General features: G+C 55.8%; 2 protein-coding genes across 2 annotated transcripts; both read right to left on the bottom strand.

Moving 5' to 3' along the window:
• Positions 1-17,266: 17,266 nt before the first annotated feature.
• HSPB1 (heat shock protein family B (small) member 1) lies at positions 17,267-18,798 on the bottom strand. The gene is made up of 3 exons (XM_079720267.1): positions 18,416-18,798; positions 17,675-17,738; positions 17,267-17,584 (listed from the first exon to the last, which is right to left on the bottom strand). Exons 1-3 carry the CDS (start codon positions 18,765-18,767, stop codon positions 17,395-17,397), a joined length of 606 nt encoding a protein of 201 aa, XP_079576393.1. The 5' UTR covers positions 18,768-18,798; the 3' UTR covers positions 17,267-17,394.
• Positions 18,799-28,524: 9,726 nt separating this feature from the next.
• Positions 28,525-61,428, bottom strand: SRRM3 (serine/arginine repetitive matrix 3; the record flags this gene model as incomplete). The annotated part of the gene is made up of 14 exons (XM_079719805.1): positions 28,525-28,738; positions 30,345-30,482; positions 30,563-30,787; positions 31,309-31,679; positions 41,178-41,355; positions 41,704-41,808; positions 42,403-42,453; positions 44,323-44,358; positions 44,488-44,550; positions 45,009-45,038; positions 45,526-45,606; positions 45,709-45,837; positions 53,729-53,830; positions 61,196-61,428. 14 exons carry the CDS (start codon positions 61,426-61,428, stop codon positions 28,525-28,527), a joined length of 1,956 nt encoding a protein of 651 aa, XP_079575931.1.
• Between the last annotated feature and the right edge of the window lie 4,122 nt (positions 61,429-65,550).

Raw genomic sequence — 65,550 nt, 5'->3', positions numbered from 1 at the left:
CACAGATAGAGAAAATTCAGGTCTGTATGTCATTTATTGTGCTGATGTTTCCAGAGAAATCCTGATTTTTTTTAGCTGCCATAGCTCCTTCCTCAGGGACTGCACTGCTGTCTCACTCCTCACTTGAGTCTTCCCTACTGTACCTTGTGCCCAGGGCATGCACTCGGGTGGGTTGAAAAGCTGTTGGGTTGTAGAAGTTGGCGGTCGTTTTGAGAAAGTTTGTGGTGCAGTGTGTGAAAATTCAGGTGCTGGGAGCTTACTGGTAGAAAAATCGTAAAGGAAGAGCTCTATTCATAAACATTCTGTCCAATTTCAGGAGCCTCGTGTGTCAGTTTTTCCTCCCTGAAAACACTCCTTCCCCAAATAATCGTTGTAGGAAAATAAACTAAAATCATTATCAGATAATAAATACTTAACTCCTATTTGACCAAAACTTTTTCTATGTATTTTTTTTTCTTTTTAATGAAAGCATGGAAGTTGGAAATTCATTTGTGCCATCTGTACACGTTTTAGAATTGAAGGAAACCACGATGCAATTTCCACAAGTTTGTTTCAGTTAGCCTTAGGTCCTTGGTTCTCATTTTGGATAAATCTTAACACACGACCTGTTGCATGGGCATTCAGCCTTTTTTATAAAGTCAGTAACAGCGTGAACTGCTGAGATAGGTAATGACACCAGACTTGTTTGTTTCTTTGTTTTATTCAGGCAGGGAGAGGATGAGTAGTAATTGAGGAAAACCTGACAGTTGCTTTTGCTAAAACCAGAATGGCTCTTCCAGTTGTGAAATGCACGTGTTGACCAGGATCCAGGTGACAGTGAAGATAGAAGAGTGTGACGATGCTCTGTAATGTGGCAGTTACCAGAAGAGTGTGACGATGCTCTGTAATGTGGCACAGTTACCCAGCATGACTTTCCTTAGAAGGCCCCCTCCATATGCTAGAGCGGAAGTCCCAACTAACCAAACCTACCATAAGAACTAACAGAAGAGAGCTTTATAGCTTCTGTGCCCTAACAAGGGCCTAGGGTCAATGCCACGGATGGGAACAGATTTGCGGGGGTGGGGGTGGGGTTGGTGGGGTTTTCCTTAATTTATCTTCATGTCCAGTGAGCAGTGTTGTATCCTTTCTTGTAGCATTTGGAAATGATTTACTGGAATTACAAAACCTATTTTTCTTTTAAATTTCAGCTTTGGCTCTGGCTGCTTTTTAGAATAATGCAAGATGAAACCATATCTGAGGGCTAAAAATGAAGGAGGGAATGGGAGACTTGATATTTAAGCAGCTTGAATGGTTTATTTTCTTTTCTTTATTTTTAAAGAAATGCACTTGCCTATGATGCTGTCTCTCCAGTGAAATGATTACTCCTCCATTACTCTATTGATACAATATTGTGCATGCTAGTGTTGTATTTCTATACAGTAGCTTGAAATTTATTAACTTATACTGTAGGTGTTATGTATTCCTATGACAAAATTAAGTCTTCAAATTTTTTAAAGTTTTTTTAATTTAATTTTTCCTTTTGGGGGTAAAGTTTGCTCTACCAAATAGTGATCGTAACAAATTGATCTGTTTTGGATGTTGCTATAGTGACATGCAGTTATATATTTTGTTTTTAAGGGTTGGGGGGGAAGCAAAAGAAACACCAGTGTTAGCTTAATCTTAATGTCTGGTGTTTGTCATGGTGAAATTATAACTATTACAGTGTAGGAGAACAACGAATATGTTCTCTGAATGAGCCTTTGTGCTTTTTGTCATGTTATGCAGTGAACTATTTTTAAGGTCTAATCAGTGATTATTTTTCCAACTCCGTGTTTCTCTAAGGAATTATTTCACACACGGACCATTCTTAGCAGTTTTCCTCAGTGATGGAATATCATGAATGTGAGTCATTATGTAGCTGTCGTACATTGAGCAAATAAACTTACAGATCTGATGTCAGTGCTAGTTTTCTTTAATGAGTTGAAATTTTCCTTTGCTTTTGAAGGTTTGATTGGACGTGGGTGTTCTCCCCCACTCAAAGAATGAGGTTGGACTGCAGGGGAAAGGGGCAAAACGGTGTATATTGGAAAGTGCTTACCTCTGGGAATCAGACCTGGGTTTACTGACCTTAAAAAATGATCGCACCTTTTGGGTCTCCATTGTTTCTCTCATGAAATGAACCTTAAGTTTGAATCATGACTCTTTTCGATTCTCGGGCACATGACTAAACTTCTGAGCCCTGGGGGTGGGGGATATAGGTCTAAATGAAAACTGGGTCACGTGCCTGGTTTGGTACTTCTCAGGTGCCCATTGGAGATCTCATTATGTTTTAAATGAGGTGGGTTTTTGCATTTTAAGATGTTCATTCATAAATATATTGTCTTGGGTTTTTAAGCCTTTCTGAGGTGGTCAGCAGCCTGCTGTTTCTGATGGCAGCTGTCAGGATGCGCCCACGGCTCAGATCACATCCCTGGACACGTGGGGTGTTCTGCCCTGACCAGCTGTGAGGAGGGGTTTGTCTACAGGAAGGAACACCAGGGCAAAGGCGTTCCTCCTCCACCGGCTTGGGTGTGCTCCAGCAAGGCAGGGAGGGGCTGCACTGGTTCATGCACAGGAAGAGGACGGCTTTTCAATTTTTTGAGAAATTTTAATTCACATTTTAGGAATAACACTGGGGGTGACTAGGCTTTGGCCATGTTAATGAATTCACCTATTTTGGCTCATTGTCCCTCAGAACCACCTTGAGACACAGGTGGACACAGAAGTGACCCGTGTGCCTGAGGTCCCACAACTCACTGATGACCCGTGTTGGAGCCCGCATCTTCAACCCTCCTGAGCTTCACCTCCTGACACCAGGCTGCTTCTGCTCCTCTAGGAGGTAACGCTGAGCAGCAGCCACCACCCAGCACGCTGACTGAGCAAGAGCTCAGTGTGGGAGTTACTGGATAGGGGCAAGTCATACACGTCTTGCCAGCCAGGGGAGCTGAGAGCTGGGCGAGGTCAGCACAGGCTCACCAAGGCTCTTAAGAAAGAAGGGTAGCTCCTGGAAGGTGTTACTGTTACACCCTTGTTTCTTTGGTGTAACGTCCCTTTGTGAGTGCCTGGAATTTGACGTAAGACTGGAATTTGCCCAGAGGATTTTCCACAGACAGACTTCTCTTGAGATAAAATGCTGTCTGTTGCTGCATTTCCACCCAGTTTTAACAGTTCGTTGATGCAGTGTTTCTTAAACTTTTTCATCTCAGGACCCCTTTACATAACTCTTAATGTAGACTGTATCAAAAACTAGAAACTGAAAATACTCATTTGTTTAACAATAATGGAAACCTGTTACATGCTGAGATACATAACAATTTCATGAAAAGTAATTGTTCTCCAAAACAAAAAACAGAAGAGTAGCGTTATTTTACAGTTTCACAGATCTCTTAGTAGAAGTCATCTGGACTCTCCTAGCTCCTTCTGCATTCAATCTCCTGTGACATAATTCCAATGTGAAGTATGGGTGTGGGGGGGCTTGCATTAACAGTGATAAGCAGTTGGAAAAGAATGGCCCGGAAGAGTTGAGGTTAAGAAAGCTCTCCTAATTCAGGAATTGAATGATACCCCGGGTCAGGCACTAATGGTAGAGGTCCTCTTCCTCACCGCACTCTCGAACTTAAAAAATAACTGATAGTGGGAAGGAATTAAATAAAGGTGATGGGCAGGAGGGTAATTGTAAAGGAGTGAACGATCTACTTGGCTTCGGGCATCCACAGAGCAGGGTTCTGCATTCCTAGAACTTTGCAGGTGGAGTGGAGGGGATATCAAATGGGACTTAGTGGCAGGGAACCTTTCAGTGGAGCAAATAAGTTGCCTGGTGAAGCGAGTGCAGTTTCCCTCCACTCTATTTATATGTAACGACCGCATGCACTGGCCTCTGCGCTGGTGAGCGGAACCTGCCTGTTGACTCACGCTGGTTGATCTGAGTGGCTGAGAATGGCAGCTACCTCTTCTGTGCAGTTTCCAAAGCAAACTTGGAGAATCAAGCCGGGTAACACTGTTCTCTATTTCTAGGAGCTGACATTAAGTGGTCTCCAGCCTAGTCGACATTAAAATGTGGTGTACCAGCTTACTAATTTAATTGGCCTGCTAGTTGGAACTTTCCAGTTCTGGTATGGGTAAATGTGGTTGGATCTGAGTGGCCACAGACCCTACCTCTGATTAACCAGATACCTGTGGTCAGTGAGGAGTTGGGGCTAGAGTGGCTGGATCACACTGACAGGAGTCCTCAGTACCAGCTCATAGGATTTTTGGTATTTCATCTTCATGACTTAATCCTTACCTGGCTTTATATTTTTAAAGGGCTGTAAAGGAAAAAAAAAAGTGCAAAGAGGCAGTATGTTGCCCGTGAAACTTAAAATATTTACTGTCTGGACAGTAGTATGGTGACATCGGGTAATAGTAAGTCTCCCATGGTTGTTTCCCAGCCACCCATTTCCCTTCCTAGAGGTAACGAGCGACTGTCCTCTGTGCTTCATAACCTGCCTCAGTTTGAGATGGAAGGATTTTTGCTGCTTTTGAGCATTAAGTGACCCGTGGGTCATATAAGGTTTTGCCTTGTGGGGTTTTTTTTGTTTTGTGTTTTTGGCTGCACTGCGCAGCTTGCAGGATTTTGGTTCCCCCACCAAGGATTGAACCCAGGACTTTGGCAGTGAAAGCGTGGAGTCCTAACCACTGAATTCCCTGGCTTATGGTTTTTAAATGTGGATATTTGAAACCGGTGGTCCCAGGAATTGCCTCTTGCTTTAGATTTAACCCTGTTTAAAGGATAGCTAGGTGGTATCGGGGGCCTGGACCCCCCCAACCTTTTATATATTTTGAAAAATTTCAAACACAAAAGTTAAAAAGAATGGTACAGGGATAAACCAAATATCCATTGCTTTGTGACATTTTATATTTGTCTTGTGGAACCTTGAAAGTAATGACATTGCACTCCCTATGTTGATATTTCTCCTAAAAACAAGGACATTCTCTTATGAAGGCCACACTGTCATCACACCTAAGGAAATCACAATAATTCTCTAATACCAGCCCATATTCAGATCTCTCCAAATTTTACCCAGAATGCCTTTTTTTTTTTTTTTTTTTTAGTTTCTGCTTTATAACAAAGTGAATCAGTCATACATATACATCTGTTCCCACATCCTTTCCCTCCTGCGTCTCCCTCCCTCCCACCCTCCCCATCCCACCCCTCCAGCCAGAATGCCTTTGATAGCACTTTCTAACCCCCTCTCCTCTGATCCAATGAAATCGATTAATTGGATTTCATAATAGTTTTCTTTAGCCTCTACTCCTTCCACCTCTTTTTTATAACATTGACTTTTCCAGAGACCAGGCTACTTGGTAGTCTTAACACATTCTGGGTTTTGTCTGTTTGTTTCCTCCTATGTCATTTGATTTGTTTCTATTCCTGTTGGGGCACTTTTTTTGGTCTTGCATAAAGATTTTTCTTTGTCCCTCCATCCAGCCTTTTCATTGGTTCAGGTGGAACCGAATTTGAATTGAGTGGTGGCCGGCCCAGGGCTCTTCCACCAGAATCAGGTGGCCTTAAGCAGCGGTCAGCACCAGGGCCTGTGACCTGAGCCCATGAGGACAAAGCTGCCTGCCTGTCACCCAGAGGAACCATCTTGTTTTCTGATTAGTCTTTTAGGTTAGGGTGTTTTGCCTCCTCAAAATCCTCTCCTGTTTCCCTTGGATGGGAAAAGAACTAGGTAGGTGCCCACTCAGCACGTGCTTTGACTCAGCAAGCCATCTCATACATGTGCTCACTTGACCTGGTGAGTCCTGGTGGTCTGCAGCTGTTTGCCCCTGTGCCTGGCAGAGGTGGCAAAATAGTGCAGCCCACCACTCCGAGTTTTCAGGAAGCTGCAATCACGTCTGAGAGGCTGCCTTCATATTGGATCTACCTTGGGAGAATGAATCTAGACTTTTAACACAGTCTTGGTGTTAACTGGTTATTCCCACCACGATGGACAAGTTACCCTACTACTTACTGGCTCTCAGATAAGGGGCCAACACGAGACATCAAACCTTCCATCTCTTCATTCTCTTAGCCTCCTGAAGCCAGATTTTTAGGGCCGGGGTTTTGATGGTTGGTCAGTTCTTTAAAGCCTGACTGAAAGCTCATTTTGGATTCCCTTAGGTTTGTTATGAAAGCATTTTGCCTTCCAAAAGTCCTTGCCTCCCAAAATATGGAGGTGTTACATTATTACGGTTTAAAAGTGGTTTTGCCTGCTCAGTTTGGAAACTGCTGAGTTTTCAAACACATTCCTTTTGGGGAATGTTGTGGTTCCTCAATGATGAGTACTAGGTTGGAGAGGGTAGTGGATGGACTAAGTGAAAAATATTCTCTTGACCAAAATTAGGCATTACATTCAAATACACAAGATAGATTTGGGAAGTAATGGCTGGGTAACCCGTATAAAGGAGGAGCAGCTTGTGGCTGACTGCAAGCATTTTGGGTGAGTTCCTTTCAATGTAATTTCCCTGAATGCTGTCCAGATCCCCAAGATCAAACAGACACTTCATTACACTGCTGGGCAAAAGCAAAAGGAGCAATACTCCCCTAATATCCTAAATGTTAAGGATTTAAAATTTATTTAGCCCAGTGGTGACAGGGCCAAAACGAACCTAGATAACAAAACAGCCTTCGTCCATTCCTCAGGGCTTCAGTACCCAAGAATGCACCAGCGACTGGTCTGACCGCCTCTGCCCCATTTACTTGGATTACCAAATGATTTGTAGGGCCCCGGAATTGGGAGGATTCAGCAGCCCTCCGGACCCCGGGCCCCCGCCCCCCCGCAAGGGCCGGCTCCAGTGGCGCCGTCCTCTGCTGCCGCCCGCTGGGCGCCGCCCGGCTCTGCAGCAGGCCCGCCAGCCCCAGGCCCGGGCCCCTGGGTGTCGGCTGGGTTCGGCTTCCTGCAAGCCTTCGCGTTACCCGAATTGGGCCCAGACCCTGGGACGGCAGTAGGGCCCTCGAGCTCGGCCCGCGCCCAGCTCCAACCCATACGGGAACTCCATCCTCGGCCTTCTCTCCGGTCACCTATCCGCAAACACCTGGGCCCCAGGTGCAGGATTTCGCTGTCTGCGTGTGCCCGGGACCTCAGTTCTGCACGAGCACGCCTGCGCGTACCCGCACCTGCGATTCCGCGTGGGTGAGCCTCACCGCTCTGCGCGCCCGCCTGGCATGTCTTCGGCGCTGCCGCGTAGGCCAAGGAAATCTGACAACCCGGGATCGCTAAGGTTCCAGGCCAGGCCAAACACCCGGATGTGAGCATGGCGGGGATGCGGCCGCCTTCCAATCGCGGGCAGCGGCGAGAGCCAATCACAGCTAGCCTGCCCTGCTCCCCCAATGGTCGGCCTGTTGCTAGGGCTCTGCGCCGTAATCTGCCCGGCGGTGCCCCAGCCCACCTCCCACCGTGGGCTTTCATAAACGCCTCCCGACCCCATTCTCCCTCTTCCACTCTTTCCTTGGTCTCCGCCCTCCGTGTGGGCCTTTGTCACCCGGAGTAACTTGGCCTGGGTTCTGTAGGGCGTTACAACGCCTTATAGGGCGTTAGCGACATCTGTGGGCCTTGTCCATTGCCGCGGTCGGTGGAAGGAGCTGGTGTAGGAGGGCGGAGCTCAGGCTCCTGCGGGGCCCTTGACCGCGTACCTGCCCCTCAGATTCCCCGTCTGAACAACGACGCAGCCTCTAAAGTCCACTGCAGGTTCGTCATGCTTTCTTCCCTACGTATCGCTTTTTCTGGAGCCAGCCCCTGGAGGTCTACGTTATTCCCACATTGCAGAGGAAGCCGGGTCTCTCTACAGCTTGCCCGGCCCACAGAGCAGTTGGAGGGGCTCAAAGGGAGATGGCCACTGGGCTCTGTCAGGTTCCATCACCTCACACGCGGGCCCCAAGGTCCAGAGGGACACTGAGGCCAGCTCTTGCCTGTCTTTGGCACTCAAGGCCCTCCACGGCCAGGCCCCAGCCCCTCTCCAGCCTCGCCTGCCGCCTGCCCCCGGTGTCAGCCCATCTCCCGTCCCCGCTGAACGCCCTTCTTTCCCCCACACTCCCCGGATAGACGCTCCTAACTGGGAATTGAGTGGTGGCCGGCCGGAGCTCTCCCCCAGAATCAGATTTCAGAAATGATAGGGAGCGAAGACACCCCAATCTCTGCCCTTCTCATCTCCCAACATAGAACTGTGTAATCTGAGGCCGGGAGGGGAGATGGGTTGCCCAAGGCACAGTCAAACCTGGATTTAGGAATTGAAGACCAACTTCAGTGTGGCTACTGTTTAGGAAAGTGAGATTTCCGTCACTCAGCAACGTGTGTCATTTTCCAAATGAAGGGCTCAAAGTGGTATAAAGCTTAAGAGTTTAGGATTCGAATTCTCAACCCATCCTGTCCTAGTTGTGAGGCGTAACTTCTCAAGTTCCTTCGTCCTTCAGAGGTCAGTTTGCATATCTGTAAAATGAGAATATTACAGACTACCTCATAAAGATGCCTAGCATTGACTGGATGCTTCCTGGGTGCCCCAGACACTGCTCCAAGGCTTCACTTATGGGAGCTTCTTTTTATCCTAGATGCGAGGCTGCCCAATTCATGAATAATTGACTAAAGCCAGCTAGAGCTTCAAATTTACTCAGCTGAATTTTGTTTTTTTTTTTTTTTGCGGTACGTGGGCTTCTCACTGTTGTGGCCTCTCCCGTTGCGGAGCATGGGCTCCAGAGGCGCAGGCTCAGCGGCCATGGCTTACGAGCCCAGCCGCTCCGCGGCATGTGGGATCTTCCCGAACCAGGGCACGAACCCGTGTCCCCTGCATCGGCAGGCGGACTCTCAACCACTGCGCCACCAGGGAAGCCCTGAATTTTGTTTTTTAACACTCCTTTTCTTCTCGTTAATACTGAATGGTCACATCTACTCTAACTCCGTTTTCTTTTCTTTCTTTTTAAAAAATTTTTAAGTCTTTTTTTTTCTGGCTGTGCTGTGTGGCATTCGGGCTCTTAGTTCCCCAACTAGGGATTGAGCCCGTGCCTCCTGCAGTGGGAGCACGGAGTCCTAACCACTGGACCGCCAGGGAATTCCCTAATAGTCTGTTCTTTTCTGTCTTTCTCAGAACTTTATATTCCTGATTATAAATTAAATCTCCATTATCAACTTCTCCATTGCTTCTCTCCATCCATCCTCACATCATTTAAAATCATTAAGTGTCTTTAGTCTTGAAAGGAAATCTTCTCTACACTTATTTTCTAAAGCTCAAGTCCCATTTCCTTCCCTTTTGTAACAAAACTGAAAGAATGGTTACCATTTCCTCATATTTCCCTCAACCTTTTATTTTGGCCACGCCCCACAGCGTGTGGAACCCTTGCCCTCTACAGTGGAAGCGTGCAGTCCTAACCCACTGGAGCACTAGGGAATTCCTCCCTCAACTTTGGGAAGGTCACTCTCTAATAAGGGTGATCTCCATATTATTATCTTAATAAGATCAAAGTTATCTTCCCATAATTAATTCCCATGAGTGTTTCTTTCTTACTCGAAAAATAAAGGCTTCACATGTCTTAATTCATACGATCAGCTTCATTTTGCAGAAGAAAAAACAGACTTAGTAACTTGCCCATGGTCCCACAGCTAGTAAATGTCCCAGTGGGGATTTGAACCCAGGCAGTTTGACCAGTGGCCACAAGCACAACTGTAATCCTCTGCTGCCTCTCAGTGGCATGAGGTTGCTGTGAGGATTTAATAAGCTAAGGAGTGATTGGCAGCTAGCAGGTGCCCAGTACACGCCAGTGTGATTAGTAACAGAACACCTATGCAGCAAAGGTGCAGAGGGTGAGGCAGGTCTCCCTCACCCACTGGGCTCCAGGCCTTGGCTCCCAGACCCTGCAAAGGCAGACTGAGAAAGTGAGCTGGGTCCTCCATGAGGGAACTTCCAGGAGGCTTGAGGACATTCAGCGACTGAGGCCCAGAGCAGAGAATATGACCAAAGGTATGGTAGGTGCAGGGCTAGGGGGCGTCAGTGTTTTCCAAGACTTGGATTTTCTGCCCCCATTTCTGCTCTGGGCCTGGCAGGACCCAGAACCTGGGCAGAGATTCCCGAAGTTTCTGGGGTGAGTGGTGTCAGGTATCTGGGTGTCTCTGGGAGAGCACCGGGGGGCACTCACTTATTGTCCTATCTGGGCCTTGGGGGAGAGGAGAGAGGATGGGGAGGCCCAGCAACAGGTTGTCCTACAGGGGGCGCCTCGGGACTTACCTTGGCCCTGCTCCATCCTCCTTACAGGTGGGGTAAGTCTTCCTTTCTGGAGTCGGTACAGTCTGAGGCCTGAGCTGGCAGGGCCTGCTGCCTGCTTGGTGGGGATTGGTTACTCCTCCAGAACCGTTCTTCCTCCCACCCAGAGCCTTGGGGATCCATGACCCCTGCTGAGGGATTGGCCCGTGGGACCACTCTTAGGGTTCAAGGCTTTCAGGCTGGTAAGGCCTGGAGAAGGGGGTTTTGGGGATCATCAACAGGGCCACCAAGGGCATTGTGCGAGGAGAGCTCAGCCACCAGGGCCCAGAGAGAGGTAGGGGAGGGGCTCCCAAGAGGGAGGGGGGCTTGGTGAAGTGAGAAGATGCAGTGATGGATTTGGGGGTTCAGAGAAGATGGGAGAACTCCCAGAAAGGAGGGGGTTTCAGTGTGGGAGAAGGGGCTTGGTGTTGGGAGGGGTGCAGCGATGTGAGGGAATGGGGCGAAGTAAGGGAGATGCAAGATCAGAGAGGGACAGGGAGACCCAGCAAGGAGGATGGGAGCTCAGAAGGGGCTGGGGGGGAGGGGCTGGGTGAGAAGAGGGGAGGGCTCAGGGACCGCTCTGGTCATCCATTCACCTAAATTCTCAATCCCCCTGTCCTGCTGCTATCCCATTGTCTCCTCAGCCTGAAAACAGCTATCCCTAAAGGACTTTTATTTTGGCTGCACTTTGGGACTTGTGGGATCTTAGTTCCCCGACCAGGGATCGAATCTGGGCCCCCAGCAGTGGCAGTGCGGAGTCTTAACCACCAGACCCCCGGGGAATTTGCTCTTTTTGTTTGTTTGTTTTGTTTTGTTTTTGGTAAGGGACTTTCGAAAGGACTTTCATGAACCCATCTTGATGAGGGAGGAATGACGTGGGAAGAAAAGGGTTGTCCAGACCTGCCCTGGGGTCAGAGCCAAGACTGAAGGCCTTCCTCATGCCAGGCCCTTGTTGGTCCTGCAGAAAATTGTCTTATACCCTTGGGCATCTCTGGGACTTTGGCTTTCCTATTATTTTTAGGGGACCCTGGGTAGCTGCCAGTCTTGGCGATTCCCCCTTGATTTCCGGTCTGCATGGAGCTGACAACACTGACAGACAATCAAGGCAGGAGAGGCCTCAGGGGCCACCCAGACCCCTCAGAATGGAAACTGAGCCCAGAGCGGGGCTGGACCCCAGGCCATGCCTCCAAAAGGGACAGAGCTGGCACAAACCTAGAGCTGGCCTTAGCCCAGTGCTTTTTCCTGAACACAGAGCTGCTCCTGCATCCCTATCTATTCTTTTTATATATATATATATATATATATATATATATATATATATTTATTTATTTATTTATTTATGGCTGTGTTGGGTCTTCATTGCTGCGTGCGGGCTTTCTCTAGTTGTGGCGAGCGGGGGCTACTCTTCCTCGCGGTGCACAGGCTTCTCATTGCAGTGGCTCTCTTTGTTGCGGAGCACGGGCTCTAGGCACGTGGGCTTCAGTAGTTGTGGCTCACGGGCTCTAGAGTACGGGCTCAGTAGCTGTGGCTCATGGGCTTAGTTGCCCCGCAGCATGTGGGATCTTCCTGGACCAGGGCTCGAACCCATGTCCCCTGCATTGACAGGCAGATTCTTAAGCACTGCGCCACCCGGGAAGTCCCAACCCCTATCTATTCTTTAAACCTTCCTGGCAGGCTCTGCCCTGTTCAGCCTGAGGTGGGGGTGAGAGTAGACTTCCTTCCACTGAGACAGCCCCTGGACCACCAGTGCTGCATCTTGACCCAACCATTGCCACTTAGGCTGGGCAGGGAGGTGTTCCAAGCTGGTAGGCATGCAAGGCTGGAAGGAAGGGTAGGAGGGGGCTATTAAACTGCAGGGACCTCTCCTAGGGCAGGTCAGTTTTCCCCAGGGTCCCCGCATATTATCTTTCCCCCCTGGGCTGCAAGCTGGGAGCCCTGTCTGGGCACTTGACTTTCCCTTGCCCTCAGTCTGCCCTTCAGAAGAGATGGAAGTGGCCCACTGGCCAGTGAGGCTCTTCCGCCCTCCACGCTCCTACCCGAGACCATCCAGAGATTTTGTTATTGATCTGGAGCTGTCCCTTCTTAGCCAGGCCTGGGATTCCTGGTATTTTTCATGCTTCCAGCTTTCCCTGCACAACTAGCTGTTGGCAGAGCTGTCTCATAAGAGGCCCATTAGAATATGGTTCATCCTTAGGAGGCAGAGTTAGATGCATATGATGAAGTCAAAGTCACCTGGGCAGGTGGAGGAGGGAGGGGAGGACCCAGAGCCCTTGACTAAGAGGATCTTTGCCAGGGATGGAGTAATTCCCGCCCCCAGGCTCCTGTGCTCTTCAGGGCTGGAACACAGGGGCATGGTAGATGGACAGACAGTACACACTTTGGGGTGGGGGGGGCGCACATTCCCAGGGCCCACTTCCCTAGGAGAACAGCATGAGGGCAGGGCTTAGCCCCCATTTCATCAGGGTCTGAGCTGCAGGGCCCAGTGGCAGACTGGCTAAGACCAGCCCAGGCTCGCCCAGCTGTCCTCACCCATGCTGCATCCTCCTTCCCTGCTTTGGTCCTGAGCTGGAGCTCAGTCGCTGCTGTGCACGTCTGGACCCAGCGCCGAGTCCTGGATGCAGGGCTGTCCCAAACCCCCAGGTCCCACTGTGTGCACGTGAGGATTGGGAGTACTGTAGAGGTGCAGGGGGTCCGGGGTAAGGCCAGCAGATAGAACCCCCTCCAGGCTGATCTCTGCCCTGCCCTGGGCTCTGCCAGGGCATGTAGGGCTTGTGTGGCTGCCAGCCGGCCAGGGGTCTGGAGTCTCTAATGGTCAACCTCCTGGTCAACCCTGGGCGGGGGCTCCATTCCAACCCTACCCTCCTCTTCCTTCGCTTGGTTGCCCCTTCCCCATCACAAAGGTGCTCTGGCCGTGCCCTTTGGATCCAGTACTGGGGTCCTCCGCAGCGATTCTCTGGGCGGCTTTTATTCCCCACCCCACCCTCTCCACAGAGCAGTCTCCCTGGCAAACCCTAGGTTGATTCAGTAGCAGGGAAGATGAGGGCAGCTGGAAACAATTCACTCCCCCAGCAGCCAAGGTCTGGTGGCTGCTTGACCTTACAGAGACTGAAGTCTGCAAGCCCCAGGCAGGGAGCTCAGGACTTTAGAAGTCCCCTCCTTCCCCCACCCCCCAGCACCCCGACATCCGCTGTGTCACCCCACACTGCAGAGCCTGCTGCTGCCACATCTGGCGCGCCATCCCCCTCTCCCCCTCTCCCTGGCAGGACCCATGCCCGCTACGTCTCAGCAGCACACTGCCCCTGCCTCACGGCTGCCCCTGCCAACCACTCTCTTCTAAGGTCTGGAACCTGGTTTCTAAAGCAGGGATGCTTAAACCCTTTGCTTAGCCTGCACTTAGCATGGCCTTCAGTGCCCTCCACGATGGGGCCCCCGCACCTCCTGCACTTGCCCTGCCTGCTTGCAGCCCCTCCTCCAGCCTGACCACACCAGCCTTCCAGCCCTCCCCCATGCAACTCCCCTTTGCCTGTCACACAAGGGTCACTTCTGGAAATCCCTCTTTCCCACTCCACTGAGACTCTGCAGGCTGTCCTGGGCCCTCTCTAATGGTAGAATGCTGCTCGTCACTGGGCTGTGTCCTCCACTTGCCCCCTTGAGCTCAAGCAGGGACTTGGACCTACGGGCTGGGTGCTGGGGCCAGAGAAGGTGCCAACAGGGAGGGCAGATTTCATAACTGGGAGGGAGAGAGAAAAGGAGAGACCCAGGGATCGGCCTGGAACTGAGAGCGGCTTGTGCACCCCACGGATCCCTAGGGGAGTTGGAGCTGCTGAGAGGTGAGCAGCCGCCACAGGGATTTGAGGTCCTTGAGGGTGCCTTTGTCACTGGCCTGCAGCAGGGGGCATTGCCCCTCAGGCACCCTTCAGCTGAGCAGAGGGACCCAGATGCTAGCATTCACTGAACCAAGGCCAGTGTCTGAGTCTGCAGACCTGAATGTCATCAGAGGCGTTTAGAGAGGGACCCACTGAAAATCAGGGAAAGGCTTGGCGAGGCCGGGGACAGCAGTAGGGCAGGGGCTCACCAGGCATCTCAGTACCCAGAACTGGCCTCTCCCTGTGGAGACCCCCGGACCTGAGCCAGCCTGCCCCACCCACCACTCCGCCCAGAGGTGCTACCCAGATCCCACGTCTTCTGAGATGAGCTCTGGGCGTAGGGCCAGCCCAGCCCCAGGCTCCTCTCCTGCCTCTGCCCCGCCCCCCACTGTGTGGCCTGGGCTGCCTCAGCTTCCTCACCTCCTACTTTGGTTTCCCACGGAGACTGCGGCCTGTTTCCTTTGCAGGGACTGAATTCTTCACTTCCTACCTCCCTCGTGCCCCAGCTGTGATCCCAGTGATGGCCTGAGCCCCCGGACCTATATTCCATTCCTATAGCACTGACAGCACCCAGGCGCTGACCCCTGCCTACCCCAGGCCATGGCCCTGGACTCTGGGCCTGAGACCTGGCAGCTCTCTCCGGGCCATTTTGCAGCCTCGCCCCCTCGAGTGGCCCTGGCCCCCGGGCTCAGCTGCATCCCTGTCCTCCTCCTGAGGCCCCCGAGCCTGATGTGGCAGCACTTCCAGCTGTGGAGCCCCCCACCCCCCACCCGCCAGCCTGTGTCTGAGTTAATCTGACCTCCCGTGTCTGGGGCAACGCAGATGGCCCTCTGCCCCCTCCAGGACAAGCTGGGTGAACCTGGGCAAGTCTCTTCACTTCTTTGAGGCTCACTGCCCAGTTGTCAAGCAGCAGTAACCGCACCTCTTCTCGGGGCTAATGTGAGGATTACCTGGTCAAAGGCTTGGAAGTAGCTCTCCCACACGTCCAGGGCACCAGTGGAGGAGCTGGCAGCCCATCAGCCTTGCAGTCGCTCTCTCCGACCAGATAGGGGCAGCCGACCAGATAGGAGCAGCCGGCCACCCCCGTGGAGATCAGGGCCATCCTGATGCCAGCCACAAGGGCACTGGCCAGCAGAGCGAGGGTGAGAACTGGACAGGCTGACTCTGGGTCGTGGCCACAGGAGCGTGGAGGCATCCAGGAGACATCTGAGACGGGGCGGGGCGGGGGTGCGTCTCGGGGAGAGGGTGGAAGATTTAGGCGATCAGAGCTCAGGAAACCAGGTGGGAGGGTGGGTGGACTGGGAGGCATCCTGGCTGACAGGCCCGGACCTGTGCTGCCAGCTGGGCCAGCACTGTCCTTGTTCCAGGTGATTTCTTCCCTGTTGGCCTCCTTCCAGGTTTGGCGGGGCCCTCGAAGGCCGGGACCTCTTTTGGCTTCACGCCTGCTCCAGATCGTGGTGTCCCAACAGGGAGCCCGCACCAGGGAGGAGAAACTGAGAAGTTGGACGGCGGGAGAGGTGGTGTGTGGATGCCCCAGGCCCCTCCCTGCGGGTGCTGCTCCTCTCAGGGACCCTGACAAAGTAGGGCTATGCACACAGAAGCGTCTGGCCATAGCCCCCAGCTCTGGGACCTTGCTGGTGGAGAGAATGTGGGGTCTCAAAATCCCTCATCTACTTTCAGACTGGACTCCAAAGCCCCCATCTACTTTCTCCCTCTCCTAGGTCGCCCCGAACCCTCCTCGGGCAGGGGAGAGGGTCGGGGGAGGACAAGGACAAAGGCCGAGGTAGGTGTGGGTGTTCCTGCCAGCGACAGTCAAGGCAGGCCCTCCTGCAGCCACTGCTTCCCCGGCAGGTCTTTGCCTCTCTTCCGCCAAAACCTAGGCCACACCTGCCCTCGCTCTTTGCAGGGCACCCTCAGGCCTGAGGGCCCAGGCCCCCTGCTACCTGCACGGCCTGGCCTGGCGGGAAAGGTCCTTTGACGAGGCCAATCTCCCCTCAGAATGCCACCTGGGGTGGCCACACACACCCCATCTACCTGGTCCTGCCCCTCTTCGCCAGGATTAACGAAGTTATGAGGAGGGCAGGAAGGAACTCTGAGCTCCCAGGAAGCTCCCCTCCCCAGACCCTGCCCCGTCCCCCCTCACCTGCCCCCTGCCCAGGCGTTTCTGAGTGCCTAAGCCTGGGCCAGGTGCATCTCCTGGTTTCCCCCGATCCCACACCTGGCCCTGGGTTGTTTTTTTTTTTTTCACGAATGTATTTATTTATTTATTTATTTATTTTTGGCTGCATCGGGTCTTTTTTTTTTTGCGGTACGCGGGCCTCTCACTGTTGTGGCCTCTCCCGTTGCGGAGCACAGGCTCCGGACGCGCAGGCTCAGCAGCCATGGCTCACGGGCCCAGCTGCTCCGCGGCATATGGGATCCTCCCAGACCGGGGCACGAACCCGTATCCCCTGCATCGGCAGGCGGACTCTCAACCACTGCGCCACCAGGGAGGCCCTGCATCGGGTCTTTGATGTGCGGGCTTTTCTCTAGTTGCAGCGAGCAGGTTCTACAGCGCAGGCTCAGTAGTTGTGGTGCACGAGCTTAGTTGCTCCGCAGCATGTGGGATCTTCCCAGACCAGAGCTCGAACCCGTGTCTCCTGAACTGGCAGGTGGATTCTTAACCACTGCGCCACCAGGGAAGCCCAGCCCTGGGGTTTTTTTTTTTTTTTTTTTTTTTTTTTTTTTTTTTTTGCAGTACGCGGGCCTCTCACTGCTGTGGCCTCTCCCGTTGCGGAGCACAGGCTCCGGACGCGCAGGCCCAGCGGCCATGGCCCACGGGCCCAGCCGCTCCGCGGCATGTGGGATCTTCCCGGACCGGGGCACGAACCCGTATCCCCTGCATCGGCAGGCGGACTCTCAACCACCGCGCCACCAGGGAAGCCCCCTGGGGGTTTTAATTGCCGTAAACAATGACTGTTTCTCTCCTAATAAACAAGGGACTGGAGGGCAGGGCTGTGCCCTGTGATGGACACCACTGTACCCACAGGGCCCAGCGTGGGTCTTGGCACACTGCAGGCCCTCAGCAAAGGTGATGAGCGTGTGAACCACCAACAACCCCTATGTCTCCACAAACACACCAGGGTCCGAGGCAGTGGCAGGCAGTTGTTTCGAACTTTATTTGAGAAAAACAGAAGGTAAAGATATCAAAAGAGTACAGAGGTTTGGTGGGTGGGGACAGTCAGTGATGGCTACTGTGGGGTGGGCAACTAGGCTAGGGCCTTTACTTGTTTCCAGGCTGTTCAGACTTCCCAGCTTCTGGGCCCCCAAGCTGGGCGCGTGCCTCGAAGGTGACAGGGATGGTGATCTCTGCCGACTGGGTGGTTGGCTTGGGCAACGGGGCCTCCACGGTGAGCGTGCCCTCGGGGGACAGGGAGGAGGAGACCTGGGTGGGGTCCACACCGGGGGGCAGCCTGGACACGCAGAAAGGGAGGAGAAGCATTACACACCTGTGTGTCCCTGCGCCCTCCTCCCGTCCCCCCAGCTCTGGAGCCAGGACTCACGTGTATTTTCGAGTGAAGCACCGGGAAATGTAGCCGTGCTCGTCCTGTCGCTCTTCGTGCTTGCCTGAGGGAGAGGGGAGTGGAGGGGTGGGGGGGAGGAGGTCAGAGGAGGCAGGGAGGGGCGGCCGCTCCAGCTGGCGCACATCCAAACGCGTCCCACCTGGCGGCCAGGACTCAGGGCCGGCAAGACTAAGGGATTTGTGTGCCCCAGGCTGTCCCGGGATCTCAGAAGCTTCTGGAAAGTTCGGTTCAGGGGCTTTGGGAGCGGTGAGGGGGACCGCAGCGCCGGGCACGCGCACACGCCCCCTCCGCGGACACGGGCTAGGGGCGGAGACGGCGCGGGGCGGGCGGCGACGCCCTCTTCATACCAACCGCAGGCCGGGGTGGGTAGGCGCGGGTGGGCGCGGGGAGACCTGGTCCCTTGTGGGTGGGGCTGGGGCCGTGCGGGGTCTCCGCTGGAAGGGGGCGTTTCTTCCCTTAGCGTAGACTTTTTAGGGCTAAAAGATGCATTAGGAGCTACCAGCACCCCCCCGACTCCAGAGAAGTGGATACAGGCCAGGGGCAGGGCAAGGAGGCCCACCTCGCTCCCCGGGCTCTGCCCCCGGGTCCTCGGCTAAGTTTTCACTTTCCAGCCGCCCCCCGCCCCGCATTTCAACCCAGGTCCCTGACCAGGGCTCCTCCCCAGGACCGACGAGAGGCCGGGGCCCGGCGCCCCAGTCCCCGGGGTGGGGGGGGGCTCACCAGTGATCTCCACCACGCCGTCCTTGGTCTTGACCGTCAGCTCCTCGGGGGCGAAGTGGTTGACGTCCAAGGACACGCGCCAGCGGTCGGCAGTCTGCTGGATCTCCGAGAAGCCGCTGCTGAGCTGCCGGCTGAGCGCGCGGCTGTAGGCAGGACCCTCGATCGCGGCGGCGGACAGAGGGCGCACGTAGCCCGGCCATCCGCTGTGACTCAGCCACTGCGACCACTCCTCGGGCAGCCGGGGCAGCCCGAAGGCCTGGTCGAAGAGGCGGCTGTGGGCCGGGTACCAATCGCGGAAAGGGTCCCAGCTGGGGCCCCGCAGGAGCGAGAAGGGCACTCGGCGCTCGGCCATGCTGGCTGGTCTGGGCGCGTCTGGCTGAGGCTCGGAGTGGTTCGAGAAGTGTCGGGCGCCCGCCCCAGCAGCGCTTTTATGGGCCTCCAGCTGGGTATTTTTAGCAGGCGTGTTCCAGGTCGCTATTAATGGCAGTGACGGGCCGCAGCAGCTCCTCCCCCTGCATTCCCCCCACTGCATACCGGGGCGCGGGGCGGGGCGAGGAAGGCCCTACCCACATCTGGAACCTTCTCTTGCTTGGGAAAACAAATGACCGGAGCCCCGGTGCTGGTGCAGTGCCCACTGCCGGACGCTCGCAGGCCTGGGTGCTAAAGCGCTAGGCCGCGATCAGTGGACAGTCCAGGAGGATAAAGCCGAGAGAGAGGTCAGGCTGCTTGTCCCAGGCCACACAGCTAGGAATCGGCAGAGCCGGGATTTGGACCCCAGGGTGTCTGAAATAATGTCTTAAGAAGCAGCATGGTTAGGAGTGTGGGCTCGGGAGCCAGACCGCCTGAGTTCACATCCAGGTCCTGCCACTCACTGGATGAACTTGTGCAAATGAGAGTCTTTGTGCCTCAGTTTCCCCATCGGGAAACTGGGGATGATGATGATGATGATGATGAAAATGCTTCCGTCACTGGGTTGGTGTGAGGATTCAGCCACTTAATGCAAGTAAACATTTTAGTCCAGGACCTGGTACATGATAATGAATTATTGTTATTATTAGCTCCTTGGAGTTGAAAGAGGGGGGAGGAAAGAGAGCGTGTATGTCTCCCTGTTGCAGAGGCGGTGACGTGTGCAGGTTTGGCCGTTTTCCCCTTGACTTCCCAGTGGGGCAGACCCAGATCACAAACCCTGAGGCCCCATGCTGAGGGGGGTCAGGAGAAAGGTTACTGTCAAAGCTCCCCATTATATCTATTTTTCTTGAGGAGCCCTGGACAGGGAACTTGAAATGCAGCAACCTTGAATCTCATCGGGGTTTTGCCACTGATTTTTTGTGTGATTTGGGCCAAGGCCCCTCCTTTTCCTCTTTGCAGATTATGATCTCAAAACCCCTTTTGTTTACTATTCCCACAGCACAAAGGGAGACGGGGCTCCAGGTGGTACAGCTCCTTCAAACTTGCTTGAAGCCTGAGGCCTGCTCCACCTCCTATCTGACCACCTATGGGATCCTGCTCCCACCTCTGGGAGAAGATGCTGCCCCTAGGGTCGTGCCATAATCTTAACGTTCCCTCTCTCTCCTGCCTTCATTGGCATGAGCCCAGTCCAGCCTTCCTTCTCCTGACTTCTGTCTTTTTATCCCTCCTTTTTAGATGGGGAAAGTGAGGTTCAGAGAGATTAGGTGACTGGCCTACGACCTCCTGTAAGACACTAGCAGAGTAAGGCTCTTGCCTCTCTAGTGCTCAGGGCTCTTACCCTCATGGGGCTCCCACCTTGGAGTCCCTTACTTTCTCTGCTTCCGAGACCCACCCCTCTCCTGGGGCTGGGCTGAGGCTGTACTCCTGCCCGTTCCACGCAGGACTTGCACTGCCCCGCCCAGGACACCTGAGGGGCTGAAAGCCAGACTCCAGTCCACTCACCTCATTGAGCTGGGGTAGGGCTTCCCTGGTGGCACAGTGGTTAAGAATCCACCTGCCAATGCAGGGCACACGGGTTTGATCCCTGGTCCTGGAAGATCCCACGTGCCGTGGAACAACTAAGCCCGCAAGCCACAACCACTGAGCCTGCGAGCCACAGCTACTGAGCCTGCGTGCTGCAACTACTGAAGACCGCGTGCCTAGAGCCCGTGTTCTGCAGCAAGAGAAGCCGCCGCAGTGAGAAGCCCGTGCACTGCAAGGAAGAGTAGCCTCCACTCACCGCAACTAGAGAAAGCCTGTGCACAGCAACAAAGACCCAACGCAGCCTAAAATTAATTAATTAATTAATTAAAAAAAAAAATGAGCTGGGGTAGCATCAAGTCTCGTGCCCTCTCTGAGCCTCAATTTCCTCTTCAAGAGAGCACTCCTAGATGTCTTTCTTTCTTATCCACCTGTTCCCCATCGGGAAAGAGCTGGGGTTGGGCCACAAATCTGAGGTCACCTCTGGAAAGGCCTCTAAGCACCTGGAGCTCTCATGGGCCAAGGAGAGGAGGCAGACAGGATACCTGCCCTCTGCCCCGCCCCTCTTGCTGGATCACATCAGAAGCCCAGTCTCCATGGGGAGCTACTCGCTGCCCCCCAAGGGTCTCAGCTTCAGGAAGCCCCAGGCCTTCACGCCCTGGCAGTCCCAGCCCCACCTATCCCCAGCTCTTAAAGTCAGGGTGAGGTCAGGAGCCAGGGAGGGCCCTCATCCGTCCCTGCCTGCCCACCTTGGCCCAGACTGGAGCCCAGGTGCCCCACCCTAGCGGGAGCTGTCAAATATAATCATGGGTGCCTTCAAGTGTGGCCCAGCCATGCTCTGGGTGGGGGCTGCCTGCCTGGCCGCCAGCACCTTGTAGACAGAAGCTACATTCAGAGCTCCCTTCATTTTGCCTGAAACCAAGGTGGGGAGGATCCATCCCTATTGCCCCGGCTCGGGGAAGTTGTGCAACCCAGGGCTCCACCCCCAGCACCCAGCCCATGGAGGTGGAGGCAGCAGAACTGAGAATTCACATCCATCTTTTTTTTTTTTTTTTTGATCACGCCTGGGGGGCTTGAGGGATCTTAGTTCCCCAACCAGGGATTGAACCCTGGGCCCTCTGCAGTGAAAGTGTTGCCAAATCTGGCTCCCTGGGCACCGATGCTGGATAAAAATATGGAGACAGAGAATTGGAAGATTAGAAATAGAGATGCTTTTTATTTTCTTTGCCAGGCAAAGGGAAGACACAGTAGGCTAATGCCTCAAGAACTGTGCCTCCTCCTTGGGGAATCGGAGAAGATTTTATATGTGGGGCTCGGAGTCCGGGGTATATGATAAGGATCAAAAGTCGTGGAGGTCTTGCATTTCTTTTCTTCTGCAAATTCACGGCCAAAGTTGGCATCAGGTGGCTCAGCAACCGGGTCTGATGTCCCTGAAGTTATGGACCCGTGACCTTCTTTCTGAAATGAAGAGTGCTACAGGGGAGTGTAGGGGGAGAAGAAATGCCAGTTGCAAAGGGTAATTTGTATGGAGTCAGAGAGTAATCATCTTTGTGAAGGACAAGTCTAGCTACAAGTGTTTGTTAGTAGTAACAGCTAAAGAACAACCAAGATTGCTTACCTCTTTCAGGCCTGTTTATGTTGTTTCCCCAGCCTGTTCATTGTTTCCTTATTTTCCTGTTTATCAGAAAAGTCTCATTTCTATTTTTGCTACAACAGAAGTGTGGAGTCCTAACCACTGGACTGCCAGGGAATTCCCCACATCCATCTTCAATGGGTCACTTCTCAAGGGACTCTCAGATCAGAGCTGCCAATCATAAGGGAGGGGAACTGGGTAGCTCTGGGTGGTAGTAAGAGGGGGTAGGGGTGGAGGAGAAACTGGGTTTTGGAGTCAGACAAGGCTGGGCTTGAACCTGCTGATGTTCACTGGCCTGGTGACCTCTCTGAGCTGGCACGTCCCCATCAGCAAGACATAGCTAATAACACACCCATCTTTTTTTTTTTAACACACCCATCTTGCAGGGCTGCGGTGAATCTATAACACGATAATTCCCGTGAAGTGCCTGGTGCTCAGAAGTGTTCATTGTTATTAAGGAAAGAGGGCCTTTAATTTCGGATATTGAGACTTAGATTAATGAGAATTACCTGGTTGTATGTGCTTTATAGCACGTTCAAGTATCTTATCAGAGTCCCATCCTGGAGATGAGAAAACTGAGAGTCACAACTGCCCCAAGGTCACAAAGCTGGTGAAGGATGGAGGGATTGGAACTCAGGCCTCCTGCCTCTCTATCCGGCAGGGGGGAGACTTCCCAGGCAGTCCAGGGAGGGCGGTGGGCTGTGGCTTGCAGGCCCAGGGTGAGGTGTGCAGCCCAGGGTTACCTGTGGGACAGGGAGGGTTGGGCCAGCCTCTCTGGGTTCACTTCCAGCCCTGACTAAGCACCCTTCCTCTAGGGTACTGAGCTCCCAGGGGTAGTTTTTCTGGGATTAAGAGGACAACTCCACCCACAGGGATTTCCCAGAAGCCAAGGGGGTGGGGAGCAGGGGAACACTGCAGGGATTCCTTAATCAGAGGGGCCCTTCCCCTATCCCTAGCCCCGGAGTCTGGGTTATTCTGCTGCAGCTCCGAGAACAGCCTCCCAGCTTCCTGGCCTGGCCCTGCGCCTGAGCACTTGGCCACACTAGCCACTCCCTTAGCAGGCTTTTGCCAACTCCAGCTGCCACAGCCCTTCCCTCCCTGGCCCAGCCTCAGAAAGTGCGAGAGTGTTCAGGCAGCTGCCCGAGCTCCCGGGAGAGGCCTGACAGCTGATGAAGCGCCAGCCCCTGGCACTGCTGGGAACTAAGAATGTGGGCAGCCGTAATTAGGGCGCATGGGGGTGGGGGGGGCTCTGGGTCTTTCTGGAAGTGTCTAGACACTGCCCCTCCAGGAGTCCATTTCCCAAAACCCATCTCCTAGGCCTTCGGCTTCTGGCTGGCCTTGGGGTCACCTCGCCTCCATCACTGCTGAAGGGGTGCCAAGGAGGGGCCGGGCGGGAGGGCTGGGGATCCATCCTCCTACCCCTCCGGCCCTGCTGTCCAGTAGAAAGAATCTGTGTAGCTTGGAAGTCTGGGGATGTATATGTCTCTAACTCTGTGACCTTGGCCAACAGCCGGCCTCCGTGACTCATTTTCTTCATCTGTACGATGAGACCATCGGACTGGATGTTCTCGAAGGCTCCTTCCAGCGCTGGTGAATCAACAGTTCCTCCTCCACTCTCTACTCTCCCCCATCCCCCACGACCCCCCACCCCACCCCAGGGATGTGTATATGGTGAGTCGGCGCAGAGGATGAGGGAGGGCGTGGAGATGGGGCATCCCCTGCGGTGGCCATGGAGGTGGGAGGCCCTGTGGCTGGAGCACCCTCCTGTGCTGGGTGTGCTGAGAGCCTTTCTCAGGTGGAGGGGGGCTTGGCAAAGGAAGGGTAGGCACCTGGTGATAAGGCCCGTTTGCTGAATATGCCCTCGGCTGAGAGAGGCGGGGGTGGGAGGGTCGGGGGAGTAGGCCAGGGGGCTTCCAAGGGCACCTCAGAGAGGCAGGGGAGGGGGGTAGTCAGCTGGGACCCCCAAATTGGGCATGTGCATTTGTGACTTGCTACCCTGGGTCTGGGGCTGTAGGAAACGGATTAAGAAAAAAGGGCGGGGCTTCCCTGGTGGCGCTGTGGTTGAGAGTCTGCCTGCCAATGCAGGGGACACGGGTTACGTGCTCCGGCCCGCGAAGATCCCACATGCCGCGGAGCGGCTGGGTCCGTGAGCCACGGCCGCTGAGCCTGCGCTGTGCTCCGCAACGGGAGAAGCCACAGCAGTGAGAAGCCCGCGTACCACAAAAAAAAAAAAAAAAAGAAAAAAGAAAGGAAAAAGGGCGAATTTGCCAGGACCCGGGAAAGCCTTGTCCAGCCTCCTGGCTGCTGTGTGTGCAGGGAGGGGAAGGATGGAGGGGTCCCTGAGGCCCCAAGTGCAGAGACAGAGGTGAGGAGAGGACGTCCTACACCCCAAATGCCACATCTTGCTAAGGTTCCCCCACCCTTGCCCCCGTCTCCCCCTCTTGTTACCCGACATAGAATTGGAATTTCCTGTTTTCCTGCCTGCCTTCCAGTGTTTTTCCCTTTTCCCAAGGTAAGAGCAGAAGAGTTCAGTCTGAACCCTCCGTCTGCGGGAGGGACAGGGGTCTGGTACCCTCCCTGTCCTAAGCGGAACGGGCGCCAAATAGCCAGGGAGGTGCTGAGGACAAGAGCTTCGGGCTTCCAGGCTGCCATGAATCCTCCTCCAGGGATCTCGCCTCTCTGTCCAGGCCTGTTTTGTATCCCTTCTGGCGCGCCACCAAACAGCAGTTTTTTTCCCTCTCTCTCTGTCGCCCTCTAGGGTCTTCCTGCTGCCACCATGCCTTTGGTCTCCACCCTCCCCCACGGTTGCTGGAAACCCTCACGCCATAGTTGCCTCGTTCACTCCTTCACTCGTTCAACAAACATCTCAAGGGTGCCTGTTTGGGGAATGCAGAGATAAGAAGGCATGGCCTGGGCTCCAGAAGCTCACAGATTTAGGGAGAGAGAGACCCGCCAACAAATAACTGGATCAAGAGCTTGATACCCTAAAGGCAGGAACAGACCTAGGGCTGGAGGAATCCAGAGGCGGGGGTGGGCACTGCAGCTGGGGATCGGGGAGGCTCCTAGAAGTAGGAGGCAGCTGAGCTGGGCCTGGAACCACGAGCTCTCCGGAACCTGTGGAGGTGGAGAGGGCATGCCTTGGGGCCGAGGGGGACCCGGGGAGGAGGGTCCACTGGAGTCAAGGACAGTGATGGGAGCGGAGGTTGGAGGGTGGCGGCAGGAGAGGATGGCAATTCCAGGTGGAGCCGTTCGCCATTCGGAAGGCCTTCCAAGTGCTACGAGCTGGTGGACATGGTCACGGGATCCTCATGGTGGGGAGTTCTGTTTCCTTAATACTGTGTCCTCAGAGCCAGGAACTGGGCATGGCACATAGTAGGTGTTGAGTAAGCATGTATGGAAAGAGGGAGGGAATGGTCAGATTTGAATTGTATATATGGTGGGATGGACTGGAGGGGGCCAGACCCAGGCAGGCCAGCTGGTGAGGAGGTGGGCCTAGGAGGTGTCGTGGTTAGAGACCAGGAGTGGGGGTGGGGCAGAAAAGGAAGTGGCACTGCCTGGTCACCTGGTTGCAGCCTGGCTGTCGGGTGCAGATGAGGAAGGTGGTCCGGCTGGGCAGTGAGGGAATGGAAGGGGGGAAGGGGAAGGGGCAGCTTTGGGCTCGTGTGAGACAGGCTGAACTTTCATGCCCACCTTGGGGTATGTTTCATGCCCCCATCCCCTCCAAGAGGTGGCATCTCCAGAGCAGGGCCAAGTCTGCTTTCCCTATAGCCCCAACCCCTACCCAGCTGTTTTTTTTTTTTTTTGGCCGTGCCACATGGCATGCAGGATCTTAGTTCCCCGACCAAGGACTGAACCAGTGCCACCTGCATCGGAAGCGTGAAGTCTTAACCACTGGACCTCCAGGGAACTCCCAGCCTGAGGCCTAGTTTTGCTGAACCTGTGTAAAGCGTTAAAGAGATCACTGACACTTCTTTGACCAGCTTCCTCAGATCAGAAACAGAGCCACCGGCCAAAGGCCTCCTCAGGTGCCCCTTCCGGTCTGAGGGAATAGAAAGTAGAGAGGGGTCATGTGCTGACACAGCCCTAGCCTTCAGAGCACGGCACCCCTGCTCTGCAGCCCAGACCAGACCAAGGACATCTGTGTCATGGCACGTGCAGCCCAGAGCCGTGGCCATGTCCGCTGCCCTCTCAGCAGAGGTGGCCAGGGTTCTTGACCTGTGGAGCCCTAAAGGATTGCAGAGTGCCTGTGAGGTCTGAAGTTGCCTGCAGATGGTGGGCGTGTGCACATTCTTCCGAGGAAAGGGTTCCCAACATCCATCAGATTCCCAAAGAGCAGCTGATTCAAAGCAAGGTTAAAATCTATCACTAAAAGAAAAGGAGAAGGAAGATGAGGAGGAGGAAGAGGAGAGTGTATGCATTTGTTTAGGTCTCTATAAAAGAAAGAAATTCAGGGCTTCCCCGGTGGCACAGTGGTTGGGAGTCTGCCTGCCGATGCAGGGGACGTGGGTTCGTGGCCCCGGTCCGGGAAGATCCCACATGCCGCGGAGCGGCTGGGCCCGTGAGCCATGGCCGCTGAGCCTGCACGTCCAGAGCCTGTGCTCCGCAACGGGAGAGGCCACAACAGTGAGGGGACCGCGTACCGCAAAAAAAAAAAAAGGAAAGAAATACAGTGTGAGTAGCTATTAAAAAGCAAAAACCCACACCAAGCTCTCCCTTTCCAATCCCCATCCTAGCACCCATCCGGGGCTGGACACACGGTGTTTTCTTTTAAGTGGCCACTTATGACTCGCTCTATGGCAAGCCCTGTGCCGAGCACTCTCAGGACAACATCCCCTTTCAGCTTCCTCACAGCCCGGCGTGGAGCCTGGATTCACAGCCAGTGTTGCTCTGCGCTGTGTTCCAGTGGTTCTGAACACTCCACTGCTATGGAGGGTCCTGCACATGGGCCTGTCCTATCCCCTGTTCACTGCTGAAGCAATGCCGGGTGTCTGGGCGTTGGGCGGAATGGGGTTATTCAAAGCCCACAGGGCATCCCGGCTAGGAAGAAGGCCTTTCTGGGTCCCTGTTTTTCTCCCCACCAAGCTGCAGGCTCCACAGACTCACACGTGGAGACACGACGTGGACGTGCTGGGTCCTGGTCCCTTGGTGCCAGCTCTTCTCCTGATCCTGAGAAGTCTGAGTCCCTCTCATTTCTCAGAGGCAAGGACCCCAGGACCCTCTGCCTTCCCCACACTCCCCAGGTACCCAAATCCACAGAGGCCTGGTCTCACCACCTGCCATCCGGGCACCAAGTGTTTATTAGAGTCCAATTTTTATCCGCACCGCGGAGAAGGAGGAGGAAACAAAGAGGGGGAACCCGGACCAGACCCCAGACCCCTCCCCCCACCGGAGCCCAGGGCATCTGCCCTGTTGGGCCAAGGAAGACTTCGTGAGATCCCTGAGGGCCCCAGGAGGAGGGGGCTGGGAGCAGCAGTAGAGGGCTGGGGGCCGCTGCTTCCCCATCCATGCCCCAGCCAAGGCCCTCAGTCTAGATTGTACCCTTTCTTTGAAGGGGTGTAGCGCCCCTCTCTGGAAGAGGAGGAGGAAGTGCTCCCTTTGGCTCCCTGCTCCCTTGGGCAGCCCCAAAGGGCACGTGACCCTAGGCCTGCTGCCATCCGGCCCAGGTCCCAGCCACTGGGCGCACCGGGGCTCCCCGAGGCCGCTCAGCCAGCCGACTGCATTGCTCTTCCCCTCACAGGCTCCTCCTCCGTCTACCCCTTCTCCCTTCCACCTCCTGACCCGAACCCCTTTTGATCTCAGGGTCAGAGGCAGCTGTGGTCTGTATATCCCACCTCTCGTCATGCAGAAGGCCTGGCTGGCGTGGCCTTGGCCCAGGGCATGGGGCGAGGGCTGGAGGGGAGAGCCTGGCCTGGAGAGGTGCGACCAAGGGTGAGCTCCCTGGCCCCTCAGGCTGGGGCTTAGGGGCCCACCCAGTCTGGGCACTCCTGGGCCAGGGGAGGGATCTGGGGAGGCTCTGGGGCCAGCCTCCAGCCCTCAGCCAGGGTCCTCCTGCAGCCGGCTCGAAGGAAGTGGTTCCTCAGCCTGGATGGTGGTGCGCCAAGGGTTAGGCCATTCTTCCTCCTGTCTAACTTAGCTCCGGCTTGCTGTCCCATCTCCGTGTCCGCCCAGTGGTAGAGAGGAGCTGAGGGTCCTATGGAGTGGCAGGGGAGGCTCCCAGGTCTGGCACCGTCAAAGGTGTCCCTGGGTCCACTGAGCTGAGGTCCCCAGGCTGGTGAGCTGGCATCAAGCAGGAAGCGGGGCAGGGTGATCCCTGTGTTCGAAACGGCTCTTTGTTCCCTGGCCATGGTGGGCGAGCAGGAGGTGAGGGCGGGGGCCCTCTAGAAGCAGCAGAATCCAGATCTTCTTTGTCTTCAGGGCCCCCGCCCTCAAGGTCTTCCCTGGACCCGGGACCTCTTTGTAGCAGTGGGATGCAGGGCCCCTGCGGCTCCTGGGTCCTGACCCCTCGCCTCTCCCTGTGCCAGGGGGCACGAAACTGGGTCTGCTGGGCTCAGAAGCCCCCACTCTCTGAGCTGCTTCGGCTGTGGTAGCTGGGACTGGGGGTCCGGGAAGGGCTGCGAGTGCGGCTGCGGGTCCGACTGCGGCTGCTGTAGCTTCCATGGCTGTGGCCCGGGCTGGGGCTCCGGCTTGAGTAGTCGCTGCTCAGGCAGCTGGAGGAGGACGAGGGGCTGGGCCGGTAGTAGGGGATGGGACGCTTTCGGGCACTGCCGGGAGGGAAGAGCTGATTACAGGCCAGCCAAGGCCCTGAGCTGTGCCAGTCCTGGGCCCTCACTCAGGCCCTAAGCCCCTCCCCAGCAGTGGCCAGGGCTTCCCTGCCTCAGTTTCCCCTGAGCCTTGACCTTGGAATTCTCCCCACCTCCACCCCTGCTCCAGCAAGACTGGACATGCAGTGGTCCAATTTCATGTTGATCATTTTGTTTTTCCTCACTTGTCTGCAGGGAAAGGGGACCAAGTCTCTGCTTGACCCGAGTAGGTGCTCAATAAAAATTTGTTGAATAAATGCAATTTTTAAGTGTAGACAACTCACATCAGCCAAGCTAAGCAGTGGCTTCTGTGCATAGGAGGGTTTGTGAATATGGCCCATTCCTGCTTCTTTGTTCGCCACAGGATGGAGGATATTGGTTCTCAGGTCACTCAGAGGGAACAAAAGGAGCCCCCTGGCCACTGCTGCCCATGCCCAAGGCCCTGGCCCAGGCCTGCCGGCCCCCACTCCTCACTCAGCTACCTCCCGCTGGCCCGGAGTTAGTTTGAAGCCAGGAGACTGTGACCCAGAGAAAAGAAAACAGAGTTAAGGGGGCGACAATGCCCCATTGCGTGGGGTTAATTCTGAGGAAGAAAACAGGTGTATGTTAGTGGGAGGAGGAGGCAGCCTGGGAGGGGCTGAAGGGGGTGCCAGGTGGAAGGTGTGGAGGCTGTCTTAGGACCCCCTGCTTATGGGGGTATCTGGGGGGGGTTGTCCCAAGCCTGGCAGCTTGGCCTCTAGCTCTGATGTGAGAACTGAGGCCCGGAGAGGCACACTGATCTCCCATGGCTGCCCAGCAAGGCCAGGGCAGAGCTGGGCTCAGAATTTTGCCTGTGGCCCTCTACCCCATGTCGGGGATCTAAGGCTGCAGGGTGATTTCCACAAATGCAGACCATCATCTCACCTGGAGACCCAGGCCCAGACCCTCCAGTCCCGGCAGACTGTGTGGGCAAAGTGGGAGGGACCGGTTCCCCTCACAGCTGCCCCAGAGACCAGACTGCCGGTGCCCCCTCCTCCAAATTCCCCAGGGGACTGGGAAGTGAGCAGAGAGCTTAGTGAGAAAAGGAGAGGCAGACAGACAGCCGAACAGAGCCAGTCAGCTCACATGGGCATCTCCCCTGCAGCCTGTGGAGAGGGGGTCCACCCGGCCCCCAGGCTGGCCACAGGCCACTCAGCAGGCTGGACCTTGAGATGAAGGAGAAAAGGACACATCATTGCCAGGAGATGAATGTGGGGAGGGAAGGAGGAGGGAGGGGCTCCAAGAGGGATGGCTGGAATCTTCCAGAGCTGAACTCCTTGCCTGCTGCTGTACCCAGACCCCAGAACGGGCCCCTCCCCTCCATGGCCCTCAGGACGCTTCCCTTCTGGAGGCTCCCCTCCCGGCAGTGAGCCTGCACCTCTGCCTGTCGGGTCCCAACCCCTCCCCAGCACCTCAGTCCTAGCCTGAGCGCCCTCTTCCCTCTCCCAACCCTCACCTTCTCTCCTTCGGCGCCCTCCCCTCCCCGCACCAGGTGCGGTTGGTCGAGGACCCCCAAGGTCCCCGCGGCCCGGCCCCGGCCCCTCCGTACCTGGTGATGCGCCGCGGCTCCATGAAGCTGGGCGAGTCCCGGCGCCGCTTGCGGATGGGCGAGTAGCTGCGGGAGCGGCGCCGGGCGCGGGCGGCCTCGGCCTCGGCGTGCCTCGCGCGGCCCTCGCCGTCCTTGTCCCTGCGGGGCCCGGCCCGAGATGAGCGACGCGGCCCGGCAGCCCCGGCCGGCCCCGCCGCCACCCCTGGGCCCGCACTTACCGGCCCACGGTTTTCTTGGGCGACGGCGAGCGGCTGGGGCTGCGGGCCCTCTTCTCCGTGGAGCGCGAGCGGGATTTGGAGGGCGAGCGGCTGGAGCTCCACGAGCGGGGGTGCGGGCCCGGGCTGCGCGACGAGCTCTTCCCCTCCGGGCCGCCGTGCCTGCCGTGCGCGCCCGGGGACGGGGAGGTGCTGGCGGGCCGGGTGCGCGGGGGCCGCTCCTTGGCCCTGGAGGAGGGGCACGGCGACAGGTGGGGCTCAGCTGGGAGACAGTGGGCCCCGGGCAGGGGAGGTGAGGGCGGAGGGGGGCCCGGTGACAGGGAAGGTGGCTCACTTAGGGAGAGAGTGAGTGGGCGCCCTGGGGGGGAAAGGACTCAGGAGGGGAAGGGGTTCTATGGGGTTAGTGCGGACGAGGAGGTTGTTGTGTTGGGGGTCGGGGAGAGGTTCCCGGAGGAAGGAAGGGGGCTCTGGTGGGGGGAGAGGAATCAGGAAGAAGCTGTTCCGTGCTGTCGAGGGAGAGTGATCATGGGGGTGGGGGGGCGATTACGGGAGGAGGGTGCTCTGTTGTGGGAGGAGGATCTGGATCTTAGAGCGGGGGCGGGTGGACAGGTCCGCTGCGGGGAGAGGGGTCAGTGGTGGGGCGCTCAGTGCGCCGGGACGGGGTATGACCGGGGAGGGGAGAGGGCTCGGTAGGGCGAGGGGGCGGGGAGGGGAGCCCGGTGCGGGTCCCAGGGGCCGAGCCCGCTCACCGTTTCCCGTGCCCGCCGTGACCTCGCTCGGAGCCGGGCTCGGGCCCGGGGCCGGGGGCTCCGCCGCCCGAGTCGCTGCTGGAGCGGGCCCTGCTGAGCGAGCGCGACGAGCCCCGGGGCGGCGTGGGACGGGCGCGTCGGCGGCCCCTGCGGCGGGGCGCGGACGCCGAGGACCGCGAGCGCCGCCGCCTCCGCCTCCGCCTCCGCCTCCGCCTCCGCCGCCGCCTGGCCGCCCCGCTGGCCGCGCGGCCTCCTTTGCCCTGCGACGACGGCACCGAGCGCGGGCTCGGGCTCTCCTTCCCCCGCGCGGGCGGCGTGGCTACGCCGGCCTCCGCCTGGTCGCGGGCCCTGGGCGAGGGCGATCTGGGCTTCTGACGGGGAGAGAGGCAGAGAGGGCACGTAGGGGGTGGAGAGGGGACGGAGAGGGCGACAGAGGCGGGCAGAGACGGAGAGACAGAGGAGATGGAGAATCCAGAGGGGGAGAGGCAGAGGCAGAGCCGAGAGGAAAGAGACGGGGAGAGGTTAGAGAAGCAGAGAGACAGAGAGGAGACAGAGAGAGAGGACAGATCCAGAGAAGGAGCGAGAGGCCGAGGGGGAGAGAGCGGGCGGGCGGGGTAGGGGGAGAGAAGGAGAGGGGGCTTTCACCGGGCCCAGGCCGGGGGCTGCCAGTCCCGGAACATCGCACACACGGTTCCCCGCGCCTGCCCTGCCTCTGCCTCTCCTGAGTGTCCACCTTCTGGCCTCAACAGTGCAGCTCATGCAAGGTTCTCGGCATGCAAAACACAAGAGGGACGGAGCGGTGGGGGGTGGGGGGTGGGCTGTCAGGGAGGGGGAATCCAGGACGGGCACGGGGGCTGGCATTGCCCCCCCCTCGACGGGACGGAGGATCCCGGCAGAGAGAAGAGAGAGGGCGGGCACCGGGAGGCCGGGCCAGGGCCAGCCCACCAGGCCAGGCCGCCCAGCGCTTGGGGGTGGGTGAGGGGATGGAGGGGGCACACGGCACACAGATGGGGGTGGGGGCGAGGCGGGACAACTGAACTCAAAACTGAACCGAAGAAAGGGAGGAAAAACGAAATAAAAAACAAAATCCACAAATGTCATTAGATACCGAAATCAAAAACAATGTCTGAACTCCTGGGGAACTGACATTTTTCTGTTAACATTTTTTCTTTCTTTGTTTTCCGGCCCTGCAGAGATCTGTGGAGCTGTCAGTAGCACCCGACTGTCTTTCTGTTTCTCTCTTTTCTTTTTCTTTCTTTTTCTTTTTTTTTTTAAGTTCTGATTTTTTAAGTCCCTCTTGGTTAACGTCCACTTACCAATAAAGTGGCACTTCCTCCTTTAGTAGGTAAGATGTGTAAGAGAAGGGAAAAGCGTGGTAGCGTAAGTTCATCATTAGATTCACAAAAATGCAAGAGAGATAGAGAGAGAGAGAGAAAAACGCAACCACCCCATTCTAGGCCAAGAGGAGGCCATGCCACCTCTGGAGGAAGGATTAGCAGTGCCCGGCTCCTCGGGCCTGAGCAGGCACCTCTTGGGTGACCACTGGATAGAGATGTCGAATGTTTTTCCAAAAGTGGAGTCAGGACACAAGCATCGGGCTACAGAAAACCAGAGAGGGCACCTGGTACCTTCAAAAGGGCCCTGGCCGGGAAGCAGGGGTCTGAGAGCCTGCCACAATCTCACTGAGTGACCCTGGCCAAGTCACTTCCCTAGTCTGGGCCTTAGTTTCCCCATCCACAAAATGAGACGGTCAGGCTTTGCTTCTGGATGTCCCTTCCAGAGCAAATATTCCAGGATTCCCTGACCACCCTCTCCATCCCCCACCCTCCACAGAACTGACCCTTCCTCCTGTCCTTAGGCTTCCATCCAGTAACAGTTGATTGCACTTGTCTGTCTGTAACTCTGTCCCCCATCCCTCCCCACCCCCCAATCACCAGCACCAACTTGACTTTGAGCACCTCCAGGGCCAATGTGCTGTTGGATTCAGCTTTGTAGCCTCAGTTTTTATCACAGAACTTGGCATCTAGTAGGGCCTCAGTGCGGTTTGCTGAGGAAGAAATGCCCTTGCAAGGGCCAGGGCCAAACCAGGGAGTCCTAGGAAAGGGGCAGGGTCGGGGTCAAGCTCTTTTGGCAGCCTTTTTGGAGTAGAGAGCAAAACCAGCTGCCATGCCTCAGGGCATCTTGTTGCCAGGGACTGGAAGGAGCGTGGCTTCCTTGGCATGGCCCTGGGTGCTTCCTGGAGGGGGTGGGGGTGCGGCGTTAAGACCTCTCTGTGCTAAGCCTGAATCCCTAGATGAAGAAGTCAGCTCCCTCCGGGGCAGGGCACAGCTAGCTCACGATTGGTGGCTGCAGCAGCCAATGAACACCAGCCATAGCAGGGAGAGCAGCTGTCCAGAGCCAAATGGGCCATGAAGACCTGGGAGAGCCTTCTGTTTAGGGCAGGGGCAGACACAGGCAGGCAGAATGGATATCACTGGGTACCGAGGTGCCCCTTGAGCACTCTGACCTTCCTGATCACCAGCTCACCTCTGCTAGGAGAGACGGATGCTGGGCTGTTCCGCCATGGCCCCTCTGAAATGGCAATCCATTCTCAGTAGACCAGGAGACACTTGTCTTCCCTAACACATAACCCCTTCCACCCCAGCAGGTGGCCAGTGTCTCACAGCGCCCAAGCCCCCAGAACTAGGTTCTGTCATCCAGCATCCTTTTCCCTCCAGAGGAGGCAAATGAGAAAGAAGTCTCCGGGATCCTAAGCACTGAGACCCAAGACCCTGGGCCAGACTCCCTGTGCTGAGCCAGATGCTTCCTGCCTAGCATGTCTTGAAGTCCAAGCTCTTCCCCACTTCCCTCTCACCTCCTTCAAGCCAAATGGCTGTTAGAGCCCCAGATGATAGTAATTGGCAAAGTGGAACACGCTGGGATTAGCTCTGATGTGAGTTTGCCGTGAAACCTTAAGGAAGTGACCAACTCTGGGAGCCTCAGTTTCCCCATTGGTAAAGTGGGGGATAGCTGGGTCTCTGCTAGGTGGGCCTGTATAGGGGCTGAGAGGTTCTTTTCAGAGGACAACTCTTACTCATGGTCCCCCTACAGATGAATAGGGTCAGAGCAGGGCAGGAAGGCCTGGGGCCCCATGGGTATCTCCCAAGTGCCAGGATGGAGGAGGATGGGAGGAAGGCTAGGTTGGGTAGGGTGGCAGATAGCACCTCCCTGGGGAGACTTCTAGAGCCAATCTCAGCCTTACCCACCCATCCCTCCAGAAGCCCTGGAGAAAGAGTCACCGTGATCCTGCCAGCGGGTGAGGCTCTTCCCCAGCTTGGGTCTCATTCTTCCCAGGAATTGAGGGAGATCCAAGTCCAGACACCATGGAACTTCATGGACGGACAGGACTGTGGTGGCCAGGGACCTCCAAACGTCCCCAGAAGCCTGTTCTTTGTGACTATTGTCCCTCTTGCCTCTTTCCCCTGGCTAATGCCTATCACCCTCCTACCCTAGCAAGAGGTCACCACCTCCAGGAAGCCTCTCCTGATCCTCACCCTGAGTCGGGTGCTCTCCTCTATGATCCCACAGACCCTGGTTCCTTCCCTTAGTATGGACTCTGCCAGGCTGTGCCAGGGCTGGGGCTACCGTGGCCAGCAGGAGCTCCCCATCCACGGTTCAGCTCTTCCCTCTCATCGTTCTGAGTGATCTTCATCAGTCCTCCCGCCTGACAGGCAGGGGCTGTGAACCCAGGCCTGCCTGCCTCTCCCCTGGCATGGACACCAAGATGGGGCCTGGTATGGAGGAGTGCCAGCATGTGCTGGCCTAGTGTGTGCATGTATGAATGAATGAGTGAGTGAGTGAATGAAGGACCTCGCATGCCTCTGAGCCCTGCTCCCAGGAGCCCCTCTGCTCTTTAGTACCACCTGCTACCTGACATCTTTTGCTTACGTAAGACATTTTTGAGGGGAAAGATAAGAGAAGCAAGGGACAGGGTGCTTGTCCAATCCTGGTATCCTTAAGGACAAGAACAAGTGAGCATCTGGAACAGCCACTCCCTCTAACTCAGCATCTGAAAATCCTATTTTGGGGGCCCTGGTCACATCAGGAACTCCTTGAAGGCGAGGCCTCCACTCCCGCGTCAGGCTGGGACGGAGTCTCCTCCGTCAGACCAGCGGCACTTTCTCCCTCCCTGAACAATTTCCTTGTCTGCCCTCCAGCACCACCCAGGGATGAGGGATGCTCTGGTGGGTAAGTGCCCCAGGACCTGCCCCTGGGACCAGCATGGGGGGAGGAGAGGAGGAAGAGCCAGGCTTTCTCTTTTCAAAGCTGAGGATGGAGGCCCACTGAGGCCTCACAAGGGTTGGGGTGTCAAACTTCTGCAGCGGCTCCCAGGTGGGGCAGGGAACAGTTTAAAAAGCAAGGACGGGGAGATGGGGCCCCTGAGGACCTACTCCTAATGTGTATCCTCAGTGTGGCTGCGTGAGCACTGGGCTGGGAGTCACAAGTCTCAGGATCCAGGCCTGGTTCTCCATCAATATCTTGAGGGACCCTGGCCCCTACTGACTGTCCCTTCTGGATCATCTGCACTGAGGGACCACATTTAGCCCACATTTGGAAGATGGAAGGATGCTGGGGGACTGAGGGAGCCCCTGACTGGGTTGGGTTGTGGTCCAGGCAGGGGGGTGGGAGAGCTGAGCATCCCCTCCATCTCTCAAGTTGCCCCCACAGAGACTTTGCTAAGTAGGTCATCTACATCCGGTACCTGTTCCTGGCCAGCTCACATCACCCCTGAAGTTCAACTACCATTACGCCCAAAAGATGGAGTGGTGAGGTTCAGTCCAGGTACCAGCTGCTGCACCTGCCACCAGGGCAGGACCGTGGGAGCCCAGCAGGCCCTGGAAGGTGGGACAGAACTCTTTCGTCAGGCCTGACCTCAGCCAGAACTTCTTCCAAGATCTGGAGGCCAAGAGGCCCAGCATAGGCCCTTCCACCATCGCTTATTGCCCAAGGTGGCCCCGGGGACTGGCAGGCGTGAGGGTGAGGGGCTTAGCGGCTACTCCAGACAATAGAAATCAAACTGGCTTCACCGCAGCATACAGCTCAGGAAGGGAACACAAACTCGGAATGCTAAACCACACAGAAATGCATTCGGACAACAAAATGAGAAAGAGAGGGCGTGAGGGAGGCTTGGGGGATGGGGGCGGGGATGGAGAGGAAGAAGAAGGAGAAGGGGAAGGTGGAAAAGGGGGGAAGAATGAACCAGAAAAGTTGTCAGGAAAAGTCAAGAAAACTAAACGACAAACCAGGAAACACAGCTTTGTAGCTCATTTGGAGAAAATGCAAGTTACAAATGAGTAGTCATTAAAATAAAGAAAGAAAAAGGGAGGGGGAGAAAACCAACCAGAGCGAGATTGAGAGATTGAGAGAGAAAGAAAATCACATTCAAACCAAGCAGAGTGGCGGGGCTTATCTGGAGATGGGAGCGGCGCACAGCGGAGCCGGGATACCTACCTTCTCAGTGGTCAGGGACGGGAATGCAATAATAAAAAAGAAAAGAAGGTCTCCGCATAGGGAATGCAGAATCGGGGTAAGACAGTGTCTCTAAGCTGCGCTCCCCCTCTGAATCAGCACAGGGCAGCCATGCGGCTTTCAGTCTAGTCCCCGGGATGGGAGGGGGCTCCTGCCCAGCCATTTCTGTTTGCTTCTTTTTTTTTTTTTAAACCCACAGGCTCCAAGAGCCAACCTTTCCTTAACCTTCAAACAACAGAAAACCTCCAGAGGGCATGCAGGAAGCAGCTGATGGAAACAGAACCACAGCATGGGTGAAGGAGGGGCTGGCAGCAGGGGACGAGAGGCCCAAGTCAGGGGAGAGAGATGGCCAGGAAGAGACAGAGAGACACGGGGAGAGAGACAGACAGACAACAGAGAAACAAAGAAACAGGGGCAGAGGAAACAAAGAGAGAGGCAGGAAGACAGAGGGGAAGGTGGACCCAGACAGAAGAGAAAAAAGCTGTTTAAACAAGGGCTATCAGACTGGACAGATGGGGTGAAAGGGAATCATGCATTTAAAAGGGAAGGCGACCACAGATTGAATTTGCAGGATTGGCTCAGCCTCAAGTCAACTCCCCTTTCCCCCTGGCTTCAGCATCATTTTAGCAAAATTTATCCCTCCTGTCTTCTGGCTTCATCCTATCCTGACTGCCCCCCTGCAGCCGTGGTCACTGCTCTTTCCTGGGGGTCGGGAGGGGGGAGGCTGGGATGAGGCAGGTCAGGGAGAGTCACGGGCACCTCTTCTTGGGGTCATTCTAGGCTCCCCATTAAGTGATGAGATTTGAGCCCAAGGCAGCCGCCAGAGAGAGCCCGGGGGGCCTTGCTCGGGAACCTCCTCTGCCATCCTCACCAAACAATGAGGCTTCCTTCAACACTTCAGATGCTACGGGCAGGTGCAGCCAAGCAGGTGCAAACCCTGTACAGCCTTTCTGGCCTACGTGCTGGGAGGGCGAAGCTAGCACCAGTCTGTGTTCTTGGGGTCGGGGGGGAGGCAGGTGAGACGGGATGGAAGGACTTGTCCTGTGAGGTCATCTTACTCTTCCGTCCCACGTTGTGTGACTTTGAGCTACTCCCTTTCTTCTCTGTGCCTCACTATTTATTTCCCTACACGTGTGTGAACTGTGAGGGCGCAGGGCTCCCTGGGTCTCTGAGGCAGCAATCGTGTAGAATCGGGAGAGTTGGGAGCGTGCCCTTGACATCTGGCGGGGTCCTCAGGGGGAACCTAGGAGCTGAGACAATCAGCAGCCACCTCCCACGTCCTCCTCCCCTTGCTCAGGGCTCCTGGAGTGTGTTTTCTATTGACAGCTCTCCCACATCTTGGGATCTACCTCTAAAAAGCTGTGTGACCTTGAGCTTGTCACTTGACCTCTCTGAGCCACAGACAGCAGTAAGCAGCAGAACGCAGAAATCCCTTTGGGGCTCAGCCCTGGCCTGGGATGGGACATCTACGAGATGTGTTGGGAGATAGCACCCCGCTGGCCTCAGTCTCAAGCCCAGGATGGGCTTTTTCTCTTGCCTGGGAATATCTGGCTTTGAAGCCCTCACCTGAGTTCAACTATATCAGGTGGCTTCAGCTCCCTCCTCTGGGGCCTCCCAAGGGTCTGAGACCTGGCAGGAAGGGGCTGAGCAGCCATCTTATTCTAGATGGAACTGAGGAAGCTCAGGGCTCTGGGAAGCAACCTGGGTGAACTGGGACAAGTCTCTCCCCTTCCCTGGGTCTCCCAGCTTCTCTCCAAGGTTCCTCATAGACTGAGACGCAGAAGCACCATCTGCACCACTTTTGTTAATTTAAAAGCTGAAGCAGTCCCAGCTCATGCCCCGGTGTTGAGGAGAGGGCTGGCTGCTGCCGAAGATTTGGCAGGAGCTATTGGTGTGGGAGTCGTGTTTTTAAAGTTATCTTCCCTTTTAAATTCTGATTACAAAGGAAAAAAAATATAGAGAGACATGTATATGACTAATGTTCACTTGAGATTCAAAAACCATCTCTGCATTAGGAGGAGAAGTTCCCACAGTAACACACACAAAAGCAAAATTCTAGAACAACATAGATGATAGAAAAACAAAAAACAGAGATACTTTGCATTTCTGTACGTTACAAAAGGGAAAAAAAAAGAAAAGAAAAGAAAGAAAAAAAAAGGGAAATACAAACAGAAACAAAATAACAGGAAAAGTTACATAAACTTCCCCACCCTCTTCCCTTCCGGCTAAACAAGAAATGGAATCACAATATTACCACGTTTCAAATGGGAGGCTAAAAAAAACAAACAAAAACATAGACGGGGTTAAAAAACGGTGAGCTTTTTCTTTTCCCATTTGTTTCTCTCTCTCTTTTTCTTTTTTTAATAGTAGCGTCCAAGAATACCACCCCACCCTCCAGTACTTTTTCCCAAAGACATTTTTGGTTAATGGCCAAGTCTGTGACCCCAGCCCCTATCTCACCTCCCTGGAATGAGAACTAGTCTCATTTTGCTCCTCAGAAAGGATCTGCAGGCCAAGAGGGGATCAGGTGAGGGTGAGAGGCCTGGGATGTTCTGAAGTCCCAGACCTCTTAGGGCCCAAAGGGTAAGGAGAGGATTTGGGGAGCATGCTTTGTGAGAAGAGTAACCAAGTGCTGTCTTCTAGAAAACTCCCAGGGCGATGCCTGGTTCCATTTTTTGGGAGGGAGACAAGATGGCTGCTGAGGCTTCCTCCCTGAGGCCAGAAGCTAGGCCGCCTTCCCTGGCTGCTCTCTCCTGCGGTTTACTTAGTCGCTAGGCCATTTTGTCTGTGCAGGCCCTGGGTCCTTGGGGGGTACTGCTCAGGCCTCCAGGGCAGAGGCGGGCTGTGGGGGGAGGGCCCTGATAGAGAGAACCTGCATTTCTGTGCCTCTCAGAGGATGTGGAGTTCCCACGAGAAGGTGTTTGGTGCTCTTCCGGCTCTGTGCCCATGGGGTTGGGGTCGGGGACGATGTCTTCTAGGTTTGCTCAGATTGGGCATCATCTCTGTGGCGTGTGGCACCAGTCCCTGTCCGAGCCACCCTCAGCTACCTCTGTGAGCCCTCTCCCGCTCCTAAGGCAGGTCCAGGGATATGGGAGGGATCCTCCGCATGTGGCCCAACGAGGTCCTTTGGAGCTAGGGTGCCTGGCACCCTGTCCAGGTGGGGCAGTCTCAAGACAGGTAATGTCGTTAAACAAAAACTGATCTTGAGACTCAGAGCTTTTTGTCAGCTGCCCTTGACTTTCCTCCCTGAGGCCTTGAGAGTAAGGGTGTTTGAGAAAAGAAAGGGAGTGAAAGGAAACAGCCAGAAATCAAAATGAAACTGACCAACACGTACATGTTTGCTGCTGAGACCTGAGGTCTGGGGAGGGGCAGACTCCCCCCTTCCTGCTGAGGCTCCTGGGGCAGACTGGAGGTCTGGGGGGGGGACCTGCAGGCCTGCTCACCCCCATTCCCCTGTGCCCATCCAGTGCCCCTGCCAGCACTGCAGTCCCCTCTCCCTGAGGGGACTCTACCCTGGACTCTAACACTGACAAAAGGGGATGTGGGCCTCCCCCGCCTCCGGGGCCTGGGAGAGCCTCCCACCCTGGCCCAGCTCATCTACCTGGGAAAGGCTCCTACGGCCACCACACCTGCCTGTGGGTCTCCAGGAGTTTATTCGCCTCCTGGGGGCGGGGGGACAGTATCTCTGAGGGAGCAGTGAGTGCGCTGGGAGATGCCTTAGGAAGGATGGGCCATGGGAAGTGGAGCCCACAGGTTTGAGACACCTGTCCAAGTGTGGGCAGTGCCCGGGAAGGGACAGATTTTCCTTGGAGCAGGGACTTTAGAAATGCAGCTCTGTGGCAGCAAGGGGACTGAGATGGGGGAGGGATCTGGGAGAGGGGCTATGAGGGGCTTGAGGGAGGGCGGGCTTTCCAGGGGGGTAAAGGACTTTGTGGGAAGAGGGAGGCTCAGGGCCCAAGTGATGCCCCAGGGAGGTCCTGACCTTGAATCCTGTTCCCGATTGCGACTCCTGCCAATGTCCATGCTCCCTCCCACCCCAATATGCCTGGGGGAAGGGAGGCAGGAGGCCTTGTTTCCTTTCCAGTTCTTTACCCAACTGGCTGAGCGCCCCTGTAGTCAACCTTCTCTGGCCTTCAGTTTGCCAAGGCCAAGGGTGCATGCGCCCCTCACCCTGACACCAGCATTCCTGGCCGCTCGGGTGCGGGGAGGGCGCCTGGGAGGGGGGAGCGGCCGGCCCCGCCCCCGTGACGCACTCACTGGCCCCTGCCCCGCGGCGACCCGGCCCGACCCAGCTCCGCCCCGACCCAGCTCGGCGCAGCCCGCGCGGCGCGGGAACCCTCTGCAAAGCCAAGCGTACGTACATCGAGCGAGCTGTGCGCCGAGCCGGGGCGGCCCCCGTGAGCTCCGCTCCGCTGCCTGCTGCCGCCGTTCTGCTGCGGTGACCCCCATCCGCTGCCGCCGGACGGGGAAGGAGACCGGCTCCCGCTGGACCGCTGGCTGCCCGTCTTCCGCCCGTCGTCTCGGTGCTTGGGACTCAGCCTACATGGGGGGAGCCGGCTTGGGACGCCCCGTGTGCAAGCGGCCGGTGCCAGGCTCGAAAGGTAGCCCTACCCCCACCCCCGTCCCCTCACTGCGCCGGGAAACCCTGGCATGGAGAGAGCAAAGCCCCAGCCCTCACACTGCCTCGGTTTCCATTCAGGGTCTGGGGCGCCATTGGGCATGGGCAGCAGCTCAGCCCTGGTAAATTTCTACCCGCTGCTGAGCTGCTGTCTGTCAGCCCCGCTCCCCAGCCCTGGGGATGGGGGAGTGTTTAAACTGCAGGTCCCCTCCCTCCAGCGGAAAGGAAGCTCAACCACACCTGAGCGCTCCCAGTGGCCCGGGGCCTACCTGCTGGGTGATCTGGAATCACTGTAACGGGAGGACAGTGAGGGACTGTGGGAGCTGCCGCTGCTGTGGCGATGGGACCTCCGGCCTGGGGACTCTGCATGTGGCCTGGGAAAGAAATCAGGCTGTACTCAAGTCCTGCCCTACCTCCCCAGGGGGGATCCCTGTGAAGGCCTGATGGAAGCCTCTGCTGACCTCCCTGCCCCCCGCTGCTGACCCCATAGTCTCCCCCCTAGCCCCCCACAATAGTCTCTTACAAAAATAGCCTCATACAAAAATAACACAAACCCTGCCCATGCTGGGCACAGAGCTAGTCCATGTGGTCATTTGTCAGAATTAGGAAAAAGCCATCCTTTTCTGTAGACAGTCCCAGCCCCCCAAGACCTCACTCGCCCCTCAGTTGGTGTTCTTGTGACTGGGATGTGGTAGGGGGGGGATGCAGGGGAGTCACAAGGACTGAACTTGAAAGGACCCTGGCCTGGGAGGCCACAGGTCTGGGTTCCAGTTCCAGCTCTGCCACCGACTCATGGGGGCTCTTGGCTTCCTCTCTGGGTCTGAATTTTTCCTTCTGGGCAGCGGGGACAACATGAGCTATCTTCAAGGGCCTGATTCTGTGATTCTAGAAGGCCAGGTTTTCTGGGGGGGGGGGGGGCGGAGAAGGGGAGTGGGCTGAGGGGCTGGAGAGGGGTGGAGGGTACTCACCTCTTCCTTTCTTTGTTCTTTTCTTTTCTTTTGCTCTTGGGGCTTCGAGATCTACAGAAAGCAGAGGCTACTGTGACAGCACAGCCTGAGCCCTGAGCTGGCTGGGGGAGGGCGGGGCCTTCGAGCTCTGGAGCTGGCTGTGTCCAGGTGTGGATCTGAGATGTGTTCCTCTCTTGTACCTGAGACTCCCTGGCTGGCGTGGGCTTGCCCACCCCACCCCACTGCTTTTGTCTCTTTTACTCTGCCAGGCCTTATTCCCTCCTTCTCCTCTAAGTCCTGGCCTGGATCACCTCCTGCCTGGGCCCCAACTGCTGTTCCCTCTGGCAGTGCCATAGGAGATGTGGCTATGGCCCCAGAAGGAGGGGTGACCTGCCCTTTCCTTCTGGCATTGGTCTTGGGATAGGCCCCTCTGATGAGTTGCCATGGTGGGGGTGGCCCCTCCACACCTCATTTGCGTCCCTGTGCCCCAGGTTCCCTCAGATGGGGCTCTCTAGGGTAGGGTCCAGGCCTCCTGCCTCTCTGTCCCCTCAGACTGTGGCCCAGCCTTAGGCCACTTCACCAGGGGTTTAGGAAAGAAATGCTTTCCCTTGGACATGATGATCTTCCTGCTTTGGGGTTGCTCAAACCCCATCTCATCTCATCCAGCTCTCTGGGGCAAGCCCCACAGCCCAGCTCCTTCTGCCTTTGACAAATGGACTGAGAAGTTTCTGATCAGGCTTCTAAGGTCTCACCCCTGTAGGTCTCTCAGCCTCACTCTCCCTGATGCCACCAGATTCCTGCTCAGTCCTTCTAGTCCTGAACAGATGCCTCCTTCTGACCAAAAAATGAGGTGATGCTAAGAAACACCAGAATGTGTTTCACACAAGAGCAGAGTTGGGTGGGGGGCAGGCCCAGGAGTCCAGAGGTTTGGGTTCTAGAACTCATGCTGCCTGCTTTGGGCCTCAGTCTCCCCCTCTGGAGCTGGTCTGGCCCTAGCTCACCTCTAGGTCTTTCCCAGGACTGATGGGAGCGGGACAGAGGATCTGTGCAAGCGGTTGGTGACCACTGGGGGGCAGTAGGGGCCCACACTGACCCTGAAGGACCGGAGGGGGCTACAAGGGGGAGAGACGGGAAATTGGAGGGACAGGAGGAGGTGTTTGTTTAGGCTCCTCCCCCACCTTGCAAGTGGCCGTGGGCAAATTCTCACTGTGGGAATGGGACCAGGGACTCTGCCCCTCCCCAGGGCTGCTGGGAGGGGGTCTGGCTCCAACGCCAACAGTGGGCATGTGACTGCCCCACATCGTCCTTTCCTCCATGCTGAGTTTTCTACTACTTTCCACACCCCTACCTCTGCCTGGGTTCCGGCCTTACACCTCCTCTCCCCTCTGCAATCCATCCTGAACAAGTCACTGTCCTGCTCAGAGCCCCCTGCTGGCTTCCAGCCCCACCTGAGTGGAGGCTTCATAGTCTGGCAGTCAGGCTTGTTAGGGGCTGATACCTGTCCCCCAGAAACTCCACCTGTAGGCATAGCCCGCTCACTGCGTCTCCTATCCACTGAGCCTTCCTAGCTCAAGAACGTCCTTCTGCCTCTCATGCCCTTTCCCTGCAAACTTGGGGTCCTGATGCTTCTGCCTTCCCAACTGGCACCTCCACGGCTGCACCCCTTGCACACTGGACCAGTATACTGTGTTGTCTGGAAATTCTTGGGGCCCCCAAGGCAAGGCTGACTCATGGGGCAAGCAAGGGTTGCAGCTGGCCTTCCTCCTCCGCCCCCACCCTCCAGTCCCCTGTCTGGCTCTGGGGAGGAGTCCCTGGAGTGGGAAGATGGAGCAGGACAGGACCCTCGCAACACCCCTCCCATCATGGCTTCCTCGGTCCCTGCGGGGGGGCCCTGGCCTCTGTCCACATCCTCCTGTCCCGCCTCCAAAGGGCGCCGCTCACCTGTGCCGTCTCTTCCTCCGGGACCCAGAATCAGACCTGTAGGGCCATAAAAGGGTTCTCTTGAGCATGCCTGGGGTGGCATGAGGATGGGATCTGCACAGCATTGGTCATGGCGGGGGTGGGGCGGCGGAAGTGAGAGGAGGCCCCAGGGGAGGCCGAGGGTACCTGTCTCGGCGGTGTTTCTTCACATTCTTCTTCCTCTTGCGCAGGGGTGAGGAGCTCCCACAGCTGCGGACACAGTGGTGGTGGTGGGGGTTCTAGTGAACTGGGGCCCTGGGATGAGGGGCGGTGGAAATGGCTGGGGAACCCCGGGCGCCTGGGGCCTCCAAGTTGGAAAGGGGATTCCAGGGCTTGAAGCCAACTGCCATTGTACAGAATGAACCGAGGCCCTGAGGGTCCACAAGGTCCCTAAGGGTAGTTGATGGAGCTGCCTGTATTGTCCCCTGTCACCTTTCCAGCCTTCTGGGCATTGTGAGGGAGGACTGTTTCAAACCCAAAGGTTAGAGGCTCCAATGATGGAATTTCTGGCCTCTGTGGGGAAAAGCTGGCATGTTGGCCCTGTCCAGAGTCCAGGCCCTGAGGTGGCAGGTCTCCAGCCTCTGGGGGATGGCCTTGGACTCTCTCCCACCCACAGACATCCTCTCCAGGCCCAGCCTGTCCATCGCTGACCCGCCTTCATTACTGACCTGCACTCGGAGTCCAGTCTCCTCTTTTTGCTGAGGGCCGGGGGAGAAAGAAGGGGAGACAGACAATTAGGCGGGGTTAGCTGGGGCCCCAGACATTGGCCAGGGTCTCACTTAGCACAGGGGAGAAGGCACATAGAGACGGGGAACCACAGATGACACCAGCCAAACCCCTCCTCCCCTGGCCACTCAAGCTGGTGGTGGAGGCAGGACCTCTGGGGAGGGTGCTGGGAGATGAAGAGCAGGTGGACCGAGGCAGGGGGGTCTGGGCCAGTGTGTCTAGTTCTTGGGCAGGTGAGTGCCAGTGATGGGGGTGGGTACTCAGTGGGGGGAGGGGCCTGGTGAAGGGGAGGGGCTCTTGGGGGGCAGCGCAGTGAGGGGGAGGGATTCAGTAAGGGCAGAGGGGTTCAGCGAGGGGCGGGGCCCACAGTGAGGCGTTGGCGCCTTGCCAGCAGAGGGATGGGCACCTGGGGGCCCCACCGTTCTCCTCCCGTCCCCGCTGGCCGGTGGCAGCTCTTACCGGCTTCTGCGGTGGCCGCCTTTCTTTTTCTTCTTCTTCTTGGGAGGGGGCGACGCCGAGCTGCTGGACCAGTGCTTGGTCCTGGGTGAGAAGGGGCGGGGGGTGGGGGTGGGGCAGAGGTGAGGGGGGAGGGGTGGCCCCATCGGCCCCCACCCCCCACCCCCCGCCAAGGCGGGCGCTGACCTGTACCCCCGGTGCCCTCGGTAGCAGGCGGCCGGGCAGTCGCAGTCCACCGGGCCGTCGTCCTCGTCGAAGGGCGCGTACTCCAGGTCCGGCTCGGTGCCCTCGATCAGCCGCGGGGTCTCCGCCACGCTGCCGGCGACAGGGACGCTCAGCACCCGCCACCGCGGCCCGGCCTTCCGGCTGCCCCTTTCTCCGCGCGGCGCACCGGGGCCTGGCCGGGCGGCAGGGTCGGAATGCTCCGGCACCCGGGTCTGGGGCCTCGACCTTTAGAGGGTCAGGCGGGGATCTGGGGAACCCGACCGGGAGCCTCCCTTACAGGGCCCCAGCCTCAACGATGCCATATTTTGCAAAAGAGAAAGAAGAGTACGGAGCCCTACCCCCTCACTTAGCCCTCCTCCTTCTAAGTTCTCACCCTCTGGGAGACCCCTCCTCCTTAGTGAGGCCCCTCCCCTCGCCGAGGCCCCTCCCGACACTGATTCTTTGTCCCTCAGTCCCGTTCAATGCGCCCCAGTCCCCCCCACTGAGCCCCCTCTTCCCTCGTTGAGCCCCTTTCACTGATCCTTGCAGCCTTAACCCCAGCGTCCTATTCCAGAGGCCCCGTCCCCTCCCCAGCTCCCCTTTTCCCTCACTGAGCCCCGCTTTCTCAGAGAGCCCCTTGCCCCTTTCTTAGCTGCCCCCTCTCTGATATCTGTCCGTCCTTAATCCCGCGGTCCCTGAGCCCCCTCCCCTGCCGGAGTGCCTCCTTCCAGCCCCTGCTGCATCTCTGAAATATTCATAGCCTCTCCTCGCCCTCCTCTCTGCAGCCTCCGGAGGCCTGGCGGCAATTCTCCCACTGCCAGGCTGTCATCAATCACTGCCCAGTGGCAGTCGGCACAGGCCTCTGCACTCTGCCCGCCCCCGATGCTCCCCATCCATCTTGCCGAGCTCTCCGCTTCACTCAGCAGGGACCGCGTCATCTTGTCCCTGCTACCGGCTTAGGAGCCCCCAGCCATCTTCTGCCACAGATGTTTGCTCCCTGCGGGCACTTGGAAGAGTGGAGATTTTTCCTAAAGGCCTCTGGGCTTAAGGCAAGAGCAGGAACTTTGAAGCTGCAGATGTGCCCTCATTATGTGCTGTCCCTGAGTCACTGTGTGACCCAGTGCCGGTCATGCTCCCTCTCTGAGCCTCTTCTCCAAGATGAGAACGCTAATTACGTTACAGCGTTGTTGGGACAGTTCACTGAGGTTCCAGATGCTGTGTAACTTTGTTTTTTATTGAACACGCCGGGAAATAACCCTCCAAAGGCCCAGCTCCAGGGTGATGCCCCCCCATCTTCCATTTTTCATTCCGTGCTGGCTTAGACAGTGCCCCTCCCAGATGGAGGCTCAGCCCTGGTTTCACCAGGCTCATCTTTTTCCTGCCCTGAGGGAGAGAGGCCAGGGCTTGGATGGCAGAGCATTAAAGACGTGACATAAGCTTTGGATTCACACAGACAGGTCTGAATTCAGGCATGACCACGCTCACTGAGCCTGCAGCTCCTTATCTATACAACGAGGGAAAGAATATCCCAGCTTTGAGGAGAGGATTAAGTAAGATTCTATGAAGCTCCTGACATGAGGCCTGGCCCGTGACTGTTGTCCTGCACACACGGTCACCATTGCTAGGTGGAGGGACCTCTGTCAGACACTCACACACCAACGTCTCCTCTTCCAGGGAGAAAAGCGGTTTTGACCCATGAAAGAGAAACAGAGCAAGGAAGGTAGATCACAGCTACAAGGTGAAAGAATTTTCAGGGACAAATCTCCAGCAGAGCACCCACTAAGAAGCTCTTTGAAGACTGAGTTTTGTATTTGAAAAAAAAAGAATGTAACCCATATCTGACAGGGTTAGCTAGCCTTGAGGCTCGTGTCAAGAATGTCATTTGGATCCCAAACACTATCCTGGCCCTGGCAGCCTAGAACTCACACAGGTGTGATGGGAGATGTTTCTGGGGTGATGGAGGCTCATGTCATTCCCCTGACCCTGCAGAACCAAACACCCGCACAGCCCTTCATTCAAACCTCTCTGCTCTTCCCGGTGCTCCTCTTCCTGAAGCCAGTGGCCTCCTACTTCCTGTCCCTGAAATCTCCAACTCCTGGGTCTGTCCCAGGTCCCATTGCCCCCACACAGCCCTCAGCCATACAAACGCCTGACACATAAAACGCAGTCTTTAGCAAAGCTGAAGGGCACCACAAACATCGTGTGGGTGAGCCAGTGGGAGGAGGGAGCTTCCGTTTATCCTAACACAAAAATGATGAAGGTTATTTACAAACTAAAACAGCTCAGTTTGGGCCCTGCCTTCTGCAGGAATCCTTCCTTGCCTCCTAATACCCGAGGCGGGTTAGCCACTGAATACAGGCCCTCGCTGGGCCCTCCTCATTCTGCTGGCTGCACCCCTAGAGACATCTTTCCTTTCTACCTCTGTCCCAGGGACAGAGCTCCCTCCCCTCTGCCCCATCCTCCCTCCCTGGGACCTTATCATTTGGCCTCTCTCACTTTCCAGTCCTTTCTGGGAGGTCGATCTTGTCTGCTGGGAGCACTGGAAGACAGGCGTGGGGAGACCCAGGCTCAGGGAGATGCACAAGGTTTCAGAACCTTCTGGTAAGACTTTTCCTGGCAGTTCCAGGGGTATAAATGGGCCTATGCTGAGGCCTCTCTTGCTAGTTTTATGCAGCTGGTACCATTATGTCCACTTTGCAGGCTCTCCCAGGGCTAGAACACTGGGTTCTCCTGTCCTGACCTTCCTGGCTGATAATATCACTAATAAGAATGTTCTCTAATGTTTAGATGGCTCTCCACAGTTCAAATCCCACTCAGAACCAATTCCTGATTTAGAGAAATTTGCACGCCCCCACTTCATAGATGAGAAAACTGAGGCCCAGAGAGGGAAAGGAACATGTCCTGTTTTGGGGGACCTTTGATTAAGAACGTAAGTTCACCTATGCAGTTGGCTTTGAGAATTCATGTGCAAACAGGATGGCCCTGGACTCTGCTGGCTGGGCTTCCCTGCTGTGGATGTTAGCTCAGCCGTCCCCTCCCTGCTCTGTAGACACAGTTGTGGGTGTGCGCACTGAATTCTAGATTTGTTTAGCGTTTCCTGCTCTTAAGTTCACATTTGTTAGTTAGTTTACTCCTCACCACGACGGTGGAATAGGCAGGGGAGGTGTTCTTCCCCTGTGACCGAACGAACTGAACCCCACAGAGCTGACCAAAGTAAGCCCAGCTGGAGTCCACTGCAGAGGGACCAAGGGCAAATCGAGGTTGAACCCAGCACCGCAGGGAACACCTGTTGGACAGGCTTCCCAGGAAGGGCTCCGACCCGGGAAGAGACTGCCAGTCACACGCTCTTCCCCCTGACAGCAGTTTCGCTAATTAACTGGTCCTGTTTCCCATTTGCCAGGAGCCTAATGGCCAATTGACAGATGAATGAATCCAGACAGAAGAGGAGGAGGATTCCAGGCAAAGGGGCTGCCCTCTCGGTTCACTCACTCAGCCTGTGTGCCAGGCCTGCCCGGGGCCGGGGGGAGGGGGCAGGGGTGGCAGGAACAAGGGCCTCTCCTGTAGCTCCTCATAGCACAGGGCAAAAATATGACAGGTGCATATGATACTAATCTAAGGCAGGTGCCGCCGTGCTGTTCTGAACACTTTACATGTATTTATCTCATTCAGTCATTTAATACTCAACAAGCCTCTGATGTGGGTATCATCATTGATATCCTCATAGCAAAAATATGAGGCATGGAGAGGTCACACTATGTATAAAATTAGACACATGGAAAAAAAAAAAACACTGGTGTTTGCTCATTGTTTTAGGAAGTGGCATATGAATATTGTTTTCCAGAAACCCTCTCTCCCTAACATTTTGTTATATTACATAACTATGAAAACAATTATTCTTTTTTTTAAAGTATCCGGAGTAAACTTTAATGGTTCTGTGCTCTTACAAACCAAGATGCAGTATAATCTTATGTCCATATATGGGATGTGCATTAATAGTGATGAAAACTATTCTTAAAGGTTGTCTATTAAAGTGAAAAAAAAGAACAAAGAACTGATAACAGACATAGAAGTAAAGAAAACATTGTATATATCCCAAAGAGGAGAAGATTTTACTTTTATCCCAGGAATAAAGTGGTTTTTAGAGGCAGCCTTGAATGATGGGGTATATTCGAACCCGTGCACAAGGGTGTTTCCGGCTGAGGGCCCAGGATGAGCAGAGGCGTGGAAGTGAGAACGTGCAGGATGTGGCTGCGAGCTGCCAGCAGGTCGGGCTGGCTACTGAGTGATACCGGGAGTGGGAAGCCAGGCTGGGTCTAGAGTGTGGAGAGCCTTGAGTGCCAGGCCAGGGAATCCAAATTTGATTGCCTGGAGGGTGGGGAACCACAGAAGTTTTCTGGGGCAAAATAGGACTCCCCACATGAATCAGTTTCCAGACAAAAGCATGTCCTCTCTCAGTGTCTCTGGGACCACACTCTCCATCACTTCTCTGCCAGATTAGAGTGCCAGCTGCCCCACTGTTCTTGTAGTTTTACCCATCTGATCCATCTGCCAAAGGAGAAAGCCCCTAAACACCTGTCTGACCACATCACACCTCTCAAAAGCCTTCCACTGGCTCCTACCATCTATGGGATCATACCCAGAACACCGCAGTATGATGTTCTGGGGTCCAGTGTGGAGAGGAGACTGGAGGAGACTACTCCATGATCTCAGACTTCCAGCCTCCAGAACAGTGAAAAATAAGGTTCTGTTGTAGATCAAGGCACCCAGTTCACGGTACTGTGTTATAGCAGCCCGAGGTGCTGCTCATCCAGTGGTGATGTGCGTCTTCTGTGTGCCAGCCACTAATCCTCACACTTACAGTCACTGTTTCAATTAATTTCCTCTACAATCCTTTGAGGATGGTACTAATATCTGCATTTGATAAATAAAGAACTGAAGGCCCACAGAAATCAAGGACCTACCCAAGTCACACAGCTGGGGTGTGGTGGAGCTGGGATACAGAGCTCAGGGGGTTAATATTGAACTTAGAGGTTAAGACAGGTGGGGTGTCTGATGCCAGAGCACACACTCCCCCTCCACTAGCCTGTACTCTGAACTAAGAACTGAAGACCTGGTCGGATGCCAGGTCCACAGGAAGGCATATGACCAGTCTGCTGCTAGCCCTCTGTCACCTCTCTGCCTCTGGCCTTGGTTTCAGCACCACAAACAACTCTTCCCAGCCTGGGAGTAATCCAGGCCGCCATCACTGCTGCAGTCACTGTTTGCAACGCTATTTTCACACCATTTTGGCTGCGTGAGCTAGAAGAAGGCTTCTGGTCTCAACCCTTCCCTGTGTAAAGGAGGAAACTGAGGCTTTGGGGGGATTGGGCAAACCGCACTGTTTTAGGCACCAGGGATACAGCAATAAACAAAACTGGTAACGAACTTGTCCTTAATGTCTTCTAATATTCTAGTAGGATTCCAGGACCCTGCCAAATCTATATTCCTCTCTGCTTCCAGAGCAGGAGTCCTCCTTGACTGTCAAGTCTTCCTGACACTGCCTCTTCTGAGGAACCCTTCCTGACCGACCACCCTAGCCTGTCTCTCTTCCCCCACCAAACACGCACAGAGCTTGAGACTAAATTGTTCAAGTGGCCACATTGTTTCTTCTTGTCCATGGCTGCCAGTAATTCCTGGTTTCAGGTTGGAGGTTTGTGTTTCCACCCAGGGAGCAGGGGCAGTCTTTCCCTCCCCCCACCCCCGCCCCCCTCATAGCACTGGCGCAGGGTTCAGCATATGGCACAGACCCTCAAGGACTTTCCTTCTGATGATGGACACTGTAACCTCTCCATGACATCCTTCCCAATGTGTCCCAGTTCTTAAATGCATCATTCATTCACTCATTCATTCATTCCAGGAAAGAGAAGATCAGGACTTCTGGAAAAGGCTTGGGAATCATCCACTAACAGGGGAGCGTTCCAGCTGGGGGATGGATGAGATTCCCCAGGAAGAAGAGGGAAGGAAGACCTGGGGGAGAGACCTGAGGACATGACAGATCCCCGGGGGGAGCCAACATCTGAGAAGTGGGCAGGAGTGAGAGAGGAGCAGAAGCCATCAGAGGGGTAGGCGGAAACTCACAAAGAACGGAATCTTGGAAGCCAGGGGGGTAAAGCAGGTTTCCACTGGGGAAGTACAGTGGTGGCATGTGCAGGCCTGCAGAGAAGCCCAGGCCATGCTAAGTAGGGCTCAGGCAGCCACAGCCCAAGCAGGTCACCGGAGTCATGGGGGCAAGAAGCCAGACCTCCATGGCTTAAGGAAGTGGAGACAACGTGTACCACATGCTCTGCAGAAATTTGGTGGAAAAAGGAGAGAAACGTGGGCTGGAAGCTGGAGGAGACAGCAGAATTGAGGAAACACAGGGAGTAGATTAAGAAGGAACCCTGGAGAGGGCAGGCAGGACGGCAGGTTTGGGCTGGAGGGGTGGGTATCGCTGGAAGGGCCCAGAGAAGGTGGCAGAGGTAGATTCCGGACGAGGCCTCCAGCCCTCACACTGGATGGAAGAGGAAAGGGTGGCTGATTTTCCAGAGGAGCCCTGGGGGGATTTGGGGGAACACAGGTCAGAAAGGCAGGACCTGGTGGGTTTGGAGGTCGTGCGGGCAGCGGTGGGAGAATCTGGTTGTCGGGAAGTTTGAGAAGGGAAGGGAGGGAGGGGCTCGTCCTACTTGGTGGTGGTGGGGACCTTCGGGCATCAGTGAGGTGGGCACAGCAGTTGCTGAGGGGTGCTGTGGGTTCTGGGAAGCTGGAGAGAAGGAGGTGGTGGTGGTATGACTTCTTCCCACCTGTGGGGAGGAGAGAGCAGGCCCACTGAGCCAGGCTCCCCCAGATCACCCATGAGCCCCCCACAAACCCGAGGCTGCCCTGACTATGCTCCTTTTTTTCTTTGTTCTTTTTGGCCGCGCTGTGAGACGTGGGATCTTAGTTCCCTGACCAGGGATCAAACCCGTGCCCCCTGCAGTGGAAGCATGGAGTCCTAAGCACTGGACCACCAGGGAAGTCCCCCTGACTCTGCTTCTGCTTCTACTCAAGCCAGAGAGGTGAGGTTGAGTGGGGTTAGGAGGGGAACCCCCCACCCCAGGATCCCCCAGCAATCTAGAATTTCTGCAGAAAGGGCTTCCCCACTGCCCATCGAGGTCCATCTACTCCTGCCACACTGTTTGCCCTCAAGACAACGGCAACAGGAAAATCGCTCAGAAGGTGCTGCTGTCGTTTTATTTTTGTGCCAGTAAAGGTGCACAGGGACTTAGGGACCCAGCAAGATGCCATCATCCAGCCATGCCTGGACACTTGCAGTCCCCGCCCTCCTAGAGCAGCTGCTCCATTTCATATGGTTTTGAGTGGTTGACAGTTCTCCTGTAATCTGAGACAACGTCTGCCTCCCTGTAACTTCCCTGTTTGAGCCAAAGCCCACCCGGGGGCCACAGCACCCCAGTGCTCCTCCTGTCCTGTGACAGCTGCAGAGATGTGACCGCTGCAGAGCCCATGCTCTCTGTACCTGATAAGCCTTTGGCTAAGCCAGCAATGGCATTTGGTGCGTTAGTTCTTATTTTCCAGAGTCTGTGCTTGCTCTGGAGGTCACTTCATAGGTGGTAGTAGTTGGGGCAGAGGGACTAGCCTGTCCGCCACTGACAACACTAGGGTGAGAACATTTCTCAAGTTCCTGATTCGCAGCCCAGGATTCCCTGAGCTAAGATCTGGGTTCCTCTCCTACCGCTGGGCGATAGATAGAACCCAGGGCCCAGGGAGAGGGCCTTGGAGATGCCCAGGTGCCCAGCGGCTCCCGCTCGTGCCCTGGGCCAGGCCAGAGCTTCCAGTGGGCAAGACCCATACCCCGTCCTCCTCCTCCTCTTTCTCCCCACTCCAGCCCCGACCAACTTAGGGATCCCTGGGAAAGGCCCCTCTGGCCCCCAGCTGCTGCCTGAGCCTTCACCCTCCCTGTGCCCTGCCCCACCCAGGCAGCACTCACACGTGGCCCCCAGGCCGGTCCTCCCTGGTGAGCATTCCCTCCTTCTCCATTAGCATCTGCCGGAAAGTCCTGACCTTCTGCCGGGTCTCCTCTTCTGAGTACCTGTGGGGCACAGGGAAGATGAGAACTGCTGTCTTGGCTTTGGTTTCCTCACCACCTGCCCGCCCCCCAGCCCATCCCCCCAGCCCTCAGTCATGTGGGCACTTTCCAGCTTGCAACGACCTGTCCAAGGTCACACCACCACCAAGATTCTCAGTGCTGGGGAAGCTCAAGGCCTACCCGTTTTGCACCAACTCAGCCAACCAATCAACTAAACAAACAAACTACCAGCCAAACAAACACATAAACTAAAGGAAGTGTTGCTCCCAGAAGTGGGGAGACCCACCAGGGGAGATGGTGGCCCTCCTCCTGGCCCTCCCCTACCCCAGGGCAGGCCTCCCTCCCACGTCCAGGCTGCAGTCACTCTCTGGAGACATTTTAGGGGACAAGTGAGACCCGTGGCCTTGACACATACATGGCCTTTTCTGCTTTCCTGGCCTCAAGGACCTCTGATCCTCACAATAGCCTGGGGAGATCCTCAGCACATCCCCGCCTCTGCAAGGTCTAGGCTGCCAGGTGGCTGGCCCAGGATCCCAGGGGTAGATCCATTGCTTCCCAGCTTGGGATGGCGGGTGGATGAAGTCTGGGCCTTGGATGGAAGCTCCCGACTTCCCTACTCCGCTCTCCCTCCCTCCCTGAGGCTAGGGACCAAAGCCCAGAATTATCTACCCCTCATCCTTGTTCCCACACCCTGGGCTTGGTTGTAACCTCTCTCACACCACCACTGTGACAGATGTCCATGCTGCTCCCGGGGTGGGGGCGTTCTGTGCTCACCCAGCCCCCAGCCCTGTGCCCAGCACACGCAGCTGTCCAGTGGAGGCTGCTGATTGAGTCTTGGGGTCCCAGGCTCCCACCCTCTCCCCTTCCTGGGCTGCAGGTCATTGTCCTGGACAGAAAATATGGTGACCAAATAGGAACCGGGGTCCCATCTTCTTTGTCATCTGACCATCCACCCTCTGTGCACACAGCAGGCCCAGCCCGGCCCACTCAGCCTGTCCATGAAAATGGTACGTTGTTCCCTCTCAGGGACCCCATCTCTTTTCTCCTTCTTTCCTCTCCTTCAGCAAGCATTTGGGATTGACCCCGCCTTTTTGGAGAGCAATTCTTTTTAAAAGGCTTAAAGAAAAATGAATAACAGCTTTTGACTCATAAATTAACTTCCAGGTTTGCTCTGGGAAGTAACCGTGGCTAAGTACAAAGATGTGACTCATGGCATGTTTACAGCAGGATGGATTCCCACCCCCCCACCAGGTTACGTGTCAACGTTTGTGTTTCCATAGCAAACTGAGCTTCCTGGTTCCTGGCAGGTGGTTCGTGTGCTAGTCATCATCCGTTGACTCCTCTGCAGCCTGCACTGGCCTGGGAGTTCCCTGAGGGCAGGGACCTTGTCTGTCTGAATTGCTGTTGTGTCCCCAGCACCTGGCACCTTGCCTGCCACACGTGGCATCCAAAACTGTTTGATAAATGAGTAGATGGTGATGGAGAGGATTGAAGAGGTCGAAGGTGGAATTTTCATTTTGGAAAGATGGCTCTGGTGGCCATGTGGCCGGAGGAGAGGGAGGCCAACCCTGGGCTACGGCAGGGGTTCAGGGGGGAGGTGCTGAGGTCAGAGCTAGAGAGTGGGCGTGAGGATGGAGGGGGAGAAGTGGATGAAATACCAACTGGTAGGGAGAATGGCTGGGACTCGGAACCGGTTGAATATGTCGGGGGGGTTAGGAGGGGAGCACTACCTACTTCTTAACCATGTGTCCCCTGAACCCCAGCTGGGGTGTCACCCTCTATAGGTTTGGGCACCTCTGCGGCCCACTATAGGGAGGATTTTTTTTCACCATTTTTTTTTTTTTTTTTTTTTTTTTTGTGGTACACGGGCCTCTCACTGTTGTGGCCTCTCCTGTTGCGGAGCACAGGCTCCGGACGCACAGGCTCAGCAGCCATGGCTCACGGGCCCAGCCGCTCCGCGGCATGTGGGATCTTCCCGGACCGGGGCACGAACCCGTGTCCCCTGCATCGGCAGGCGGACTCTCAACCACTGCGCCACCAGGGAAGCCCTTTTTTCACCATTTTAACCTTTTTTTTCTTTTCTTTTTTTTAATTGATGTATTGTTGATTTACAACATTGTGTTAGTTTCAGGTGTACAGCAAAGTGATTCAGTTATATATACACATATATATATTCTTTTTTCAGCTTCTTTTCCCTTATTTTCTTATTACAAAATATTGAGTAGAGTTCCCTGTGCTGTACAGCAGGTCCTTCTTGGTTATCTATTTTATATATAGTAGTGTGTATATGTTAATCCCAATCTCCTAATTTATCCCTCCCCATAGGGAGGATGGAGTCCAGCCTGGCAGGGGGAAGAGCCCGTCTCTTCCAACCCCCCACCGTTTCCGCAGGAGTGTGTGTGTCTCAGGTCCTGCTGTGCTGACACCACTGACCCAGCTTCACCAGCCCTGGGCCTTGGCTTGTAAGTGTCCACCTTGGTCCCTGTTTAGCATTCAGCCGGAGGTCCCTAGGCCTTGATTGCCGGGCAGGACAGAGCCCTCGGTCACCAGGCTCTGAAGGAGGGAACCCCTCCTGCTGTAAACATCACCTGAGTCACATCCTTGGTCCTTTTCTGAGCAGTGGAGGCTCAGAGGAACTGCTTCCATCTCACCTTCTCCTCAGGAGACCAGCTTGTCATTGTCACCAGCACAGAGAAAAACAGTACCGGCCCTTCAGCACTGCCGAGCCCCCAACTCAGAGACCCCTGGGAGGGAGACACCAGCTGGCTGGGCCATCGACAGGGGGCCTGGGACCTGGCAGGGTCGGGAAGGAGGTGGACCAAGAGCGAGGCTGGGCCAGACCCCCAGCTGTATGGGAGGGGCTTCAGGCCAGGGTCCAAGCCGCATGCCTGGGGATCTACAGAGCATGTGAAGGCTGGGAGGTGGGAGCGAAACCCAGGATTTCATGAAGACCTGGAGCAGGACGTGTGCAGGGACTTAGGGCTCATCCCAGAGCCGGCCGGTGTAAGGCGAGGTGACTAACGCCAGCACCTGCTGTTGGGGGGCCGCTGTTGCTGGACTGAACTGACTCAGGAGGACCCCTCTATGTGCCGGGGTTTCTTGCTGGGACCCAGGGAGGACATCTGGCTATTGGGCGAAGTGGTCTCAAGTGTGACCACCACCTGGAGTCTCCTCTCCCCTCACACCTCTCAGCTGAGGCCGCAGGCGTTACGAGGAGAGGCAGAAGAGCCAGGCCGTCCTGTTTTCGAATCCCAGCGCCCCCACTTTCTAGCTCTGTGACCTTGGACAAGTCCGCATACTTCTCTTAGCCTGAGCCTCTACATCTGTGAAACGGGATAGTAACCTGCCTTTCAAGGTCATCACAGGATTAAGGGAGATGATGCATATAGAGCACTTTGCGCAGTGCCTTGCACGTAGTAGGTGCTCCATAAATGGAGTTGATTGAGGATTATTTGTCCCAGAGCTGTGGGGACAAAGGGTCTAGTCGTCCCAGGCTCCCTGCTTTTTTCTACCCTAGACCCCTCCCAGGTCAGCGTGGTTCCGGGTCAGGAATCACCTGGACCTCTCCCCTCTGCTCTCCCAGGAGGCAAAGGCTGAGGAGCGGGAGACTGGTATCCAAATCATCCACTCCCTGCAGATGTGGCAGCACCTGCCAACTTAAGGCCACACAGGAGGCCTGGCTGGCTAAAAGTCAAGGGCTTGGACAGGGGAAGCGGGTAGGCAGGGCAAGGCTGCCTGTCTCAGCGCCGCAGCCTACTGGCTCCGCTGCTTCCCAAGCCGATCTGGCTCCCTCATTGCCACTTCACTCTTCGGGAAGGATGTGCCAAATTCATTTTTGCTTGGGGACTTCCTGGGTTGCCCTCCGGGGCTGGGGTGGGGGGAGGGGACAATGCATTTCTTTTTTTTTTTTAATTTGGCTGCGTCGGGTCTTCACTGCTGCACACGGGCTTTCTACAGTTGCGGCGAGCTGGAGCTACTCTAAGTTGCAGTGCACGGGCTTCTCATTGCCGTGGCTTCTTTTGTTGCAGAGCACGGGCTCTAGGTGCGTGGGCTTCAGTAGTTGTGGCGCGTGGGCTCAGTAGTTGTGGCTCATGGGCTGTAGAGAGCAGGCTCAGTAGTTGTGGCGCACAGGCTTAGTTGCTCCGCGGCATGTGGGATCTTCCTGGCCCAGGGCTCGAACCCGTGTCCCCTGCATTGGCAGGCGGACGCTTAACCACTACGCCACCAGGGAAGTCCCGACAATGCATTTTAAAAGAGGGTCCCAGCGTTGAAAATGTTTCATTCTACCTGTCTTTGCCCAGATCTGGCATTTCCTAGGTAATTACTTCCTCAGTCATTAATTTGATCTTCACCACAGTTCTGAGGCGGGTGGGTGGCCTTACTATTCCCATTTTACAGATGAGGAAACAGAACAGGGAGAAGGGAGGATTCAAAGCTCCAAACCCATCTAGGGGCAGAGCCGTGCTCTGTCCACCTCGAGCATCCTCATGGGAAGGGGCATGGGTAGGATGTGGGGGATGTCTGGGGCCGGAGCTGGAGCATCACGTCACAAAGGCTGGGGGCGCTGTCCCCACCCCCAAGGTGGTTGCCGGCTGCACGTGGAGGCTGCCCTGGAAGATGACTCTGAAGGCAGCGTCAATCACCAGTGAATTAGCCGCCATCCATCAATATTAAGGAAGGGATTTCTTTTTAACAGGGCCAAAGAGTGTGTGTTCCTGTGACTAGTGGGAATATTTGTCAAATGCCTGAGAAGCTGGTAAATAAATGCGAATGACCCAGCGTTTCTAGGAATGGATATTAATGGCTGGATTTTATAACAGAGCAAAGGTCTCTAGTGTTTGTGGAGCACTTTCTGGGGATTGGCTCCACGTGCGGGAGCCCTGCATGTCCCTTAGTCCACAGGACACTTGGAACGACTCCCCCCATCCTTTAAAAATTTTTTTTAAACTTTTTATTCTTATTTTTATTTATTTATTTATCCCCACCACCACCACCACCACCACCACCACCCGCCCCGGCTTGCGAGATCTTAGTTCCCCAAACAGGGATGGAAACCTGGGCCCTCAGCAGTGAAAGCGTGGAGTCCTAACCATTGGACGGCCAAGGAATTCCCAGAACAACTCCTTATTTAACAGGCCACTAGCTGTGACTTGCCCAAGGTCACAGGCCAGGGCTGGAAGCCCGGATTGCTGGGCTCCAGAGTGGCTGTGCCCTCTACCGACCGCGCAGCCGCTAAGAGATGGGGAGGAGAGGTGGATGGTAACTTGAGAGCTAGCTTTGTGGGAGACTCCAGTCTAAGGACCACTTGGAGTGAGAGCTTGGGTGGGGGAAGGGCCCCTGACAGAACAGCTGGAGGTCTGATGGGTGCTTCCTAGAGAGGCTTCCTAGAGAGGCGTAAGTCCTTGATGCCAGGGGACGGACACTAAGGACACGGCCAAATGCCGTCCCCCTCCACCTGAGGCTGCCCTCGTCGGATAATAAGCCTCCCAGTGCAGGGGGAGATTCAACCGGCGGAGTGGGGCCATTGGGGAGGGAAGGCCCCTGAAAGGTTGGGGCTCTGTGAGGGGGAGGCCTTTCCGAAGGGGAAGGTTCAGTGAAGAGGAAGGGATTTAGGAAGGGGGCGGGGCTTTGTGAGAGGGAGGGGGCGGGGCCCTGTGACGGGGAAGGGGCGGGGCTCTGGGAGGGGAAAGGGGTGTTTTCCTAGAATGAAGCACAAAAGGCTGGTTCTCTACTGTCCCAGTAATCCTGTTTCCCAGCCACGCCCACACTCCCTCCACTTCTCGAGTCTCCCAATTCAGCAGGATTTGCAGGTTTAATTAAGGTCTGGGACTTTCTCTGCAGGAGGATACTCCATTCCCCACCCGCTACTCCACCCTGCCCCTGGGGATCTCATTTCCTTGGCCACATCCGCAGCTCATCAAACCTGTTTTCATTGCCAGCTAGAAGCCTCCTTTCTGTTTGTCTTCAGCAGCCTTCCACCCATCCATCCCTCTCTGCAGGGACCCTCCCCACCCCGACCTGGTCCCCACCTGGAGGTGAACACCAAGTCCCCGTGCCCCTTTCTTTTCCTACAAGCGGCCCTGCCTGGCAGCCTTGGCCCTGCCTTCCTGAGGGCCTTGGGTGGTGGTGACCATCTCTGTCTGAGCCTTAGTGTCTTCTGGGCTCCAAAGGGACAGTGAGCCTTGTCTTGGCTGCCTCTTAGGGAGCCCAGGAGGCCTGGATGAACAGACAAAGACGTGGTTTGGAAGGACTGCTGGACACAGGCTGTCTGTCCCCATGTGGCTCCAGGCCCTAGTGCACTGGGCATTTCTGATTTCTCAGCTCACTGACAGTGCAAGCCTGATGGGCAGGCCCTGCTCCCCACTTTGACCCCCTCAACAGCCGGCCCAGTAGTTTCAAAGTACTCAGGGCAGATGCAAAAGGGAGGCTTGGGAATACCAGCTTTCCTTGGAGCTGCACAGATGGGAATGGCTTTGTTCTCTGTTTCTTTGCCTCCAGCTCCACGTGTGAGGGCTGTCCTGTCTCCACTGGATTTTCAGGGGGAGGTCCCTAAATCCTTACTGATTAATGCACAACCCCTCCTTCTCAGCCTGACGAACTCCTACGCATCCTTCAAGGCCCATTCAAATGTCTTCTCTCATAATCTCCCCTCTGAGCTCCTGAAGCACTTGACCCTCTCCTGTCCTGTCCTATAACCATGATTCTAATCTGTCTTATGGTGGAGTTGGTTGTTAACATGTTTGTTTCCCTTCTGAGATGGGGAAGGAATAGGGGTTGGAAGGATGGTCTTTGAGGAAGTGACTCCGATTCGGCTCTGGGGTCCAGCGTTGCCCAGCACAGTGCCTGGCACACTTGTGTGCCCCTGTGACTGGTTCGGAACTAGATAGGGTGAAACCTAAGCTTCTGGGTGTGGCTGTTGGGTGGGATTTCTTTGCTGAAACCACAGGCAGCCCTCACACATAGTAGGGGCCCACTGTGCTTTCTTGCCTGGCTGCAGCATCTGCTTGGCAGAGACCAGGCAGCTCGATCCACCCATTTTATAGAAGGGGAAACTGAGGCCTTGATTTATCATTGATGTTTACAGGCTTCTCTCCTGCACTGGGCTGGATATTTCTGGAAGGCATGGACTGTGTCTCCTTGGCTTCTGCGAATCTGAGCCCAGGTAAGAGCGTGACATAGAGCAGGAGTTCAAGATGGCTTATTGGTAGACTAAACTAATAAATGAATGAAAGTTCGGCTGGGCTTGCAATGGTTCAGATTCTGACCTTACAGGCTCCCGGGTCCCAACGCTGGCTCCGCCCCGGCACCGCCCTTGGTTCCCTCCACGCCCCCAGTGCCCCGCCCCGGCTCCGCCCCCTTCCGACTCACCCCTGCTCCTCCATCATCTCCTGCAGCTCCATGCACTTGAGCTCCACGCGCCGCTTGCGCTCGTGGTCCAGGATCTCGCGGTGCGCGCGCTTCACTAGGCCGGGCTCCGCGGCCCGCAGCTCCTCCTCCGCCCGCGGCCAGGCCCCCGACGAAGCGCCCGGCTGCGGAAAGCCGTTCGCCGCGTCGGGCGGGGACGGCATGCTGGCCGCCCCGTTGTTCACTGTGGACGACATGGTGGCTGCTCCCGGAGCTGCTGGCCTCGGCCCTGCAGGGTAGACACAGACACCCGGCGGGATGGTCACTTCTCGGCCACCTGCTAAGCTCCTCTCGGCGCGGGTTAATCCTGGAGATTTAAAGGACCACTCACGGCTCTAATCCGCTTCCCCTCATGCTGCAGAGCCGGGCTGGTGGCAGGTTTGCACCTTTGGGTCACACCCCAGGGCATGAGGGGGAATCGGACGGACACTGGGCTTTCCCCATCTGTAAGGTGCGTGGATTCAGGCCGGACTAGATGGCCTCTAAGGAACCTTCTCATCTCCAGGGACCTAGTACCACTCAGGACAACCCCCTCTGCCTTGTACCAATGCCTGGCCCCTGCCTGCCTGGCCCCTGCCTGCACGCCTGCTGGCAGCTCCCCGGGCAACCAAGTCGGTCTCTGGGAAAATGTGTTGGTTTTATTCTTGTTTTTCCTTCAGGCTCAGTTTAACACCCCCCTCTCACTCCCCAGTGCCCATTCTCCTGGCTCTGGCCCCTGGAGTCACAGACCACATGTGCTCCCCCCTCCCAGGCTCCTCTGGGACAGCCCTGCCGAGATGGGAAGATGGAACCTTCTCCAGGCTCAACTCCATTCCCACCTCAGATGCAGTTTTCAGTTCCCACTTGGATTTGGATAACTTTTCCAAAGTCCATTCCAGGTAGGGGCCTGATTGAAGCCCACAGGACTGTCCCCTCCTTTGTTCTGGGAACACTGCTTCTGAGGATGTGACCAAAAGTGACACTGACATTAACTCTCCAGGCAGCCAAATCCTCCTGCCGGCTTGGGATGGGGTAGGAGTCAGCAGGTGAGGTGAGAAGCTGTGGCTTCATGCTAGACCCAAAGTAGAGGATGTGCCTGCATGCACCCTGTGCATGTATGCGCGCGCGCGCGCGCACACACACACACACACACACACACACACACACACACACACACACACACACACACACACACACACACACACACACACACACACACACACACACACACACACACACACACACACACACACACACACACCAAGGACTTCTCTTAGCTGAGGGGAGGCACCTCCTGAGCTATTTCCATTTCCTTTCTCCAAGGCTCTGCTAGTTGCTAAGCAACAGGGAGGCCTCCTTCCCAGGGAGTGGGATGGGAGGGAGGGAAGGGGTGGAGGGGGGTGAGAAGAGAAGGAACTGGGCATGTCTGGACATCCCAGATGGGGCCCTCCTTCGGTACAACCCCCCCACCCAAACACATACTCCCCTCACTGGCCTCAAAGTGCTGGGGGGTGAGGGGTGTTCAGAGCCATGGAGTCTGAAAGGCAGAGAAGAGAGGGGGACTGTGAGAGGAAAAAGGCTCTGAAGGGGACAATGACAGGAGGTGACAGTGGTAATGAGAACACAAGCTCCTTTCCTATGTCCATCCCCCCACACGTCTGAGTTCTAGGTCAGGCTCCTCTACTCCTTGTTTTGTGACCCTGACGATGTCACTGCTCCTCTCTGAGCCTTTGTTCCCAACCTGTGCCTGGGAGCATCATCCAGATTCTTCAGAAGAGGAGGGCTCTTGGGGATTTACGGAACAAAGCTGTTCTTCTAACCCTGCTTCCCGTCTGTCCCTAGCCCAGCCCTGCACCCCAGCTCCACCAGGCCTTCTCCTAGGGTACCCCACAGGCATCACCCACTCACCAAGCCCCACACAAAGCTCTTGGATCCCTGCTTGCTACCTGCCTTGGCTCCAGTGCATAGCTTACGGCCTCCAGCCAGGGACATGCACGGAGCTTGGAGAACCCCATTGTCCTGGCCCACCACAGCTCACCAGCATCAAGTTTGGTCCCTCATTCCCTCTGCTCAACATTGCTCACATTTATCCACCTCCTCCTCTCTCATTACTGCCTCAGTTCAAGCCTCTCCCTCTGGTCCACTCTGGCCTCAGCATCCTGTCTGTCCCCTGCTCCCCGACCTCTTTCTGTTCATCTTCCATCAGCAACCTGGGAGATTGGTCCAGGAGCAAATCAGCAAATCATGCCCTGATTAACAGCCTCTAGTGGCTTCCTGTCACTCTGGCTTCAAGTTGTGACATGGCCTGTCTCCTGGACTAGCCGTCCCCCTGCTGCTCCTACACAGATTCTCCAACCCTCTTGCATCCAGGCCTTTCCCCCTGCTGCTCCCTTTCCCTGGGATGCTCTGCACCCGACTCCTGCATGACCTCAAAATCACTGCTCACAGGCCTCCCCACTTTCTGGAAGCCCCCCCTCCCCTCTCTGGATGGTGCGACCCTCCTGGAGCTCTAGCCACTCACTGTGGGCACACAGGTCTGGCTCCCCCTGAGGGCTGAGGGCAGTTTAGCCTCAACTCCTAGGGCCAGCAAAGTGCCTGAAACATGTGGAGCCCAGCGCCCCGGGGTAGAACAAGGAGGAGGCAAAAAGGGAGGTGGGACAGAGGAAGGCTGGGCCTTGATACAGCCTGCAAGACCCCTTTGCATTTTGCCTTACACTATCTTGCAACTTCATCCCGTGCCACACCTCATCCTGTAGCCAACATCCAGCCCCTCAGCCTGGGTCATCTGTCCCCAGACATGTGCTCTCACTCCTTTGTGCCTTTGCCCATGCAGTTCCCCTGTGCTGGAATTCCATTTCCTCTTCTCTCCACCTGGGGAACTCTGGCACAGGCTTCTGGGCCCAGCCCAAATGTCACCTCCTCTGGGAAGCCTTCCCTGCTTTTGAGGAAGAATGAGTCATTCCCTCCTTGTGCCCCCACAGCTTTTGTCCTCACCTCTTTAGATACTGAGGCTCAATTTATTGTTTGCATCTGACCACTGTTCTAGCCCTTTGAGTGAAGGGGACCATCCCTTCATTCTGGCTCCCAGAGCCTACCCAGCACCTGGCAACTCAGGAGATGCACTGAGGGTGTGGGGACAAAGTGCTCGGGTCCCAGCGAGAGCCCATGGAGCCAGGTTCTGAGTAATGTTGCTCTGCATGCTTTCCCTCTGATGTAGGAGAGGCTTCCCAGCCTAGAACTTGGCCTGAGCTCCTTGAGGGCAGGGGAGGGGAAGCTGGTGGGAGCAGTTCTGAATGCACTCAGATCTCCAGACCCTGAGAAATCCTATCCCTGGCACTGGGAGAATGCCTGGGTAAGATGGCTAGGCTGCTGAAGGCAATCTTTCAGGAGTGACTGAAGGAAAGGAGAGGAATGTGAAGACAGAGGGCAGATGCTGTCTGGATTTTCACTAGGACAGACGGTGGATTCTAGCAATTTCACCTGGTGATGGAGGGTGCCAGGCAGGAATCAGAGGCACATTATTGAATGACCCCTGAACCCCTAGAGGAGAGCCCAGGACCCTAAGAACAAGTCATTGCACACTGAGCCCACTTCTTTCCAAGTCAGGGTTGCTGGACCAGCAGACCAGGGAGTTAGTTACTGCAGGCACCCGAGTCTCTCTGTGGGGTATCTGATATTATCTATTACGGAATCCTTGTGAGATTTCTTAAGAAGAAAGAGACATTGTGCTGGTGGCAACTAACATTCTGTACTGTTTTATTGGGTGGATAGATTAACCTGTGCTCAAAGGGAGCCGATTAATGGGTCAATGTCACATTAGATGGGGGTGTCTAGTGGAAGACCACAGGGCTCTGTCCTCACCCACATCTGATCCCATATGTTCACCACTGACTGGATGGAACTCTGATAACCTGATGATCAGATTCACTGAGGACACCACTTGAGAAGGCTCATAAATTGAGTCAGAATCTGAAAGGACTCAACAGACTGACAAGATGGAAGGAGTCTAAGAAGGTGAAACAGGATAGTGAGAAATGCCACATCCTGAAGCTGGGTCCCAAATTAACTTTCTAAAATTGGAATGAGGTAGACATACTTTAGAAGCAGCATATTTAGGAAGGATTTAGGGGTTTTCAGTGGTCACAGGCTCAATTTGAGTCAGTATCATGATGTGGCTGCCAAAAGTACATGCCATCTTAGGCTACATCAACAAAAATATGTCTAGAATGGGGAGGTGATGATAAGAATATACAAGCGGTCAGAATCCCAATCTTCAGATACTTGAAGGATTGTAGAGGATTTAGGCCAAACCTGGCTAAATCTGTTGGGAAGCTTGTTAG

The sequence above is a fragment of the Hyperoodon ampullatus genome (genome assembly GCF_949752795.1).
Source record: "Hyperoodon ampullatus genome assembly, chromosome: 14".
In the NCBI taxonomy this organism is placed as follows: domain Eukaryota; kingdom Metazoa; phylum Chordata; class Mammalia; order Artiodactyla; family Ziphiidae; genus Hyperoodon; species Hyperoodon ampullatus.
This window is presented reverse-complemented; position numbering and strand designations above follow the sequence as displayed.

Coding starts and splice junctions, on each gene's coding strand:
- HSPB1 (XM_079720267.1), bottom strand. CDS start 18,767: ATGGCCGAGCGCCGAGTGCCCTTCTCGCTCCTGCGGGGCCCCAGCTGG. Junction 17,739..18,415: donor CGGCGTGGTGGAGATCACTG/GTGAGCCCCCCC, acceptor CCTCTCCCTCAG/GCAAGCACGAAGAGCGACAG. Junction 17,585..17,674: donor TGCTTCACTCGAAAATACAC/GTGAGTCCTGGC, acceptor CTGCGTGTCCAG/GCTGCCCCCCGGTGTGGACC.